Source organism: Triturus cristatus, chromosome 12 (assembly GCF_964204655.1).
Source record: "Triturus cristatus chromosome 12, aTriCri1.1, whole genome shotgun sequence".
NCBI lineage: Eukaryota > Metazoa > Chordata > Amphibia > Caudata > Salamandridae > Triturus > Triturus cristatus.
Window position 1 is genome coordinate 362,362,045 of NC_140595.1, and position 72,089 is coordinate 362,434,133.

Genomic DNA, 72,089 nt, shown 5'->3' on the forward strand with positions numbered 1-72,089 from the left:
CACTTCTCTTGCCTCTCTCTGCACTCTTCGTGCCTCTTTCATCATTTCTGTTGCTTCTTTCTGCCCATTTCTTTTTCTGCACCTCTCTTGCCTCTTTCTGCTCATCTGTTGCCTCTTTCTGCAACTCATTTTGTTGACTCGAAGATTCCTCGGGAGCGGATCGATGCCAAAATGGGTCCACCTCTCGACAGCCCCAACTCTGATGCTATTAAAGCACAGGTGTGCGGGATGGTCAAGCGGGGGAAGGAAAGGATGGGGACAGCAGGGAGGGAGATCTGAAAAGGAAAAGACACTCAACACATTAGCTCTACCAGAATACTGCGGGGTTAACTCAAGTCTGTGGGGGTATCGAACCTGTCGCACCTGTAAATCAATAAAACTCGTGTTCTCCAGGTGTACTCATCCTGGACTTCACACAAGCAATACTCAGTTCTGAGCGCTACTTTTGGCTTCTAAGAATAAAAGGAAGGCATCATGAAAAACACGCTCCCTTCCCACTGTAATCATGCGACAAAACACACTGCCTCAAAAGCGTAACCATACACACCAGAATTGTAGTCGTGCTTCACTTCACAGGGGAAGAGCAGAATGCCGCCTCTTAAACCCCCTGTTAATACACAAAGGAAAAGGAGTTAAAATGCCTCTTTTAACTCCGTGAAACGTAGTAAATGTCAACAGTTTGAATACCACAAGAATTAGGACCCTAAACACCTAATAGCTCACGGCTTGCGTTGTAATTCAGACTGGAATACACAGTTCAGCATTCGTAAGTATTTACATGCAGGACATCGCTTGATGCGTATGATTTGTTTTCAGAACAAGCGCGGACTCTGCGTCCACCACAACGGGAGCTGAACTGCTCTCAGGGTTCCCAGTGGTGCAGGTGCACCCTTACCCTACACGGGCGGATTGCTGGAATCGGAATCGTCGGTTGCCTTGAAATCCTCGGCTGCTTTGAAGAATAACCAGCAGAGAGTGGGACGCTGAGCGGCGTTTTAACCTGAAGCTGTTTCCGGGTTACCCACGTGATCGGCGTCAGTAGCAGAGGTGCAGGGAAACATGGGAGATGTCGTTTTGGTTCCGAGGCGCCCATCCGCTTCCGTGCTTTCTGCCTCCGTGGTTTCGTTGTTGTGCCCCCACCACCCGATCAACCATTCCCACAGGGCCTGCGCTTTCATTGTCTCTCGAATGCCCCCACCACCGCGAGGTACGTTCATGGGGCTATTTGGTTCGTGCAATGTTTGGAGGGGGAGGAGCGTGACAGCACATCCTCCTTTCGGGGTCCCTTTCTGTGGACCGGGTTTACTTGGATGGTTTTTATGGAAGAGCGACACCAGACGAGGGGCGTGTACATTAGTTGCTGGCTCCCATGAGTTTTCTTCAGGTCCATAATTCTTCCAAGCCAAAAGATACCATAAGGACTTGCTTCTCCATTTGGAATCAAGTATTTTCCTTACCTCATACTCGGGTTCTCCGTCAATTAAGATAGGGGATGTCGGTCGTCTTGTTGGTCTAGCAGAGGGTTTCAGAAGTGAAACATGAAAGACCGGATGAACCTTCATGTGTGAGGGCAAGGCAAGTTTGAATGCTACGGGGTTTATCTCTTTCAATATGCGATACGGCCCGATGTATTGCGGATTAAAAATGCTGTACTTGCGAAATCGTAGATTCTTTGTAGACAGCCACACGAAATCACCCCACCTATAGGTTGGGCCTTGTCTACGACGCTTGTCAGCTTGTTTCTTGTATTGTTCCTTGGTTTTCTGTAGGTTCTCTCTGGCGGTTTTCAAGTTCTCGTGTATTACTGTGACTCTTTCTTGTACATTAGGTATCTTCTCATCATAGTGAGGTTTTACCATGGGGAGAAAACGAGGATGGAATCCATAGGTACAATAAAAAGGTGTTATTTTACTGGAACTATGCTGGGCGTCGTTGTATGCAACTTCGGCCAACCAGAGTAGATCCACCCATTCGTCCGTTGCTTGATCTACGTAACAGCGTAGGTATTTCTTTAGGGTTTGGTTAAGACGTTCAGTCTGACTGTCTGTTTGTGGGTGGAAGGCTGTGGACGTGTTGTTCGATATACGCAGAGTTGTGCACCAGGTTTTCCAAAACTTGCTGGTGAATTGAGGGCCCCTGTCTGTAATAATGACCTTGGGTAGTCCATGAAAACGAACGATATGCGTGAGTAGTAATGTAGCCAACTGAGATGATGATGGGAGACCGGCACAAGCAATGAAGTGGCCCAACTTCATGAGGCTATCCACTACCACTAAAATGGCTGTATATCCCTTGTCCTTAGGTAAACTTACAATAAAGTCCATTGACACATTTTCCCATGGTATTTCGGGAGTGGGTAAAGGTTGCAGTAATCCTGCGGGTTTCATATGGTCTGTCTTGGCCTGACAGCACACCACACACTGTCGGATTCTTTTAATGATGTCTTGCCTGATATTGGGCCACCGAAAGTGACGTAGAATTTTCTCCAGAGTTTTTTCTGTTCCTGTGTGTCCAGCACATGGATCTTCATGGCATCAATTGAAGAAAGTTCGTCGTAACCCAGTGGTCGGGATTAACAACTGATGGTGTCGCACGGGGAGGCCGTCCTTTAAGCGCCATTCGGTATTCTCCTTCATCCAGTTCTTCCACGATGAGCCTTTTATGGCTTGTTTTACTTGGTTCAAGAATTCATCCGTTTGAAGTACACAAACGATTTTCTCGGGGGGTATGATAACGTGTACTTCTGGCTTGTGCATAGCAAGGGAATTGTCACGGCGAGATAGAGCGTCTGCTTTCCTGTTTTCTGTCCCTGGTCTATATGTGACAGTGAAGTCGAACTCAGAAAAGAATAGCATCCACCGCAGTTGGCGTGGTGTATGCAAGCGAGCTTACTTCATAAACTGCAGGTTTCTATGGTCTGTCTATACCGTTACAGTATGTCTTGCCCCCATTAGATAATGCCTCCATTCCTTAAAGGCATCCTTGATAGCTAGGAGCTCCTTTTCCGCTATCGTGTAGTGGGTTTCTGCCGTGTTTAATTTGCGGGACATGTAGGCCACCGGGTGTAGTTGCCCTGTATCCTTGTTTCTTTTTGATAAGATGGCTCCTATCGCCACATCCGATGCATCCGCCTCAACTATGTAGGGCTCGTCACTGTCAGGGTGAGCCAGAATAGGTGCAGTGGTGAAGGCAGTTTTCAACACATCGAATGCCTTCTGGGCATCTTCCGTCCATGTATAGGAAACATCTTTCTTCAGTAGTTTAGTCAAGGGAGCTGTCACTTGTGAAAACTGCTGAATAAAGCGCCTATAAAAATTGGCAAATCCCAAGAAGCATTGCAATTCTTTCACAGTAGTGGGAGGTAACCAATCTAACACTGCTTGTATTTTGCGTGCTGCCATTTCTTGACCGTTAGCTGACAGTAGTATTCCCAAGAACTCCACCTTTCTTACATGAAACTCGCATTTGCTTATCTTACAATATAGGCGATGTCTTCGAAGGGTAAGCAAAACTGCACGAACATGTTCTATGTGATCTTCTTCTCTTTCTGAATATATCAGGATGTCATCGATGTAAATGATGACTGTGATATCAAGGAATTCCCGATGTACGTCTGTCAAAAAGAACTGAAAGGCGGCTGGGGCGTTGCATAGTCCATATGGCATTACGCAGTACTCAAATAGGCCATATCTGGTGCGGAAAGCAGTCTTCCATTCATCGCCTTTGCGCATTCGTACCAAATGGTATGCTCCTTTCAGATCCAAGCGGGTATATATCACTGCTTGACGTACTTGATCCAGTAATACTGGAATGAGTGGCAAGGGGTTACGATTTTTAATGGTGATGCTGTTTAGCGCTCTAAAGTCCACACAGGCTCTAAGTTCACGATTTGCCTTAGGTATAAAGAAGAGTGGCGAAGCTGCGGGTGATTTGGACGGTCTTATGAATCCGTTGTCCAAGTAAGTGTCCAGGTATTGGCGCAGATGTTTGTTTTCCGGCTCGGTGAGGGCGTACACCCTTCCACAGGGTACGACCGCTCCTGGGATCAGGTCTATTTGGCAGTCATAACTGCGATGCGGTGGTAAAATATTAGCTTGGTCCTCGTCGAACACATCCCTAAGATCGTGGTATGGTGCAGGTAAGAGAACTTCCTTTTCTTCAGCTGTGGCTATGACATGTGTTGGGGAGAATTCCTTCGCAGGGTTATGGCTTTTAATACTGCAATGTTCCCTACAATAAGGGTGGTAAATTCAATCACTTCTTTCTCCCAATCAATTGCTGGATTATGTTTTCTAAGCCATGGGAGACCCAAGATAACCCCATACTGGGGTGCATGTATTACATTGAAACTGAGCATTTCCCAGTGTTGTTCTTCCCAAGAAATGTCAAGGTATTCGGTACAGTACCGAATAGGGCCAGAAACCAATTGCCGCCCATCCACAGTCATCACGATCTCTAGTTCGGTTTTAGGTATTAGCGGTATTTGTAGCACGGTAGCTAGTCCCTTATCCATAAAAAGGCCTGTTGCTCCTGAATCTACCATGGCCTTAAAGGGACGCTTGCGTCCTTCAAGATGTACTTGCAGCATTACATGAAAGTGGGATGTTGGGCTTTCAACGGCGTTTTGAACCGAAGGGTTTGTATTTATGCCCAAGAACCTCCCTTCCTGTCTTCTTGAGCCCTGGGGTTTTCCGTCTTCGTGGTGTCCCTACTTATGCAAGATAATACCTCCCTATCCCGTCCCTTAGGCTTGGCTAGGCAATCCTTCACGTAATGTCCCTTCTTACCGCAGTATAAACATAATCCATTCCGGCGTCTCTGTTCCTTTTCTTCTGTGGTAAGAGAGGCCCGAACTGAACCTATTTCCATAGGTTCGGGTGCTGTGTTATAACCTCCTGGAACCGTTCTAGCCCGGTCTATTCTGAGAGGTAGTTTATCTCCTCGTCGTTTATCCACACGACGTTCTGCTAATCGGTGGTCCAATCTCTGGGTCAGACTAATAAGAGCCTTACAGGAGGTGGGCTGAGGGTCGATAGTTGCTAGAACGTCCTTAAGTTCATCTTTAAGGCCCTGATAAAACAATGCACTTTGTTTACTCTTCGGGCCAATCAGTCTCAGTAACTAATCGTTGGAAGGTGTTTACGTATGCTACTAGGTCCCTATTCCTTTTCTTTAATTCCAGTAACTCCCGGTCAGCTGTAAAGGTGGCTGCTCTACGATCAAACACACGCTCAAATTCCTCACGTAACGCATCCCAGTCATACAATAGCGGATCGTCGCGCCTCACTAATGGAACAGCCCACTGGGCGGCGGCGCCATTTAAATAAGAAATGGGAAAGGCTACTCGAGATTGGTTAGAAGAAAACGCCTTCGGTTTACATGAAAAGTGTAGGAGTATTTGGGTGATGAACACCTGCACCTTATGAGCTTCCCCTGAAAACCTTTCGGGTGCGACTAGAGGAATAGGCGTTGGTAATTCTACGCAAAATGGTGTGGCGGAGGATGAAAAACTCCCTGAGGGAAACCTTCCTGTACCCACATCAAAGGGATTGCGCTGCATTCCTTCAATTCTCAGTTTTAAGGCTGCTGTCTCTTCTCGAGAGGTGGCTAACTCTTGCTGCACTAGTGATAAGGCACCTAAGACGTCCTCTAACGTGGCCATGTTTTGTATCGACCCGCCCAGGAGGAAGTCAATTCGTGGGCTGGTTATTCTGTTGACTCGAAGATTCCTCGGGAGCGGATCGATGCCAAAAGGGGTCCACCTCTCGACAGCCCCAACCCTGATGCTATTAAAGCACAGGTGAGTGGGATGGTCAAGCGGGGGAAGGAAAGGATGGGGACAGCAGGGAAGGAGATCTGAAAAGGAAAAGACACTCAACACATTAGCTCTACCAGAATACTGCGGGGTTAACTCAAGTCTGTGGGGGTATCGAACCTGTCGCACCTGGAAATCAATAAAACTCGTGTTCTCCAGGTGTACTCATCCTGGACCTCACACAAGCAATACTCAGTTCTGAGCACTACTTTTGGCTTCTAAGAATAAAAGGAAGGCATCATGAAAAACACGCTCCCTTCCCACTGTAATCATGCGACAAAACACACTGCCTCACAAGCGTAACCATACACACCAGAATTGTAGTCGTGCTTCACTTCACAGGGGAAGAGCAGAATGCCGCCTCTTAAACCCCCTGTTAATTAACCCCGGGCGTAGCACTACGCTTCGCCCACGTAGTGTACGTAGCGCTGCCTGCTTCGCACTTTCCGAAGTAGGCGAAGCAGGGCAGCGCTACGCACACGCCGAGGGCGAAGCGTAGCTGCTTGCCACCCGCCACCCACCTCCCGCCCGCCCTTCTTTTAAATAATATGAGCAATGAAAAATAAAGTAAAGTAAGTCGACTTACCCGTAAGCGCGGCGTCTCCGGGGCTCCCTCTTTCTGTTTCTAATTTCTTCTGGCAAATGCGCATGCGCGGACACCCGCGCATGCGCATTTCTCGCGAGAAATGCGCATGCGCGGGCGTCCGCGCATGCGCATTTGCCAGAAGAAATTAGAAACTGAAAGAGGGAGCCCCGGAGACGCCGCGCTTACGGGTAAGTCGACTTACTTTACTTTATTTTTCATTGCTTATATTATTTAAAAGAATGGCGGGTGGGAGGTGGGTGGCACGTAGTGGGGCTACGCGAAGCGCGTAGTGTGCGTAGATTTGGGCACACTACGTGCCGCTTCACGTAGCCCCACTACGCCCACTACGCCCACCCTTACTGTTAATACACAAAGGAAAAGGAGTTAAAATGTCTCTTTTAACTCCGTGAAACGTAGTAAATGTCAACAGTTTGAATGCCACAAGAATTAGGACCCTAAACACCTAATAGCTCACGGCTTGCGTTGTAATTCAGACTAGAATACACAGTTCAGCATTCGTAAGTATTTACATGCAGTACATCGCTTGATGCGTATGATTCGTTTTCAGAACAAGCGCGGACTCTGCGTCCACCACAACGGGAGCTGAACTGCTCTCTAGGTTCCCAGTGGTGCAGGTGCACCCTTACCCTACACGGGCGGATTGCTGGAATCGGAATCGTCGGTTGCCTCGAAATCCTCGGCTGCTTTGAAGAACAACCAGCAGCGAGTGGGACGCTGTTCTGCTTGATTTTCCCGGCCTTCTTGTGTTAAAAAGTGATTGAATGTGACTTCAGTCTCTTACCATTCAAGCCTAAGGGTTAGAGTAGTGAATGGAGCCTATTTACTAGGCACTTCGACATGATTCTGTGCTCTTCCCCATAGATCAGGGCTCGCACACATAGCCTAGGGGATAGATTCGTTAGTATTAGGGATATCCTGTCCTGTAGTGAGGGTATTTCATGGAGCTGTGCTGAATTCAGGCCTGGTAGGCCTCAAACGGGAGAGACTCCATCTTTCTTTCTGCTCCGGCAGCTTGGGATGCTTCTAGGTCAAATGTAATGTTTTAGTTATGAGGTGTTATTCGCTTGGAGAGAACCGGTTCAGGCCGGCCCTTATCGAAGGATTGTATTTTTCTTCATGCCGAAGACACTACATCAGGCCGGCCGGCTGGGAACGTGTCCTTGGTACGGGGAGGTACAAGAATTTGGTGGGCGGCAGGTTACGGGCCGGAATTTTCCATGAGGAAACGCACCTCTATATTAGTGAAAGTCTGAGGCAGTTACATGTTCAGTCCGTAGGCGGCATCTAGTCGTTAGCAGTAAAGCTACTACTTATTCCAGGGAAGACAGACGCCATCTTGAAGGCGGAGAAGAACCGAGAGACAGATGCTTTCCTAGCAGAATAGCCAGAGAGGAGAGAGTAGCCGATAAGGAAGAGGTCCCAGTGACTCGGAGAAGGGTGATTCCAGGCGAGCCGAGGCACAGACGAGAAGGGAACCTAGATGACCACTGAGTGCAGGCTACATACTACTAAGGTGATGTCGACCCTTTCTTATTAGAGTGTACAACTTAATCTTTCACTTTTCTTTGCAGGTTATGTGTTATATCGTAATGTTATGTGATTGTGTGTGTAATGAGTAATAAAGTATCCAGTTTGTAGTGAACCAACATGTGCTGCGTGTTCTTGTATAAGAGGGTAGCCTATTCTTCTAGTCAGCTGCGGCTACATGAACAGATGTTAACCCTGATCAGGTAAGTGGTAACTGAATAAGGGAAAGAGGAGCCCCTCGAACCTGAGAACAGGCTATGCTCGAACTGGCAATCCTTGTGTGATCTGATGAATAGTGAGACTGATTCCCTTTTTGTATGTTATGGTGATCATAGGATGAACTGTCGTATGAGACTGCCGTCTAGGTAGAGAGGTCTGGATTCGTATAGGATCGCGAGGCCGCCACTTGTGATACTGTCGTATGGGCAGAGAGGTCTGGATTCGTAGGGGATCGCGAGGCCGCCGATTGTGCTGAGACTGCCGTCTGAGTAGAGAGGTCTGGATTCGTGTGGGATCGCGAGGCCGCCACTTTTGATACTGTCGTATGGGCAGAGAGGTCTGGATTCGTAGGGGATCGCGAGCCCGCCGATTGTGCTGAGACTGCCGTCTGGGTAGAGAGGTCTGGGTTCGTATGGGACCGCGAGGCCGCCACTTGTGATACTGTCGTATGGGCAGAGAGGTCTGGATCCGTATGGGATCGCGAGGCCGCCGATTGTGCTGAGACTGCCGTCTGGGTAGAGAGGTCTGGATTCGTATGGAATCACGAGGCCGCCACTTGTGATACTGTCGTATGGGCAGAGAGGTCTGGATTCGTAGGGGATCGCGAGGCCGCCACTTGTGATACTGTCGTATGGGCAGAGAGGTCTGGATCCGTATGGGATCGCGAGGCCGCCGATTATAAGAGGTCTTGGTATGTATAGTAGGAATCCCCTGTCCTTAGGTGGTAGATATATGTGGTTGCATTATTGTAAATAGGTTCTAGGGAGGGGGTAACGTTCTGGCTGGGTTAGTGAGGCTCTGATGAGCGGGTTCTATCTGATCCGAAAACCCAAGCAGAACATTTGGCGTCACGAACCGTTTACGAAACCTGTGTGCGTTGTGGTTGTATCGTGTTTGCCTTCGGCGCGTGCGTGGTTTTGTTTGTATATTATTTGTATATACCTGCGTGTAGTTTTCTTTTCTCTTTCTTCTTTTTCTTTTTCTCTTTTTCTTTCTTTTCCGAGATGTTTTCTAGAAAGTCAAAATCTACTTTTAAGTTGCCCGTTGATATTCCCGGCTGGGATTCAACGCCTTATGAAGCCTTAGCCCGTGAATGGGCTGATTCTACTGGTTTGAGTGAGAATTGGAATTCTTTTTTGGAGCTGGCGGAGCCGGCTAATGTGATTACTTGTTTACAGAAGGCGCCGGTATCTAAGGGTGATGAGCTTCCCGTTTTGGGGCGCAGAGGTTGGATTGTTCTGTCTGCGTACAGAATTCTGCATGAGAGGTTGTTGAAGTTACAGAACTTGCATAAGGATTTGGAAGCGAACTTTGTTGAGATTCAGAATGCTCATACTTTGTTGCGGTGTCAAAATAAGTTGCTTGCTGACAAACTTGAGACGTACCAAACTATTGCCGAAAGGGCGGCTGTGCGAATTGCTCGTTATAAATACAAGAATCGGCGTGGTCGGGTTTCGACGCGAAAGGTGCGTCTGGTCGTGGCGAAAGCCGGACTGGATTGGAATCCTGATGAATGGGATGGTAATATCTGGAACTCGAGTGATTCTCCTTCCTCGGGTGAGGAGTCTGCCAAGCGCGAGTCCTCTCGCTCCGGCCGTGATTGTAAGTCTGCTTCTTGCGCCTCTGATGGTGCACCCCGTGATTGCGCTCGTCCTTCGAGCGGGGTCGATGCTTTTTCCACTGATTGTTCCTCTACGTGTACTGGTCGAGCTCCTTGTGATGCTCGTCCCGCGGTCTCGGTGCATCCAGTTTTTCGGCGGAAGGTGCAGCAGGCTCCCGGTGCTCCGAATGGTATTGCTTTAGACTCTTTGGAGGATTTTACTCAACAAGAAATTAGTGATATTTTGCAGCGATTTCGGCAGCGAGCTGGTGAGACCTTACTCACATGGATGGTGCGCCTTTATGAACTGGGCGCTGCTGGCATTATGTTGGATGCTGGCGATTGTTTGAAGTTTTGTTCCTTGAGTTCGGATTCTACTGTACAGGATCATTTTCGTAACTTTAATGCTGGTGGTCAAATTTCTTTGCTTCAATTGGCGACTGAGGGTTGTAATCAAAAATATCCTACTGAGTCTGACTGGCCTGTGAATGACAAACTGTGGTATACTTTGCGCGATGCTGCGCAACGTCTCAAAGAGGAGGTGATGAAAACGGCAATTTTTCTAAATACTGCCGACAGGTTGCTTGATGGTTTCTTGACATCTTCTGTGCGGAATCGTATTATTCGTTCTTCCCCTGTTGCTTATAAGCAGGTCATGATGACTTTATTGATTAATCAGACTGGTAACATGTTATCTGTGGTGCTGGAATCGGTACGCCAACTCGGTGAGTTGGGTGAGTGGTTTAAACCTGAACGGCAGTCCCGGCCTGACACTCGTACTCCTGGTGACAATAAACTTACTAGACGTGATATGTTTTTTGGTCTTATGGCCGATGGTGTGCGGAAGGAGGACATTGATGGTGAGACTACTTCTCGTTTGTGGGAAATGTTTCGCAAACGTGGCTTGGATCGAAAGGAGGGTGCCCGGCGTGTTCGGACGACTGAGTGTGATCGTGGTTTTTCTGACGGTAGCGGTGATGACGACCGCCGTGGGCGCTCTGATCATCGTGATGATCAACGTTATGTGCGTGATTTGTCCCCCCGTCGTGAGAGAGACAGGGAGAGAGAGGGGGAAAGAGAGAGGGGGAGAGATGATTATGTTAACAGCAGACGTAGAGATGATAGGGATCAATCCCCTGAGTTGAGAAGGAGAGAGGATCGACACATATTGGCCGATCGAAACCCGCAGTACAATGCAGAGAACAGGAATCCATTTCGTAATGGAGATGGATATGAACAGGAGGTATCGATACCTGGGAAACGTGAGAGTCTTTATCCTGATCTATCCTGGTACACAGAACACAGTAAAAAGGACTAGGAAATAGGTCAAGCTCCAGTACACAGATGGGCTCACAGAGATAATAGACCCTATGTAGATATTGATATTTATTGGAGACATCGTAATATCCAAAGGGCCCGAGCATTGGTAGATACAGGAGCGGAGGCCACTCTTATCCATGGAAAATCAAAGAAGTTTAAAGGTCAGCCTTTTACAATTACCGGATTAGGTGGAAAGGAAACTCCCGCAGTTCAAACTTTACTTGAAATGAGAATAGGTAGAATTCCTAGAAAAGAATACTCTGTATTAGTGGTGCCACTCTTAGAATTCATAATTGGAATTGATATTTTGAAAGGAATGACTTTGCACCTCGATGATGGATGTTACCAATTTGGAACTAAACATTATATATCGTCCAGGCCTGTACGGGTTGGTCGTTTAAGAATGCCCCCCATAAAAGTTCCCCAGGCGACAAAAGTGGTTCGTCAGAAGCAGTATCGTATTCCAGGTGGTCATGAAGAGATTAGTACCACTATTCAGGAGTTGGTGGATGCAGGAGTTATAACCCCAGTTACTTCTGCTTGGAATAATCCTGTTTGGCCTGTACGTAAGAGTGATAATTCTTGGCGCATGACTGTTGATTATCGAGAATTGAATAGACACACACCCTCTTTGACTGTTGCAGTACCGGATGTTATTACCCTAATTGAAAGAATCCAAAAACATCCAGGTACATGGTATGCGTCCATTGATATTGCTAATGCTTTCTTTTCGATTCCGATTGCCCCTGAGTGCCAGGAACAATTCAGTTTTACGTGGAACGGGCGTCAAATGACGTTTAGAAGTCTTCCACAGGGCTATGTGCATAGTCCTACGATATGTCACCGGCTGGTGGCAGAGCATTTGGCTGAGGTACCGGTTCATCCGCAAATTCAGATATGTCACTATATTGATGATATTTTGATCCAAGGCGAAACACAAGAGGAAGTTCAGACCCAATTGGATAGAGTCATTGAGTGCTTGCGTGAGAAAGGTTGGGAAATCAACCCGGATAAATTACAAGGTCCGTCCCAGGCTGTGAAATTTTTGGGCATTAATTGGCATGAGGGGCACCGAGAAGTGATCCCTCAGGTTAAACAGAAAATTCTTGATTTTGCAGTTCCGAGGAATAGGAAAGAAGCCCAAAGCTTCATTGGTTTATTTGGCTTTTGGCGCCAGCATATTCCTCATTTGAGTCAAATATTGGCCCCTTTGTACCAGGTCACTCGTAAAAAGAATGCATTTGAATGGGGTAAACCACAGCAAGATGCGTTCAGTCTGGCAAAAGAAGCAATTCAGCATGCTCTGGATTTATGGCCTGTATGTGATAGTGATGTGGATTTGAATGTGTCTGTACAAGGCCTTTATGCGAATTGGAGTTTGTGGCAGAAACAAGGCAAGAGTAGAGTACCGTTAGGTTTCTGGACTAAAAAGTTACCTTATGCTGGTGAGCGTTATACACCTTTTGAGAAACAGTTACTTGCATGTTATTGGTCTCTGGTGGATACCGAGCAATTGACTTTGGGACATGATATAGTTTTGCGACCTGAAATTCCTATCATGCAGTGGGTTATGAGTTCGCCGAAAACTCACCGAATTGGACACGCTCAAGAGGCGAGTGTGATTAAATGGAAATGGTATATACAAGACAGGGCACGTGTGGGACAAAAAGGAGTTGCATCTTTGCATGAGCAGGTGGCATGGGCGCCATCAACTGAGACTGAGAGTGAATGTTCCGTACCTTTAGTACAGGAGTCTCCTGTTAAGTGGGGTAAACCTTTTGATGATTTGTCCGCAGAGGACAGAAACCATGTCTGGTTTACGGATGGTTCAGCAAGGTTCATAGGGACGAAACGGCATTGGAAGGCAGTGTCCTATAATCCGATCACACAAAAATTGCTGAGTACAACTGGTGAGGGTAAGAGCAGTCAATTTGCTGAACTCTATGCTGTTTATCAGGTTCTGAAACAAGAGTTACCTGGCACATGTCATATTTTCACCGATTCTTGGTCTACTGCCAATGGACTGGCAGTTTGGTTACCGACTTGGCATTCCCATAGTTGGAAAATGCATTCAAAAGAACTGTGGGGAAAAGAATTATGGCAGGAGATTTGGGAAATGCTCCCACAGAGTACTGTTACAATCTTCCATGTGGATGCTCATACCCCGATAGACTCTCTTGACAAATTCTTTCATAATATTGCAGATGAGAAATCTAAAATTGCTGAGGCAGTGGTGGACAGGCAAGATTCTGATATTGCGGGATTGGCGAAATGGGCCCACCAGAAAGCCGGACACTTTGGAGAGAAAGCCACTAGCAGGTGGGCTGCTGATCTAGGAATTTATATTCCCCTAGATTTAATTAAAAATGTTATTCTACATTGTCCCATTTGTCAGCATATCAGGCAGCGCAAAGTGCCCCAAATTGTTAAAGGTCATTTACATCGCGGGAAATTACCCGCTCAAATTTGGCAGATTGATTACATTGGTCCACTTCCTATGAGTAGGAATTGTCAATATGTTTGCACTATTGTTGATACATACAGTGGCCTGTTGGTGGCCCTTCCCTGTAAGCAAGCTACCCAATTGAATACTATCAAAACAGTGGAATTGATTATGATGTATTATGGTGTGCCATTCCAAATTCAATCTGATAATGCATCCCATTTTCGTGGAAGATCGGTACAGGAATTCTGTGTGGAAAACAATATTGAATGGGTGTTTCATATACCATATTATCCACAGGCCTCGGGTCTTGTGGAGAGGTTGAATGGCTTGCTAAAAGATCAATTGCGTAAATTAACAGATGACAAGTATAAGAATTGGCGAGACTTTTTGCCTCAAGCGCTATTGATTTTGAATAACCGTCCTTTTCTAAATGCTGAATCCGCACTTATGCGTTTGTTTCCTCCGAATGTTGATGCTAAGCCTAATGAAATCAGAGAGACCATGATGTACTGGGAGATTACTCCCGGAGCTTTGGCTCCATGTAGAGCGACCCCAGGGTCGGCAGGTTTAGACCTGCATGCCATGGATGACACCGTTATAAAAAGTAAGGATCGGGTCATCATTGAAACTGGTGTTGGTGTTCATATACCAACTGGAAATTTCGGATTAATCGCCCCTAGATCGGGGCTGGCTGTAAAAGGCATTCAGGTGCTTGGAGGAATCATTGATAGTGATTATCAGGGAGAGATTAAGGTGCTCCTGCTGAATAGCAGTGAGGTTGACTTATTGATACAACAAACTGACCGAGTGGCTCAATTGCTAATAATGCCTGTTTTCAGTGGTGAGATGACAAAAGGCACTGCCCCAACGTTGCTAACTGTACGAGGCCAGAAAGGTTTTGGCTCCACAGATAATCCTGGGGCCAGAGTTTGGGTGCAGTCGCCTAAGAATCCCCCTGAACAAGCAGAAGTCATTGCAACCGGTCAAGACAACACCATTTTAGTTATGAGACCAGGGAAAGATAGCTGGGAAGCAGTCCCGGCTGACAAATGTTACTTACGAGAATGAATAATGCCTGTATTTGATTCTCTTTCAGATCATTCTTTGGACTGTTGCTGCAGGATGTGTCGGGGTTGGACTCCTTTTGGGCTGGTACGACGAGAGAGGAGGGATCCCATCAACCCGGGCTGAGTTGAGAACCCGAGTGTCGCGTTCCTTCGCTGCGTGGGATTCGTCGCCGAACTTTTGGATTACATTGGCCAAGCAAGTGACTAAAGCCCCTCATTTCTGCTTGACACCGATGAGATCGGTGACGGACATTCTGGCAACTTGTTTAGTTGCTGTCCCTGCTTCATTGGAGACTTTGACTCATATTTTTAATATATCAAATGCTCGCCCCAATGTTCTTCTGGGCGATTTCGCTGCCCATGAGTATTGCCCCTTGTGTACTGTAATGTCAGACCCGATACCGCCCATCCAGTCCCAAATAGTTACCTATAATATCACACAGGGTGATTTATGTTTTTTCCTTACTTGTGATCCTAGGGTGATTTCTGAATGTATGCGTTTAAGATTGAAAGGTGCCACTTCATTCACCGCTCATGAACGAACTTTGTGCCTTCAAAGGACACCGAAAACATGTACTTCTGTTCAGAATAACATGACTTGCAAGAGTATGGTAGTTACCCCCAGTCACTATCGCACGATGTTACTGCCTGCCGGATGGCTTTTCTCATGTGGTAATACTTCCTGGCCATATATACCCGCAAATATTTCTGGAGGCCCTTGTGCCATTACTAGACTGAGATTGCTCATGTTTTCATCACATCCGAATGCCAACTCTCGTGTGATTCGAGATACAGTGAGGTTACAGGAGGATTGTGACTCATCTTTGCATTTATGTTCCAAGTCTGAATACCTTAGCCTGGCTATTTCAATTGTTGGTGTTCCTGCTTTGGCAGTTTATAATGCCAAATCTATTGGGAAAATGGCCTGCTGGATGGTAAAATCCATCAATCATACTTCTACAGTCCTGTCTGACATGCTATTAGACGCCCAGGGTGAACGAAGGGCTATCTTGCAAAATCGAGCGGCCATTGATTATCTTTTGCTTAAACATGGACATGATTGTTCTGATTTTGAGGGTCTTTGTTGTTTTAACTTGTCGGATCATACAAAATCCATTCAAGCTCACATTGATAAACTACATGACTTGACAGAAGAAGTTAGAAAACACATTGACCAGGGCTGGTTTGACTGGCTCTTTAATTGGTTACCTAATTTGCATATGTTACGTCAAATATTAGGAGGTATTCTGATTACTATCGGCATTTTGATTTCTATCTGTTGCTTTATTCAGTGTATTCCTTCACTACTTCAATTCTGCACACCTGGTACTAGACATAGATCAGTTAGTCTTGTTTCATATTACTCTTCCACAGATATTAGTTCTGTTTAATGAATGTATAATAGACTGAAGTCAAGGGTGAAATGTTCTGCTTGATTTTCCCGGCCTTCTTGCGTTAAAAAGTGATTGAATGTGACTTCAGTCTCTTACCATTCAAGCCTAAGGGTTAGAGTAGTGAATGGAGCCTATTTACTAGGCACTTCGACATGATTCTGTGCTCTTCCCCATAGATCAGGGCTCGCACACATAGCCTAGGGGATAGATTCGTTAGTATTAGGGATAACCTGTCCTGTAGTGAGGGTATTTCATGGAGCTGTGCTGAATTCAGACCTGGTAGGCCTCAAACGGGAGAGACTCCATCTTTCTTTCTGCTCCGGCAGCTTGGGATGCTTCTAGGTCAAATGTAATGTTTTAGTTATGAGGTGTCATTCGCTTGGAGAGAACCGGTTCAGGCCGGCCCTTATCGAAGGATTGTATTTTTCTTCATGCCGAACACACTACATCAGGCCGGCCGGCTGGGAACGTGTCCTTGGTACGGGGAGGTACAAGAATTTGGTGGGCGGCAGGTTACGGGCCGGAATTTTCCATGAGGAAACGCACCTCTAAATTAGTGAAAGTCTGAGGCAGTTACATGTTCAGTCCGTAGGCGGCATCTAGCCGTTAGCAGTAAAGCTACTACTTATTCCAGGGAAGACAGACGCCATCTTGAAGGCGGAGAAGAACCGAGAGACAGATGCTTTCCTAGCAGAATAGCCAGAGAGGAGAGAGTAGCCGATAAGGAAGAGGTCCCAGTGACTCGGAGAAGGGTGATTCCAGGCGAGCCGAGGCACAGACGAGAAGGGAACCTAGATGACCACTGAGTGCAGGCTACATACTACTAAGGTGATGTCAACCCTTTCTTATTAGAGTGTACAACTTAATCTTTCACTTTTCTTTGCAGGTTATGTGTTATATCGTAATGTTATGTGATTGTGTATGTAATGAGTAATAAAGTATCCAGTTTGTAGTGAACCAACATGTGCTGCGTGTTCTTGTATAAGAGGGTAGCCTATTCTTCTAGTCAGCTGCGGCTACATGAACAGTTGTTAACCCTGATCAGGTAAGTGGTAACTGAATAAGGGAAAGAGGAGCCCCTCGAACCTGAGAACAGGCTATGCTCGAACTGGCAATCCTTGTGTGATCTGATGAATAGTGAGACTGATTCCCTTTTTGTATGTTATGGTGATCATAGGATGAACTGTCGTATGAGACTGCCGTCTAGGTAGAGAGGTCTGGATTCGTATAGGATCGCGAGGCCGCCACTTGTGATACTGTCGTATGGGCAGAGAGGTCTGGATTCGTAGGGGATCGCGAGGCCGCCGATTGTGCTGAGACTGCCGTCTGGGTAGAGAGGTCTGGATTCGTGTGGGATCGCGAGGCCGCCACTTGTGATACTGTCGTATGGGCAGAGAGGTCTGGATTCGTAGGGGATCGCGAGGCCGCCGATTGTGCTGAGACTGCCGTCTGGGTAGAGAGGTCTGGGTTCGTATGGGACCGCGAGGCCGCCACTTGTGATACTGTCGTATGGGCAGAGAGGTCTGGATCCGTATGGGATCGCGAGGCCGCCGATTGTGCTGAGACTGCCGTCTGGGTAGAGAGGTCTGGATTCGTATGGAATCGCGAGGCCGCCACTTGTGATACTGTCGTATGGGCAGAGAGGTCTGGATTCGTAGGGGATCGCGAGGCCGCCACTTGTGATACTGTCGTATGGGCAGAGAGGTCTGGATCCGTATGGGATCGCGAGGCCGCCGATTATAAGAGGTCTTGGTATGTATAGTAGGAATCCCCTGTCCTTAGGTGGTAGATATATGTGGTTGCATTATTGTAAATAGGTTCTAGGGAGGGGGTAACGTTCTGGCTGGGTTAGTGAGGCTCTGATGAGCGGGTTCTATCTGATCCGAAAACCCAAGCAGAACAGACGCTGAGCGGCGTTTTAACCTGAAGCTGTTTCCGGGTTACCCACGTGATCGGCGTCAGTAGCGGAGGTGCAGGGAAACATGGGAGATGTGGTTTTGGTTCCGAGGCGCCCATCCGCTTCCGTGCTTTCTGCCTCCATGGTTTCGTTGTTGTGCCCCCACCACCCGATCAACCATTCCCACAGAGCCTGCGCTTTCATTGTCTCTCGAATGCCCCCACCACCGCGAGTTACGTTCATGGGGCTATTTAGTTCGTGCAATGTTTGGAGGGGGAGGAGCGTGACACATTTGCTTCTTTATGTACACCTCTTGCCTCTTTCTGCACCCTTCTTCCTTCTTTCTGCACTTCTCTTGCCTTTTTCTGTATCCCTCTTACGTCTTTCTGCACCATGTTTTCCTCTTTCTGCACCTGTGTTACTTCTTTCTGCACTTCTCTTCATTCTTTCTGTACCTCTCTTGGTTCTTTCTGCACCTCACGTGCCTCTTTCAGCACCTCAGTTGCTTTTTTCTGCAGATCTCTTGCCTCTTTCTGCACCTCACTTGCCTCTTTCAGCACATCTGTTGGTTCTTTCTGCACTGCTCTTGCTTTTTCTGTACCTCACTTGCCTCTTTCTGCACTTCTCTTGTTTATTTCTATACCACTGTTGCTTCTTCCAGCAAATCTCTTGACTCTTTCTGCACTTTTCTTCTTTCTTTCTGCACCCCTCCTGCCTCTTTCTGTACCTCTCTTGCCTTTTTGGGCACCCCGCCTACCTTTTTCTGCACACTCTTGCCTCTTTTAGCACCTCTGTTGGTTCTTTCTGAACTCTTCTTGGTTCAGCAATTCTCTTGCCTATTTCTGAACTTCTCTTCCTTTTTTTGCACCCCTCCTCCCTCTTTCTGTACCTCTCTTGCCTCTTTGTGCACCTCTCCAACCTCTTTCTGTACCCCTCTTGCCTCTTTTTGCACCTCTGTCAGTTATTTCTGCACTGCTCTTGCTTCTTTCTGCACCTCACTTACCTCTTTCTGCACTTCTCTTGCTTCTTTCTAAACCTCTGTTACTTCTTTCAGCAATTCTCTTGCCTCTTTCTGCACTTCTCTTGCTTGTTTCTGCACCTCTCTTGTGTCTTTCTGCACCCCTCCTGCCTCTTTCTACACCCCTCTTCCCAATTTGTACAACTCTCTTGCCTCTTTCTATACCTCTTTTCCCTCTTTGTACAGCACTCTTGACTCTTTCTGTACCTCTGTTGCTTCTTTCTGCACTTCTCTTGCCTCTTTCTGCACTCTTTGTGCCTCTTTCAGCATCTCTGTTGCTTCTTTGTTCGCTTCTCTTGGTTCTTTCTGCACTGCTCTTGCCTCTTTTTGCACCCCTGTTGCTTCTTTCTGCACTTCTACTGCCTCTTTCTGCACCTCTCGTGCTTCTTTCTATACCTCACTTGCTTCTTTCAGCACCTCTGTTGCTTTTTTCTGCAGATCTCTTGCCCCTTCCTGTACCCCTCTTTTCTCTTTCTGCACCTCTCTTGCCTCTTTCTGTACCCCTGTTCCTGCACCTTTCTTGCCTGTTTCTGCACCTCTCTTGCCTCTTTCGGCACTTCTGAGTTAGAGGTACTTTTAATCCCCATGCCCTATTATGTACTAGGGCCTTACTGGGGAGGTCATGGCAATCACAGGGATACCCCAACCCATAGTGTACCCAAGTGTATGTAGGTGTCTTCACTGTATTCTAAGTGTCTTTCAGCATAGCACTGGCTCCAGGCTTGGTTAGTCAGAGTCAGTTACCACCAGTACCAGTCAGTAAAAAGTTGGGGGCACAGGATGACTTTGAAACAAGGCCTCTTTCTGCACCTCTGTTCGTTCTTTCTGCGTATCTCTTACTTCTTTCTACACTTTTCTTCTTCTTTCTGGACTTCTGTTGCCTCTTTCTGCATTTCTCTTGCTTCTTTTTGCGCCTTTTTTCCTCTTTCTTCACATTTCCTACCTCTGTAGGCATAGTTAGGAATTAGCCTTTAAAAAACATAGAAATTCCCTGATAAAACCAGAGGTTTCAGGGACATTATAGTTAGTTGGACATTTCACTCATACAAAACCAGAGAAATTCGGCCATTATAGTTAGCTGAGCTAACTATAACTTGCGCCCCCACAAAGTACTGCTGATGATGTCACATATTAATTAATTTAAGACATGGTCAGTGACATCACTGATTACATCACTGATGACATCTGAAATCACAACACTGTTCTACACGGGTCAATTTTGGCCCTGGAAACACCAATCCCACGAGGCCCTGCCTTGCTTCTCTGGGTGCTCACTGGGCACACCGTCTGCACTAGGACTACAGGAGGAGCCTCAAGACCCCCACAGTCCCTGCAGGCTCCTCATCTCCTGTGGGAGATGGCACTGCTTTCACCCACAGGGACTTGCTAAACATGCAGCTCCCTATGTCTAAAAGTAATTTATCTGCTTTCCTGCTCACTTGACAGCAGGCAGGGAAACAGATGAATGCTCTGCTATTAGCAAGCAAGAGATTTTCACTGCTCTCACTTGCTGGAAGTGGAGTGTTTGCTGTGGATTGGTGGGAGCAGTTAAATGTCCCGGGGTGGGCACCTTGAGATGGAGCAGAAGCCAGCCATGGGGAGTGGTGGTCCCCGGGGCCATATATGGCTCCAGGAGAGGGGCTTCTAGTCCGTCCTCCATTGCAGTATGTAGCCCCAGGTAGGAGCTGGTCCCTGGGGCTGCAGAGTGCCCTATGGCCCCCCCCACATTAGTTTGTTGTTTAGCTCCAGGGAGGGTGTGTTCCTCAGGTTGTGGGCAAGCCCATTAGGCCCACCGGTATACATATTGTAAAGTGCCCCGGGAGGTGCTGGTCTCTGGGCAGGCTCAGCAAACCCACCTGTATAAATGTTTTGTAAGCTCCCCGGGGAGGTGGCAGTCCCTGGGGCTGTGGGAAGCAATGCAGCCCCCCTCATTGTTTTCTAAACATTTCCTTAGCGGAGGTGGCATTCCCTGGGACATGGGTGTGCCTCATGGGCATCTCTCCATACATATTAAGCAATTTCCGGGGAGGTGGTTGTCCCCAGGGCTTTCATAAGCACTAGGAGGGGGGATCCCATGTGCCCCCTCCTATTGCACCAGCATGCACCCAGGCCACGGCCCACCCGGAGGTTAATTAAAAACATATGCGGATGCCCACATTCATTTTTTTTAAATGTTGACTTAAATTCACAAATATCGTAATTTCATGGTATTTATTTATTTTGTAATTACTTTTTGTGCTGTCGGGTTCCTCAGGGACCCCAGGACCACATTTATGGTGTCAGAGTATTCCTACCCTGCCCACTTTTCTTTTTTTCTTTTTTGTTGTGTGACTCAGCTGCCTGCCAACACTTTCTGCTTGAAGTGTTGGCAGCCAATCAGAGCTCTGCGTTTCCCTGCACGAGCTCCTGATTTTTTGCAATTAATCAAAAAAGATCCACGTCCACAGATATCACTAACTGGATTATCTTAAATTTCTCAACAACTACTAAACAGATTTACACCAAAAACATTAAGCACAATCTGCAGACCAAAAGCTAGCTTTCTGCTATATTTGGTGTAATTTGTCAAGCAGTTTAGGCTGTAGTTGTGCTTAAAAGACCTATGGGTATTAACATGGAAAAATTTACTTTTTTGACACCCCATTTTCTTTGCCCCCTCTTGACAGATCACCCCAAAACTTTCCATGTACAACAAGACTCACTATGACACTTTTTTGGGAAAATGTTGCTAAAATTCAGCAACCAGCGCTAAAGTTATAGGCAAGTCAAAAAATGCTTCACCTATGGAAACAGATAGATAGATAGATAGATAGATAGATAGATAGATAGATAGATAGATAGATAGATAGATAGATAGATAGATAGATAGATAGATAGATAGATAGATAGATAGATAGATAGATAGATAGATAGATAGATAGATAGATAGATAGATAGATAGATAGATAGATAGATAGATAGATAGATAGATAGGTAATGTTTTTCCTCAAAACTGTCCATCTATTTTAATGAACAATTCCTCTTGTATCATATGTTCTTCCTATACTGTACCCTATTTCTCATTTTTTGTTTACATTTCATGTAGCTTGTATTTTCTAAAGTATATTTTATGCTTATTGTGCTGTTTTTCACTTTGAAAGGTTCATGGTTGAAATAATTTTCTACAAGAAGTGTAAACAAAATAAATGGCAGTTGCATAAGTCACTTCGGAAGGGAGTAGCAAAGTACGAAGAGAGTTAGAGCTGCTTTTCAGTCTTTGAGGCTTAGGGGAAAAATAGAATAAGGTCTTGACTCCCTGCCTTAATAGGTCATGGTAAACAAATGTAGCATTCAGCAGGGGATGCACACAATGACATCAGTGACTCCAATTCTTACTCTCATATGGATGTAGATAGGAGACAAAGGGTGTTTTTTTTAAAAATGTTGTATTAGTTTAGGATGGATTATTTTATAAGAACAACTAATCCAAACATTTTAATAGGCTTCAAGAACTTCACAAGTGACCTCATGTAATGGCCATTGCCCATTGATTTGTCTTCTTGGAATACATTTAGAGCTGTGCAACTATACTGTGGTATAGAACGCATAGCTGTTCACAGAGATTTAATTAACTGCATAAATCATCTCACCATCTACTCATGCTAGTTTAGGTTACCATGAATAAATGAAACCAAACATACTACCTCTGAAAATAATGGGATTATTGCTTCTTGACCTCTTATTTTCCTTGTTTGTTTTGCAATATTAGGACTCCGTTCTCCATGTCATTGTCATTCCCTGCTGCAACTATTGCCCCCCAAATATATCCTGTACAATTTGTTGCATTTAATTGGCTTATTAACTTTTCAGCAAGGCGATGGTAATTTAGTTCAGAATATTCACTACTGACTTTGAAGTTAAATGTTATATATCTGCTGCAATGTATATTTATATCAACCCTCATTTATGACAAAAGTGCAAAAATTCATAGAACACCATTGTGTCCTGTTTTAACCTATCCTTTGTGGATGATGAGACATTCCCATCATCCGCCATACCTAATCAATAGTGAGGACATGAACGTCTCTTCCTCCAACAGCAGGCAGTAAATTCTTCTTATGCTCACATCAAATAAGTTTGGTGTGATGCCACCGAAAAGATGGAGGACACACACTAAATTTGCAGTGACTTCAGAGGAACTGGCATAATGGCCGTTCTTCTGAAGGCACAAAGATCACGGCTGGACTGGAGGTGTTCTAAAAATGTGGGTGGTCTCTGTAGGCCAATGGGACAGATGTAATGTCCATCACCACCCTGAAAGATGCCTACATTTTCAATCATTAGCCAGGGCACAGGAAAAAGATGGCATCTCATCACCAACATATTAGAAAATTCTAGGGTTTGGAAGACAGTAGAAGGAAGAAAAAAGAATTCTGTCTGATTTTGGGGGACAGAATCCTACAGAATGTCTAATCTCCATTGACACCTAAAGCCTGGAACTACTCCCCAATAGTCTTCTTCTTGACCTCAAATTCACTGTTGTTTACAAGGACAGAAAAAGCATAGAGGGATTTCATTCTGTTAAGAAGATTTCACTTTCAAGTTGCCAGTAGATTATAATATACCTTGTGAGAGCCATGAGTGGATAGAGATTAGATGCCTAAAAAACAGCTAGAAGGACCTGGAGGCTGCAAACCAGTAGTGGCTTTACCAGTCTCAAGAAATATTGAGACTTCACTAAATTGTAAATCTTCTGAAGTACCAGGAAAAGACGGAAACACTTGCCCAGTATGATGCCATCTAGCTGTTTGCAGATGGCCAATTCAGCCTGAATAAAGCTTGTTCACCCAGCATCTGAGGCTACCTCGTGCACCTTAGAGAAGAGTATCCAAGCTTATGGAGTCCTCATGCACTACGGTCTACTGGCTTACTCCACTGAAGGAAAGCAAGAACCAGAAAAGTGAATAATAGCTGGAAAGTAGGAAGAGAACATGAAATTATATAGTAAAAAAATACATAGGTGAGTGGTCTACACGTGTAAGTCAGGCCATTCCGGGGCGAAGCTTCCATGGGTCTAACAGGTGCAGTGTCATCGTGGCCCAGATGCCTGATTGGCCCACTGAACCTTGACTTCACTGGACTCCACAGTTCAACCAGCGGCCACTTCCGTCTGTGAACTAGGTTCCATGCATCACCTGCTGCGTCACTGGGCCATCCAGCCAAACTCACGGAGAACTGACTCCCAAATGCATATTTATTTGAGGGACAGTGCTTCTAAAGTGCACGGTAACTTCCGGGATGTAACTACCTTCTAAGAGTAAGCTACACCTTGCAGTGATCAATCATTCAATTACCTTAAGATCTCCAATGGAACACGCTATGACCCCGCATACCACAATAACAGCAGTATTTTGCGATGCAGCGCACGCAACGAAATTCGTTTTATTAATTTAAATGTGTACTTACCTCCGTTCATCCATATCTCCCCCGCCCCGCCACACTGCTCACCGAACTCCCTCCACAAGCCGCTACTGGTGTACAGGAAGTTGTGAATCAGATGTTCGTGACCTAGAAACTTACATACAACTGATACCAGTCCAATTGCATCTTTGATTTGTGGCTCACTTATTTTCAGAACTTTTTAACGTTTGCTACGAAATGTCAATCAAACAAAAATCCTGACAGCGGGTGTGTAATTTCCTTTTGATGGATGCTCCGTAATTTTAATGGAGCAGATGGTGATTGTCTCCACTTCCAAACAGACAATAATCCACATCTAACCAGCAGGTTCATTTGCAACTGACATGCAACCTTGATGGTGCCCGTAAAGGACATGTCACCGATCCGTCTTGAAACAGAAAACATATCATTCAAAGCCATCAGCTTCCTCCAACCTTGATGCGCGATTCAAGTGTCTAAAGACAATGTTTGAATGTATTTTTTAATATATTTCTGTTTATTGCTGCGATTCCGATCTCACTGTAAGATATTTAATTATCCCACGGGTAGATTACATATTCAAGTAATTAGGTTCCGCTGAGCTGGCGCATTGCAGCCGAGATGCAGCGCTGTGATTGGCTGAGAAAGTGGCCTGTAGCTGTCAGAATTCAAGCTTTCTGCTCGGTAATACTACCGTAAGCAATTAAAGGTTTCTCGTCCTATCCATCATGTTCATGACATATATTTACATATTACTTTTTTTCTTCTGAGAAATGAGAACATGTAAGTGACAAAAGGACATTCTTCGAATTTAAATATTTCTGGAATTTGTATGAAAGCTGTCGATCAAAATTAAAATCGTGCATTATAGCAAGAAATGTGCAAATATTTAAAAAGACTGACTGCCTGAGTGTGGAGTTTGGAACTGAACTTCCGCTTAACTCGTCACTCCCTCACACACTGCTATACCTACAACCCCATTATTAAATAACTAATAAGAGTTTGCAAACTGATTCTTTCTTTTAAAGTTATGTGTTCATTGCAACAGTCTACTTTCATTTCAAAGCACATGCATAAAGGAGGGAAATCACATTTTCGTGTTCTCTAGTTAAAACGTGAATTATATGCACACAATTTCAGTTTATTTTTAATTTATAACGTATAAGCACATAACATACAACTTCTGGTTAGTTGTTAGTTTCTCCTTGAATCTGCCCTCCGCTTGTCCAAACATCGATATACACTGTTTCTGCTAATCAACTCTTTTTTCTAGTAACCAGGTTTTAAATAAATCAACAGAAAATGCATGTTGTTTAAAACACAACTTACTTAATGAATGTTGAAGATGTAATTAAGCCAACCGCCAGTAGCGGCTCGTGGTGGGAGTTCGGTGAGGCAGTGAGGCGGGGCGGGGAAATGTAAACACTGGAATATGGATGAACGGAGGTAAGTTCATCCATATTCCAGTGCTTACATTTCCCCACCCTGCCCCTTCCCCGCCCCGCCTCACTGCCCCACCGAACTCCCTCCACGAGCCGCTACTGCCAACCGCATGGACTGCGTCTTGCATTTTTTTTTAAATGGTAGCCTCGTCAAAACAATACACATGTATTCTCCCCATACACCAGGGAATTTCGTTTTAGCTAAACTATAAAACCACCTGAAATGCATTGGATTTAAAGTGTTTGTGACACCTGAATGCAAGATCAATGCTTTGAATATTCCCCACCCTATTAATCTGGCTACAGTATTGTTTCTCAGTTCATAAAAATATTTATTGATCCTATTAATATATGAGGAGTGTTTGGATGACATCTCCAAAAGGCTCTTATGTATGGGTATGCTTGCAACACATGCACACAGTCCCTAAGTACCAAATTGAAAGATCCATGGATTGGGCAGTTGAGGTACTAGACTTGACTTGGGGCAGAGTTTTGTGTTATAGAACAGCATCCACATCTTTTGGGATACATTCACTGAAGTTTGGCTCCCCTGACACATTCCAGGTGCAGCAAAGAGAGGCAGTGCCAATCTTGACTGAAAAATGAATACTCTGGAGGTTTATTATTAGGAGTAGATAGGTATCTTTCACTAGTAATAAGGCCACAATCATAATGAGGTTCTGTCAAGTTCTTAATGCATTAATCCTTGCTCAACCCTTGGAAGCTTGGCTGCAAGCAGAAAGCCTTAACTTAGGAGACCGGTGTATAAAGCATTTAAAAACACTAAATACAGTAAGTAAACAAATCACAACACACACTAGAAATCGAACACAATTTATAAAACATAGGAAACATTTTCACTATTAAAATGACACCAAAATTACAACAATCAAATGTAGAGAACCAGAGAGTAGAATTTTTAAAGAATAAACGTTTTCTAGTACCTAAAAACCCGAAGCGCCAATTTGGGACATCTGGTTGCACTTGATGAGGAAAAAATCATAATTTCAGGCTGACCGTGGTGGAGCATGGGTCGGGCACACTAAGTGGTAGGGATTGGTCCCGTTTTTACCTTCTGACTTTGTCACTTTTTTTAGCTCTTTCTCTCGACGTTGAGCAAGGCTTCTCTTCAGGCTGGCTTTGGGTTTGACAACAGTGGCTTGGCTCAGCGCGATGTCTCAGTCAATTCCTGGTAGTCTCATGAATGGCAAAAAGTCTGAAGCCCCAGTGGGGCAAACCTGAATCTCAGGTGAAGTCGCTGTTCGACGTTGCCAGCTTGACTCTCGACGATGGGTCAATCACCTTATAGAGCTTTTTACAAAAAAATTCCAAACTTCGCCAAAGTTTTGGATCTTCTTCCCGTAGGTTGTTCAGGGTTTCCAAAGTATACAAATCACCAATCCCAGGTTCCAGAAGCTCAGAGTTGCTCCTTGGGATATTGGGACTATCTCTACTACAATGCACTTGGCCAAACCTTAAAAATCCACTGGACCCTGTCCAGCTGGATTCGTCTTGGTGGAGATGCTACAGGTGGAGCTCTTTTAGCCTGTTGCTTTCAGGGAGTCCACTCCTTCAACTTTCAAGGCAAGGCAAAGTCTTTTTTGGGATGAAGACCAAAGTGTGCAGGAGGTGCAGTCCTTACAAGTGCAGTTCTCTCTTGTGCAGTTCTTCTTTTATTTTCAAGGCAGGGATCTGAATTGCTGAGCAGCTCTACCATATTTATCCAATGTTCTTGGATGACAAGCAGGGGTGTACCACTGACCAAAGGGGTGAAAAGTGCCACCTTCAGGTATGACAACTTTCTCCAAAGTGTAACATATTCTTGTCCCAGAAAGCACTATTCCTTTTAAATCCAACAATGGAGAAACTCTCTCCTGGGGGTTAGGCTTTGCTAAGCCAACCCACTTGTGTGGCTAAGTTTCCCTAACACCCCCGCCCGGCACCACTGCTAATTCAATTACTGAGGCTCCTGCCTGGTCGGGGGTGCAGAATGAGAAGTGAGCCTGTGTCCCGTCCTGTCATTCCATCTTTGAAGACCAGTTTGACTCCTCCACCTCCATCCTGCCTTTTGCTCTGCAGCTGCAGACCTCCTCCCACCAAATGTTCTTTGTCTCTATGCAGGCCCCTTCATACCCTATCAGGGCCGTTTGGCTCAGCTTGTCAAAGGCTGGCCAATCAGGAGAGGCTGCTGGAAGGTTGTGTTTTGGTTCATCAGAAAAGTAAGTTCTTTAACTTCTGTTCTGTGATAGTCATAATACACTAATCCTGGCAAGTTGTTGGAATTATTCTATCATTTTAAGTCTTTGAATTATATGTTTAGCTAGTCCTATCAACATTTATACTTTATTAAAGTATTCCTATGTTAGCCTATGGAACCATTGTGCTGCAATGGGGAAAAACGAAATTGTAATTGTTTTCCCTCATCAGGAATATAAAACATCTCTTAAACTGTCCTTGCTTATAGTTAAAAGACACCCTACCCCTTGGGGCACTTACAGGAGGTTTTAGTTTAAAAAGGATAGTTTATGACTTTGGAGGTACCTTTAATTCCAAAGTCGAATTTGTATATAATTTAATTGGATATCATCCGATTTTAAAAGCAGTCTGCAAATCAGGCCTGCCTTTAAAATGACAGCAGTAACAGATCAGTGCATTAAATCTGCAGGGCCTCTAAACCTACATGCCCTACCATATGCTAGGGACTTACAGGTAGGTTGTCAGTACCAATTGTAATGATAACTAATTACCATATCCCATTTACACAGAGCACATGCCCTGGGTCTAGTTAGCAGAGCCCAGGGCACAATCAGAACCCGAGAACCAGCATCTAGGAGTCAAAATGGGGGCAAAAAGTGGGGGGACACTGCAAAAGCCCTGATTTTTCACACTATATCTATTTTAGCAGTCCATTTATTGAGGATATAAGTCAGGTGATTGTCTCAATAAATTCTCCTACCTTTGGCACAAATATTTTGATTCTTTCATTTCGATCACATTCATTGAAAATGAGGAAAGGCAAACTATTTCCAATTATACCTGCTTTTAAATATTGACTACAAAATTATCTATTTAATTTTCCATTTGGGTATTTTTTTTTAAACTTAATAAATTCCATGTAGACCCAGCAAGGAGATTTCCGCTGGTCCGGCTGGATGCTAGTGAGACTTCTGCTCATCTGTGTTTGAAGTCTGGGATATTCAGGCTACTTTTAGCGAGTACTTCTCAGGGTTTTCCCTGACTTCATATTACAGACACTTTGAGCTGATGCAAAAAAGGGCAAATTTATTTGCACACATTGCTTCTTGTGTAATGAAGGCTAGGGCATACAATATTTACACAACGGCAAAACATAGTCCAAGCAGCATTTAATATAAGGATGCTGAGTGTATGTAGATGCAAAAACTATATTTGCTCCACTTTAGAATGTGAATGATATATAGATACGCTTCAGGAAAATCATGTAGTTCCATTTGTATTGCACCTGTAACCAACACAATGCAAAATCTATTTACACCATTTTTAAACATGAACAAACATGTTTTTGTGTTACATTGCTGTTACACATGTTGAATATAATCCAAAACATTCCCACAATCCATTTTCTTCAATCTTGTCCTTTTGTCACAATATTTCCCTATCGTTCCATGTTGCATAAGTAGCACAGTAGTGCAAATTGGGGGTGCCCAATTTCGAACCAGCGATAGTTTCCCATAATACGACCCGTTATTGCTTATAGCAGCTTTGCAAATGTTATACAAAGTGAAATGGGTATCCTAGGCTTGGGCCACAAAAATGTTGAGTGATTTCTTGAGAGCTACGTCTGTCTGTCCTGTGACCTCATTCGACGTGACATCTGATACTGATTCAATAAGGTTGGTTGAAGTATATACTGTTGTGTATTTTTGATTCCAGTGTTCTCTTTTCATATTTCGGTTGCATGTTCTATGTTTGCTCTGTATGTAACACATTTTGAATACAGACCTTATAGTATTTTAAATTTATAACATGTCAGTCTGAAGCATTTGATCTCATCTGCTATCCATTTCATTTCATCTGCTATCCTTTGTCCTTCCAGTGGTTTCCTTATATCTGCAAAGACAGAGGGTAGATGTCTGTGCAGCAGTATCTGCCCCTCATCTTCTTCCCTCAAGTCCAGAAAGCATCTGTATTAGATGGAGGGGGTGCTTGAAGTAACAGCATCCAATCCTCACCTCGCTCTGGTCTGTGGAGATCCAGGATAGGCAGACGAAGGGAATTGAAGGCCTCGAATCATGATGTAGTGTGATACCACAATGTAAATGCAACTGATAACTGCTATCATGATCTTTTGCATTGTGTAACTCATACAAATATCAGCCAGTGATTGAAAGACTGAATGGATTTGCTTGTGCAGCAAGAGAGCACAGTGGAAAGATTAAGAGTTCTGTAATGGAATATGCATTGACCTCTTCTCATCAAGATTTGCAGATGTACCTTAATCATGTTTTGAATAGACGCCACTGCTATATTCTAGCTGGATTGGTACTATCCATTATATGGTTGCACATCCTACCCCAGGGAGATGGTTTAAAGGGATCACAGTCTGTTCTTGTGATGGATTTACCTGCACAATGCACTATACATGTAACGCTTGTTGCAAATTCTATACATTTCCAACTTTACATTGAACTTTTGTTGCACATTCTATAAATATACCAGTGTTCACTATTTAAAACCATATGCTTTTGGTATTGAACGATGTAGGTCTGCTCTTTTATACTTGCAGTCTTTGGGCCTTATTACGAGTTTGGCAGTCTCACAGCAGGCCGCCACGCCTGCACCCCCCTGCGAGACCACCATACCTGTAGTCACACCGCCCACCAGATTAGAACTTACATCCTGTGTAGGCGGGCGGTGCTTTGGCAGTCCCACAGCGGTGCCTTTCTAAGGCTCATATGTGATCCTTAGAACGGCAGTGTTGTGAGACCGACAAAGCACGTTCCAGCATGGAAAGAAATGCATTATGTCATGCATTTCTTTCTGTGCTGGAACTGGGATTGCAGACATACAGGGGATACACCATGTTTCCCCCTGCATGCACCCCTGTGCACAGAGGCAACAGGGGGCTTTATAGGGTCACTTTCTTTGCCTCACTGCCACCCTTTTAATGGAGGTCGCACCACCATGAAAAGGGTGGCATTGAGGCAAATCATAATATGCTTGGCGTTGCGGACTGGGGCACCGCAAGCATATTCTGCCCAGAGAAAGACCACCGGCCCAGTGGGATCCTTGATCCAGGCGGTGCCAGCATTCTCGTGGAAGCCCAACCACCACAGTCTTAATACTGTGGGAGGTCACGCAGTGCGGCGGTCGTCAGACTGCCATCGTGACTGCTGTACTCATAATAAGGCCACTAGTCTTATTTATCCATTTGCTCCGGTACTCTAAGCTTTACAAACAGTGCGATGATGATTAGGAAAAGCTTGCTTGATTTACATGTGATGTATGTCTGGTTGGTTCTATACTAATATATTTGTTGTGTTTTATGATTTTATGTGATCTTTTATGGTTTTGATCTATTTACAGAATAAAGATTGGTTTGAGACTTGATTGGAAGGCCAATACAAGAAGTGCATTTAACTACTCATACTCAGGGTGGTTTCAAAACACCACCTGGGCCACTTTTCTTTTTAATACTTTTTCAGAATAGGTACCACATTGACTGCAAAACTACTCAATTATTCAAGCTGCAGAATTTGCTACCAGCAAAGACACACACACACATAGTACAATAGTGCCATGCTACAGATTGTTAATTCATAGGAGAACATTATTTGTGAAAGTATTTCTTCTTTTTGCAATATTCAGATTAGGGCTAGGACATTTCTGGCTCTTCCATAAAGGTTATTTTGATTTAAGAACTGTGAGTGCTGCATCCAATGCATTAGCAAAGTCATATACAAATGCACAGTCTATACAAATACGCGATACGTACATACATACATATATACATACATATGGGCAGATTCACAAATGAGTGTAACGCACCACAAGATCCAAACTTACTGCCCTGTGATGTGCTGTCTACCAATAAATGGTGCTTTTGCTTTCTTCCCCAGCATTGGTGCACAGACTGCCTAGCACCACACATAGCTTGCTGCACCATAGTGCAAAGGTGTGTTAGTGATAATACCCTTCTAGTACAAAATACTGTGGCAAGGAAACATTTTAACTTTTCACACATTTGATGTCTGTTCTACACTGCAGCCAACATGCACTGTGCAGCACAATGTTAGGAGACATTTAAACATTTCTCCTGTTTAGTGCCAGCCTGGCAGAGATATTTTTTTCCTACAAAGCCCTGTCTAACAACTTTAGTAGATAAAGGTTTCTTCTAAAACCATGGGTGGTAGTTGGGTGATGTCCATGTTCTAACTAAGGGTCCCCCCTCTTGACGCAAAGTCGCTCAAAGCAGTCCAACCTGCTATTTGTGTTACTTCTAGGGCTAGTGTAAATTCTTTATTAAGACTTTGCACTGGTTTGAGTCATGTTGCATGACTTTGTACTGGGCCCAAGTCTTGATAAATCTGCCCAATAGAGCTGTAGAAAGGATTTCCACTGGCACTTTGGATTGTTTGGTCTGATGTGATATGTATGTAAAGATGGAAATGATGCACAATTTCCATTCTTATTCATCATGCTTTAATGCCAGCGTACTGCTAATGATGGGAAGATAAATGTGGAGCATATTTACAAGAACTGATGCACCAGCATCAATGTGTCAGATATTATTGCGCCTGCCACAAATGCCCTAACAATGCCATGGATGCACTGTATTTACACAACAGTGTTCCATGGCACAAGGATTAAAGATGCGTCAGAAATTCTGATGCATCTTTTGGTGCTAAATTGACTCATTCCTGGAGTTGGTCGTAAGAATATGCAACTTCAGCAATGGGTCAAAACACAGAGGTGAGTCCCCTGTTAAAAGCCCTGCATAAATCTTTATGCCTGGTTTGAGAAGGCAAAAGGATTTTGACGCAGTCAAGTCGTAGAGTGATGCAGTGAAATGGTGTACATTTTACCGCGCCAGTTCTACATGGCTTTTAACGTGGGAATGCCTACCCTGCATACATTATACATGCCGCAGGAATAATGTGATGCAGGCATCTACAAACTGACGCATTGGGCCCAATGCTTCATATTGTAAATAAGGAGCAGTGTGGAGCGCGGTCTGCGCCACGGCCGCTGCGTAAAACAAATGATGCTGTGGCGGCGCTAGCTCCTTGTAAATATGCCTCTGTGTGTCTTACTGTATCTACAACTGAATGTTGTGTGCACCTTGATTGCCACAAGGATCAATCAATCAATCAATCATGGAACTTATATCGCGCACTACTCACCCGTAAGGGTCTCAAGGCGCTTGGGGAAGGGGGTCTGCTACTGCTCGAACAGCCAGGTCTTGAGCTGTTTCCTGAAGGCCAGGTGGTCCTGGGTCATCCGCAGGTGGACGGGTAGGGAGTTCCAAGTCTTAGCTGCCAGGTAGGAGAATGACCTTCCTCCAGCGGTGGCTCTCTGGATGCGAGGGACGACGGCGAGGGCGAGGTTAGCGGAACGTAGCCGGCGGGTGGGCGTGTAGAAGGTGAGGCGGCTGTTGAGGTACCCTGGGCCTAGGTCGTGGAGGGACTTGTGTGCGTGGGTGAGGAGTCTGAACGTGATCCTCTTGTTGACAGGGAGCCAGTGCAGGTCTCTCAGGTGGCACGAGATGTGGCTGCGTCGGGGGACGTCCAGGATGAGTCGGGCGGAGGCGTTCTGGATACGCTGAAGTCTTTTCTGAAGCTTGGCTGTAGTACCGGCGTAGAGGGTGTTTCCGTAGTCTAGTCTGCTGGTGACGAGAGCGTGGGTGACCGTCTTCCTGGTCTCGGTCGGGATCCATCGGAAGATCTTTCGGAGCAAGCGGAGGTTGTGGAAGCAAGCTGAGGAGACGGCGTTGACTTGTCTGGTCATCGATAGGGAGGAATCCAGTATGACGCCCAAGTTGCGTGCGTGGTCCGTCGGTTCAGGTGCGGTGCCTAGTGCCGGGGGCCACCAGGAGTCGTCCCATGCGGAGGGTGATGGTCCCAGAATGAGGACTTCTGTCTTGTCCGTGTTCAGTTTCAGGCGGCTGATGTTCATCCATTCAGCGACGTCTGTCATCCCTTCGTGCAGGCTGGCTTTGGCGGTGTCGGGGTCTCTGGAGAGGGAGAGAATCAGCTGGGTGTCATCGGCGTAGGAAATGATGTTGAGGTTGTGTTGGCGTGCGATGGCAGCGAGGGGTTTCATGTAGATGTTGAAGAGAGTAGGGCTGAGCGACGATCCTTGCGGGACGCCGCAGATGACTTCGGTGGCCTCGGAGCGGAACGGAGGGAGGCGTACTCTCTGTGTTCTGCCGGAGAGGTATGAGATGATCCATTCCAGAGCCTTCCCTTGGATGCCGGTGTCGTTGAGGCGTTGGACTAGTGTGCGGTGGCAGACAGTGTCAAATGCTGCGGAGAGGTCTAGGAGGATGAGTGCCGCTGTTTCGCCGTTGTCGAGCAGGGCTCGGATGTCGTCGGTGGCTGCGATGAGGGCTGTCTCGGTGCTGTGGTTGGCTCTGAATCCGGACTGTGATGGGTCGAGGGATCCGTTCGTCTCGAGGAAGGCTGCCAGTTGCTTGTTGACGACCTTCTCGATGACTTTGGCCGGGAAAGGAAGGAGCGAGATGGGGCGGTAGTTCTTGAGGTCGGTCGGGTCCGCTGTTGGTTTCTTCAGCAGAGCGCTGAGTTCGGCGTGCTTCCAGCTCTCCGGGAAGGTTGCTGTGTTGAAGGAGGTGTTGATGATGTCTCGGAGGTGGGGTGCGATGGTAGAGGCTGCCTTGTTGAAGACATGATGGGGGCACGGGTCGGTCGGAGATCCGGAGTGGATGGTGTTCATCATGCGTGACGTGTCTTCGGGGGTCACCTCGGTCCATGTCTGGAGGGTGGCGGCGGGGCGCGAAGGTACAACCGATGGGTGCGGGGGTGAAATGTCGAAGCTGTTGTGGATGTCGGCGATCTTGCGGTGGAAGTACGAGGCGAGGGAGTCGCAGAGGTCCTGTGAGGGAGTGATGTCGTTGTTGCCGGTGCTGGGGTTGGAGAACTCCTTGACGATGTTGAAGAGCTCCTTGCTGTCATGGGCGTTCTTGTCCAGTCGTTCCCGCAGAGATTTCTTCTTGGTGGTGCGGATGAGCTGGTGATGTCTGCGAGTGGCGAGTTTGAGTGCTGTTCTGTTGTCGGCGGTCTTGTTGAGGAGCCAGGCCTTCTCGAGGGTGCGGCAGGCCTTCTTGGAGTCCTTGAGTTCGTCGGTGAACCAGGGGGCCTTCTTGCTTCTGGGTCTGGAGGGGGGGTTCTTCAGTGGGGCGAGGTCGTCGGCACAGGAGGTCAGCCACTGCGTGAGGTCGAGGGCAGCTGTGTTAGGGTCCGTGGTCCTGGCAGGTGGGCTCTGGCTGAGGGAGGTGGCGAGCTGGTCGGCGGTGATCTTGCTCCAGTTTCTGTGGGGAGCCTGCTTCGGGTGATTGTGGACCGTGTTCTTTCTGAAGCTGAAATGGACGCAGCTGTGGTCGGTCCAGCGAAGTCCGGTGGAGTGGATCACATTCCGATAGAACCTATCGACCAGCTATTTTTCCTTAGTTGATCAAATAAGTAATATTATATTAGGTGTTAGTGCTACATTTTAATATACAGAAATATATTATGACATTAAATGCTTTGGTAAGTCATTTATGAAGACAATACATTCTTGTTGATTTTTCTGTCATTTTTATCATTGCTATTCTTATTTCTAATATAAGCATTACTATTAGGAAACAAATTGAGCATAATGCATGGCGGGCTCATTGTTTTCAGCACAAAATGCAATTGTGGGTGTGGGTGTCAGTGGTTTCCTTTCAGGTCCCTTTCTTCTCACTGTCACGTGGTGAATGTGTGTCTTGTAGCAGCATCCACATTATTACATAAATTGTGCGAATATCAAGCTATCCTTCTGCACAGAAAATGAGCACTGACACATTTCAACCCCATGGGTACCAAATAAGGGTTTCCATAAATCAGCAGAAATTGACGATAATGGTAAATATTATGAAGTATTGATTTTTTGTTCCTTTTTTCACCTCTAGGTCCTAGAGTCAGGATCAGGGTCGTAACTTCCCACAGCCAATCAATTCATTTCAATTCAGGTTGTCAGGGTCGAGGGTATTGTGAAAAATGCAGAAGTAAGCCGATTGCGGCTTTTACTTCAATTTACAGATAATGCATATATTATAGAGCTCATTAACAATAAAAGTACTCTAGTGAAACGAAAATCAAGGCAAACTGTTTAACGTGTGTTTCTGTTGCTGTGAAACGCATGCGCAATGGGACACCCTTTCTGAAGACTGCTAGTGAGTGGTGAACTAGCAGGAGGCGAGAGCTTTTTATTGTTAACAGCAACAAGGGCAAATGAAGGGAGATTAGTTTGGCTTTTATAATACAAAATAATCATGCCTGGTTATCCTGTGAATAATAAAACACTCTTCTTACCAAACCAACGCTATTTCTATTAGCCAACTTCGGGCCAGTCTTACCTCAAAACTAAGATTCATTTATTTCATGATGGTAAATAACTTTCACAACCAGTGGTATAAATGTGGGTGGGAGCTGGAGGTGGGCCTTTTTGGGGATCAAGACGTATGTTCTATCATTAGGCCCAGTCCTGGAGCAAAAGAGAGAAAGGCAGAAATGCGTGAAAGAAATAGATAGAAGATGAAAAAGAAAGACAGAGAAGTGACAAAGGGCAAAAGCATAGATGACAAAAAAGCCTGCAAGATTGAGATAAAGAACAAGCATTGGCATAGCCAATAGGTCTCGCCTTTGGGACCTTATAAGTGTTTAGCCATGCAACAGTTGCGTAACTAAATACTTATAAGGTCCCAAAATCGAGACCTATTGGCTATTCCAAGCGGCCTTGAGGCCACGAAAGTTAAAGTGATCGCGATTGCGATCAACATCAAAGCGGCGGCAAGGCGAAAGTGAAAGTAATTGCGGTAAAACGCAGCGCGCGCGCCCGTGCACATGCACTGTAGCTCTAGGCTGGCCTGGTAGCACTTTTTGGAGCCCTCTCAATAAGTCTCGCCAGACCAGCGCAAGCGCTGGGTCAGGCGAGACCTAAAAAGGAAGTGCAGGGATGTGGATGAAAGATTCATAAGGTAGAATCAAAACTAGGAGTCCGGGTATTCAGCAACCGGGCATGCGAGAGCGCTGTGCTTCTAAAAAACACTGGGCTCTTCAACTTTTGACCTATCTATTATTCTAATGTTTTATTTTATGCTCAAATTTAACACTGCTCAAGACTGTTCTCTTAAAAACCCAGGTATGTGCTACTGGAATAAATGCCACTATTTCTCACAAAGTCAAGGGCACATTTTCAGGAGATCGACCTGGGTCCACATTATACATGCAGTGTATTTTCCTTCATTTCACTGGGTGCACCTTTTAAAACATGCACTCAGCACAATGAAGGAAAACACACCGTATTATAATGATTGCGCTGCCTTTAGGGCAGCCGCGAAGTCGCGCTGCCCTGGGAGCAGCACATTCATGTGAAAAACAGAGCGGCTGTTTTGCAGCTGGTCCATGTTTTCACAGTGCAAGTGGCAACCCGCCTGCACTTTTAAAGGAGATTGGAGATCTCCTTGCAGGTGGGTGCAGTCAGTGACTGCATCCGCCTGCAAGGGGATGTCTGGGGGGTCCATAGGACACCCCTTTTCCCCATCCTAAGGGCTTCTCTCAGGGGGCAGACTGACAGTGCACAACCTTTTAGGTGGAGCACTGTCCGTGCGCCGCCTGAGAGGTTCTTTGCCTCTGTGCCCGCGTCTGTAATACAGCGCAGCCACAGAGGTAAAGGGATTCCCTTATTTGCATGGGGCACTCCTCCATGCAAATGAGGGTATATCTCCTGAAGATAGCACTGGCGCGTCCTGAGTGCCAGCCCAATCGGTATTACAGAAGGGGCCGTACAAGCGTTTGCAGCCCCTTCTGTAATAAGAAAGTGTCCAGAGGGCAGGAAAAAGTTGGTGCAAACACCCATCACGCCCCCGAGCACTTTGTGTAATACAGCCCCTGTTAGACAGCCATGATTCTACTCTTTCTGTGCCCTTCAGCCATACATTCTCCTAGACACAAGGGTTTCCTTTGCATTCTTTGATAAGGAAAGTCTGGAGCAGTTTTGGGAGTAAGGCTTGTCATAATAAGAGCAATCTTCTGGCTGGCTTCCTAAAGCCCAAGTAGTTTCCCTTAGCCAAGTCCCCAGTTGAGGATATGAAACCTGGGGCCGCATTATACATGCAGCGCATTTTCCTTCATTGCACTGGGCACACCTTTTAAAAGGTGCACTCAGTGCAATGAAGGAAAAAGTGCCGTATTATGATGAATGTGCTGTCTTCAGGGTAGCCTCAAACTCATGCTGTCCTGAGGGCAGTGCATTCAGTTGAAAAATGGATCCGCTACTTTGAAGCTGCTCTGTGTTTTCACAGTGCAGGCGGCAACCAGCCTGTACTTTTGAAGGGGTTGAGAGATCCCCTTGCGGGTGGATGCAGGGAGTGACTGCACCCGCTTGCATAGGACCCCCCTTCCTCCTTCTAGAGGTCTGCTCTCAGGCGCACTGACAGTGTGCAACCTTTTAGGTAGCACACTGTCAGTGCACCTCCTGAGAGCTTCTTTGCCTCTGCACCTGTGTCTGTAATACGACGTGGGCACAGAGGCAAAGGGATTCCCTCAGTTGCATGGGACATGCCCCCATGCAAATGAGGGAATGACTCCTGAAGATAGCGATGGCGCTTTATGTGCACCAGTACTATCGGAATCACAACAGATGCTGCAAAAGCGTCTGCAACCTGAGGTCATGACCTTATTGTGTCACTGGGTGATTCTCAGTTGAATCAATCCCCCATCCTAATCTAGAATTGCCAGCCATAAAAATGTGTTGTCTGAAGAAAGCTTTTTCTTATGATTTGTTCCAGGCTGTTGGCTTAAAAAAATGGAACTCTTGGGTATTATCACTCACGCACGTCACACTATCACATTTAGCACACATCCACACATACAACGCCCAGAATGTCCATTTCAGGATTCTGGGTTCTGGGATCATCGTGAGCAGCAGATGTTTATACTATTTGGACAACAAGCATGGATTCAAGTCCCACGGGTAAAATCCTGTCACTAGAACTCACTAATTATGGTATGTTTGCACTGGCATGCTCCACGCATTAACCCTGCATCAGGGCAGGAGCCCCGAGTCACTATGCCAGTGTCCTTGGTACGGTCCTCCCATCAGAACTAGGTCCAGAACCTATCATTGTCAAAAGACCAGGGCTTAATCAAAGTGTGCACATGGGATTAGTGTGTGTCATGACCAAAAATGTGAAATATCTAGTAATTCAGGTATGCAGGTCAGGCATGCAGGGGGAGGGAATAAAATGTAGGCAGGACTGGGGGGAGCGCATTCATGATTAAACAATGTGCAGGAGGATACATTCTCTTCATAGAGAAAACTATTTTCCATGAAGAGAAAAAAAAAGTGAAAATTCACTTTAGCCCTTTATTTCTTCATGACAAAATGTACTCTCGCTACATTTACATATGAAGAAACAGTTATGCTTGTGACTACTACTGGGAATTTGCAAAAGACATACCAAATGTGTTTGTGAATTCCTTGAAAGGCATACATTTACTGCATGTATAGGCCTTTCAGTGCCTGAACACTTTTCCAAATTTAATGGAAGCAGTTCTGTAAAGTGAACCCTATACAGTGTAATGTAATGTGAAGCCTTAAAGGCATCAATTTGGATGAAACACAAGTCAAAATCCACCAACACAGCCTCTCTGTCAACCAAAAGTCCAGATCAGCAGAATTTGACTAAACAGCAGGAAGATGTGGTTCGATGGTTTACATATTTCCTATGAATCTTTTGCTAAGCATCACCAATGGGAGTACCCCACCTTGCCCAAACACTCAGAAGTTATCTTCTTTGTTGTAGGTGGACTGTTAAAATCAACTGTGTGTCAGCTCCCAACCTAAATGTAGAGTGTTCCTTAGTTCGCCGGCTAGAAATACACTCAACAAAACCACTGAATAAATAAATACTTGCAAACAGGGTGCAATGTCCTTCCTTGACTACTAATAAAATAAAAAAGGACCATATTTTGAGTATGACAGATGGGATAGTCCATCATAAATGTGACAAATTAGAGATGCATTAAAGATTATGGCACTTGTAATCCAGTGGATGGGATTCAGTGAGGTTTTGACAGAGTATGCCATCGGTCACACTCTAGATAAGGCAAATATTGGCATATTATCAAGCACGGCATTAGAATTATCGCTGCTTTAGCGGCAGAAAACGGCCGCTAAAGCGGTGATAATGGGCTTGATAATATGCCGCAGAGAATTCCAATAGAAGCCCATGTTGACACCAGAACATGGGCTTCTATGGGAATTCTCAAAGGAATATTATCAAGCCCATTATCGCCGCTTTAGCTGCAGTTTTCTTCAGCTAAAGCGGCGATCATTTTAACGCCGTTTCTTGATAATATGCCCCATAGTGTTTTAACAACCTGGCCTTGGGCAGTACAACAAAGGAGAAGGACATACCATGCCGAACAGTCAACATTTCTCGCAGTAAAGTAGACAAGGCTGTTACTCCAAGACCTTATTCAAAGCAATGCTTTAACCCTTTCCGTGCTCATGACGGAACCACTCCGTCATAAGCCACGGGTGCCGTGTGCTCATGACGGAGTGGTTCCGTCATGCTGCGGCCGTTGGCGGCCGCTCCGCCCACGCGGCGCTAATTCCCCGCCTTTGCGGGCGATTAGCGCAGTGGGCGGAGACGTGACGGAACCACACCGTCATGAGCACAGCTCACCCGTGACTCGTGACGGAGTGGTTCTGTCATGAGCACAGCGGCACCGCAACTGCCCCCAAACCCCCCCAGCGCCGCGGCGGAATTCCTGCCGCAGCGAAGGGGTTAAAGCAAGAACACTACAAACAAAGCATGCCCAATACCCCTGATGAAGAACCATGCAAAGCTCCCATTTGTATCATATTTGCATTTCAAATATATTTTTTACTTCATGCACCATACATTTGCTATCAGCCCACATCATCGAACATTGTGCAAACAATCACAGATTTCAGCTAATAAAGCATAATTCCCAGAAATGTCAAATTCACGACCTGTATTAATATAGACATCACTGCGGTACTAATATATTCTTCAAAAACTTTCTTGCTAATAATTTTTTCCACTTGTACTTCAGAGTTTCAGAGCCAGATTGAAACCTGCCGCAGATTAAAATGAAACACTTTTAATACCCTGCGTGGAACATTTGCATTTGAACCTGCACGGATTTAAAAGCCTGGTAACTTTAATCTTCAAAGGGATCCGCCATCTCACCTTCTAACATAAGTGTCTTGCACGCTAATCATGTTTTTTTCAGCTTCTCAGAGATGCATGGAAATTACACAAGCTTCTTTGGTATGCTCTGGTCTTTAACAAGCGAGCCTGGGAATAGAGGAATAATCAGCTACGGTTATCTGCCTTTCCTATTTAAGAACAATAATGATGCTCGCTCATCCGGAACAAGCCCTTTAATTAATCATTGTAGTTATGCAGGTTGAAGTCCCAATGTTACCGTCAATGAGGCATAACAGTAATATCAACTACTTTTTAAGTGTTTTTGTTCTGTGGAATAAATCTTTACACTGTAACCACTTTATTCATTTAAAAGTCTAATGATTTAACAGTATCTAGCTGCTCGGGCTGCTGTGAGATGCTTACTTGCGGCAGACACCTGTATTTGTTAACAAATGAAACGTGTGGGTTCTCATTTTGAAAACAATTGTGAGCTAACGGTGCGCAAGAATGACTTCCGCTTGGCAAGGAAATTGAAAATTCACATTTATACATGTCTAGCAAGTTATCGGCACTGGTAACATAAGCCACCCACATGGTAGATACTTTTCAATAGGTGCGTGAGTGTTTTCTATATGTAATTTTATACTTTCAATTTTTAATGTGTTACTTTTATTCTTAAAATATGATTAGAATTCTTATATCTTCTCAATCTATGGACTGGCTGGATGTGTTGTAGAGAAAGTCATATTCTCGAAAGGTGATAACATTTAATCCCATTTCTGTGGGTTTGTAAACTATGTTTTCAATCGTGCAATGCTAACAAGTGGGTCTCAATATCACACATATCCATCTTAAAACTATGGGTCAATAGTTCAGATTACACACATATTAATTTTTGTCCTTCAGTCCAATAACAGAGCTGCAAATCATCTCAAACTGAGATGGGGTTTCTAGTTAAATTATGCCCATGCGTGAGGCGGCTCTCTGAGGAAGACAATGCTGACCCTGCGTCAGTATTGGATTTAGCCGCTCAGCACAATACTACTCAGAGTGCCTGGTGTGCAAGGGGCGTGCATGCCCGCTTTCTCCCCCCATACACTTGTGCAGCCCCTTCTGTAATACAGATCGTGCTGGCACTGCATATGCACAAGCGAGATCTCAGGAGAGAGTTTTCTCATTCACATGGGAGCGTGGCCCCATCAAATGGAGAACACTGCCACTGCACTAGTGCTATGGTACAGACGCAGGAAGAGAGCAGGGCCGGCTCTAAGGCGGTGCGAGCGGTGCCACCGCACTAAGGGCCATATGTAGGAAGCCCAATACCGGTCGGTAACGGCTGATTTTCGGTAAAAATCCCGTTACCGACCGGTATTCAGGCTTTTGGTATGTAGGGGGCACATTTCAGTTCGGCAATTTACCGAATCGGTAAAATTACCGAATCGGTAATTTTACCGATTCGGTAAATACCGAATCCTGAAATGAGATGTAGGGGGAGTGTGTGGGTGTTGTGGGGATTCGTTATTTACCACCAACTAAAAGTTGGTGGTAAATGACGAATGGCTTTGAAAAAGCATTTTTTTGCACTTAGATGTGTGCAATGTGGCAGGCATACATGCCCTTAGGGCATGTATGTGTGCCACATGTGCACACATGCAGGAATCAGGGGTGCAACAGGGTGTCACTGTGACACCCTGCCACCCTTGATTGTGCTCCCCCCATTACCGAATCGGTATTTACCGATTCGGTAATGGTAACTGGCTTCCCATTGATTCCTATGGGCCTCCTGGCCCATAGGAATCAATGGGAAGCCAGTTACCATTACCGAATCGGTAAATACCGATTCTAAAATACCGACCCATTCCGAATCGGTAAATATTACCGATGGATTACCTACATAGCATTTACCACTTCATAAATTTCGAATCGGTAAAATTCGGTATTTATGAAGTGGTAAATGTTAGGCCACCTGCATATGGCCCAAAGTGCTGACTTCCGGCGGGCGCCACGTTTGTAAGTTTAGTATTATTTTAAAGCACCTACTGCTGTGTTCGTTTCCTCCAGCAAATTCCAGACAACAACAAAAATATCAGGTTAACTCCTGTGATTAATGTTCTTCCTGGAGAGAGATCGGAGTTGTGTCTAGTTGAAGTTTTGACTCACTATAAAGTAGCGCAGAGGGTAATATGCCTGTTGCAAAGAACAAGTACCGTGCAGATTACAAAGTGCATAGAATGCAAATAGGTCAGTGGGTTACTGCTTTTAAAAGAGACATCCTTTTGTTACTTGCAATTTGTAAGTTACATTCCTAATACTGAGCTATTAACTTTCATCAAAGAACTGCATGCATACTGCAAAGTATAGATTTGAGCATAGATTAATGTTGCAAAATGGATACATTTGGGTAGAAATCGATTCCCATTATTAAAAATAACGCCCCACTATGGTGTTCCTTTTTAAATTCTGAGTTTGTGCTTTTCTAGACCAAGCCCTATTAAACTATACTGACATTCAGTATTGATGACATGAGACTGCTGCACCTTGTAGTCCTCTGGCGTATGTAACATTTCCTATACACTGATTTACAAACGTATGATTGCTTGTCTCTGTGTAATGTGTGTGTGATGCAAAGTGCTTTGACACCCTCCTCTAGTTTGTGTGGCTCTTTATAGCTAATTAAATGCATTTGAGAGAAATTGGTTATGGAGACTTGGACACTGTTAAAGGGTGGTGGTGAGGGAATCTGTGGTGAAGGTGGGCAGTGGGGGATGCCAACAAACATTGCAGCAACGGGTGCCACCAGCTCTAAAGCCAGGCCTGGCAGAGAGGCAAAGGAGCTGTCAAGGGGCACACTGACTGTGCGCCACAAAAAGTAACACACAGTCCATGCACCTCCAAGATTGACTCCTGAAAGGAGGGAAAAGGGAGTCCCATGTATCACCTTAGACACCTCCCTGCATGTGGGTTCAGTCACTTTATGCACCCACCACAAGGGTGAACGCTACCCACCATTTGAAAGGCAGAATGCATTGCTGCCTGCAACGTGAAAGATGGATCAGCCGCTCCAAAGATTAAGCAAACCTTTCACAAAAGTGCTGCCCCTAAAGTAGGCCTGAGTTTGTGGCTGCCCTGGCGGGAGCGCAATGACTGTCTTCAAGTGCCCTGACCAGGTATGCTGCCTGCGCACTCCGTGAAAGGTGTGTCGTGGCACAGAGAAGAGCAGTGTGCCATTTACATAGTAAGTCCAAGTCCCATTATGTGCTTAGGCATTTTAGCACCAAATACCCTTCCAAACTCAATAATATAATGATGAACAAAGTACATGTGGAACCTTGGAGGCTTGGGATATGTCACTTCTCAGAGACACAGTCTTAGCTCATGGTCCGTAATAAGAGCGGATGGACATGGAATCAGCCACTCATTTATAGAATGAGATATCACCGCAGACTGGTCCATCAACGTGTTAGAGCCTAGAAGTCGGCAGATGAAGATCACTAGTTGGTATTTGGAAGGAATGAAGGCCACTCACTCTACTGAACCTCCCAACGACGTCCTGGAAAGCTGGAATGGAAAAAGCAGCTTAGCAAATCTAGTCACACCCTTGCTCGTGTAGAGCTGCATGGGCTGCTGGGGAAACAACCTTTACAACGCAGTCATTACATCGCACTACATTTACAACGCAGTCTTTACATCGCAACATCCTTTACAACGCATGTCACTACAACACATCCATTACATTGCATGTCACTACAACGCATGACACTACATCGTATGTCACTACAATGCAGGCATTACATCACATGTCATTACAATGCATAGTACCCCTACACTATCCAACACTTACCCTACTGTTCCACCCCCTGGAGTTAGAATAGTAATTGTTACCCCTACACTATCCAACACTTACCCTACTGTTGCACCCCCTGGAGTTCCTATAGTAATTTTTACCCCTACACTATCCAACACTTACCCTACTGTTGCACTCCCTGGAGTTAGAATATAATTTTTACCCCTACACTATCCAACACTTACCTTAAATTCAATGTAATGGTATGCATTGTAATGGTATGCGCTGTAAAGGTGTAATGCGATGGAATGCGTTGTAAGTGTAGTTTAAAAAAATGTGTTGTAGTGGTATGCGATGTAAATGTGTGCATTGTAAAGGATGTTGCGATGTAAAAACTGCGCTGTAAAGGCATGCGTTGTAAATGTATGTGTTGTAACGTCTTACATTCGGGCTGCAGCAGTGACTGAGGTTTTATGTTGTCTTTCCTTAAGAATCTCCGAACAAAAATGGGACAACAGATAGAATTAATCGCAGGCCTAAAAGTAATCCACTACTGGCCTGAAGCGTGATTCACTAAAATAAACACAGATTCACTTCCCCAAAAAAGTGATTCTCCCAGTCCTGGTGTTCCAGTTCTTTCAGTGCCACTGACCTGACAGTTCATCCACTCGTTCTTGACATTTCAGATCTTTTGTAGTGACTGATTGTTTGAAATGAAAAATAGCCTGCCATTCATAGACTGTAGACTGGGGAAAAACAGCTTTCCTCTCCTTCATGCCGATCACCTTGCATTTTGAGAGCTGATACATTTTCCCAAGCAACATTTTTAAAACAACATTTCCAAACCAGTCTAAACAAATGTACTGAATTGATCCGTACATTTATCAAAAACAAATCGACTTTGTAAAGAAATATAAAAATGTTATCTTCAAATAAATAGTTGTCTTTAAAAAAAAACAGGTCTACTCAAATAGCCTCAGTCATAACTGCCCTGTGGCCTCCTAACCTGTGCAACTCCTTCGCCCAGTCCAGAAGTGTTATTTTGTTTTTTTTTATGTTAAGGATGGACCTTCAATTGCTCTAGTGCAAGATGCTATTAGTCATTAAGCCACTAGAGGATGGGAGTTTCACGTGGCATGAGGCCAGGTGGGAGCAGTGGCGGCTGGTAGATTTTTAAAGTGGTGAGGCGTATTGCTAGCGGCGAAGCGAGTGAGCCTGACGCTTGAAAGTGGGGTTGGGGGGGGGGGGTTCTTGCATGCTCTTCACAATGTCAAAGTGTATTTCTGTAACTTGTAGAAGCTCCTCTTCCCAAATAACAACCGGACACTACAATACGACTGCCAGTGCAAGCAAGGACTGCCAAATAATGCTCCCCCTTAAAGCGCTACCGTTTCCCCATCTCTCTCACCTACACTACCCCTTCCAGACCCCTCTCCACCCTGCTTCCCTCCTTTCCCATCCTAACATTTCCCCTCCCACTCCGTCTCACATACTCAATCCCCTCCCGCGTTATTCTGACCACTGAGCCTAACCATGTGCACTGTTATACTGTTACTGTCTATATTACTCAATTGACTCTTTTAGTCTATCATGTATGAATACTACATTTATATCAACGGTTCTGTGTTCCTTAAATATTATTATGCAAATAGTGAGCGCTCTGATACCCCCAGGTGGAGCTAGCGCTATATAAAACGTCTTAAATAAATAAATAATTAAAATAAATGAGATGGATTTTTTTTCATGTTTGCCGATATAACCGTCAAAGAATGCTTCACATCTGTGTCCGGACTTTGTTGAAATAACTGCAGCCAGACTACTCCAAAAGCAGTGTTAGGTGAATGATGGGGGAGGGGGGCCTAGCAATAGGTTGGCCTTAGTGGCGTGAGTGAACCGTTTAGGAATAAGCTGCCTATCCAAGAACTGCTGGCATTCCAAAACAGCAGCGTTGCAAATGAGAATCCTGGATCTGCTCAGTCCGAGTTTGCAGTATAAAACATACAACAATATTAAGATATGTTTCGAGTTCTAAAATCGGAACTATTAATTACAACCGCGATTAGCTGTCACGGGCAGAGAGGCATGTTTAACTTTTCAACAAGCATTGGACAGCGAGATAGAAATGAGAGACTGGAGCAGGAAAGTGTGGGTGTTATTAGGGAGAACACAAGTGTGGAGGGACGAGGGGGGGGGGGGCGCAGATAATGACTGATCTCATTAAAGTGATTGATATTGTGCTGCTGCCCACGAAGGTGAGCCTTCAGCTACATCAGAGCAGACCCGCCTTGAGGAAGATGCGGACAGAGTATAGACATGCGAACGGCACCGAGGGGCCTTTTTTCCGGCCAGCCTATCCACAACCGCTGTTGAACCGGAAACAGAACAAAGGCCCCTTTAGCTCAGATTAAGGGGAGGAAAATACTAAGGGCCCCTTTCAAACGCAGAACATCTCTGCACGCAATTTATTAAAAATTGTTCCTGTCACCGCGACGTTGAAAACTCGTGTTTGTGAGGCTAATCAACAGTAAGCGTTCTGGTCATACCGTCGTACTGTAGAGAAGTGACACGGACACCGTCTGTCCATAGGAATGAAAAGGCTGTGTTGCTATGTTGATTGTATATGTAAAGCACAGTTCTACCATTGGTTCGTCTAGCGGAGATTTGGGCCGTCGGGCTGGTGTTTATGCTGAGCTCAGTTTTTGCAAGGCAGCCTTTCCCCTAGAGCAGTGATTTAAGCATCGTTTTTGTAACCCTGACGCTGGACTGGTGTCCTCCAGTCTTATAGCTTGTCTCTAATTCCTCCCAATATATTTTGAATGTTTGCTTTACATGACTGAATATCGGTTGCGGCCAGCATATGACTCACGGGAGAGGGGGGGGGGGGGGGGGGAATACCCGTGGGGGTTCATGAAAAAAGATACAAATAAATGTAAACTTACCTCCACCTCCGGTCCTGCGTCGCGTCTCCTCTCTCTGCCTGCACCTTACAGGAAGCAGGCAGCCTCCCTCCCCTAAGCCAATCACAGCTCTGCAAAGGCAGCGTTGTGATTGGTGAGGACGGCGCCCAGCCGGGCGCCTATGGGCAGGCCATTTCCTCTATGTAGGCTGCATGCAGCCTACATGGAGAAAAAGGGAGAGTGCGCATGACTGGTTTGGTCGGCCCCAGAGGGCCGACCAAACAGTCAGGGCCCACAACAGTGGGCAAGCCACTGCCCCCCTGCCCTCAAGCAGGACCTCACACCCACCCAACCCCAACCAGGCACTTCTGCTTTCTCGCAGTGCGAGAGGGAGAAACATAAAATGGTATTCATAATACCATTATGTTTCTGCTTCTCGCACTGCGAGAAAGCAGTGGGGCGAGCTCCACCACCCACGTGGAGGAGCCATCCCTGGGTGGGAAGTACAATTAAAAATGTATATATTTTATTAGATGGGTTCTTCCAAGAGCATTCAGCTAGACCTAGTTCACATATTCAAGATGTAGGTTCAAAAGTAAGTTAAATCCGGTCTAACCAGATTTATAATTGAGTTTCTTTGGCAACAGGCTCAGGAAACTATCTTTCTCAATATAGGAAAAAGCTGTTCAGTCAGAGTTCCATGTGGAGGTGAGAACCTCTCTCCTTGCTACTCCATTTCAAGCAGACCGTTAAACTGCTTTCTGCAGAAAAACTGAGCGTTTTCCTTTATCTCTTCTTCCATAGCTGGAAAGCTGATTCAGTGTTTTGAAAACGTGATTCTTTTTGTAGAGGATACTCTTGATTTAAGGTTTGTAACTCTTACAGTGTATAAAAAGTAAAATTCAAGATGTCACAGAACATACTACTAGGAGTTTTCGATGTTGGTCACACCTTGTGGCCAACAATGTAACAGCCAAACCTGCTATACATGGTTCCAGCCTTGTTAGGCAGATTCTGAGTGTAGTATACAGTGGGCGAAATTTTCTACAAACCCCAAACCTCTGCACCCACCAAGTTGCATGTGGTCCTTGGCTAATCACAGTATGCTCCAAGAGCACGTACATAGCTCCCTCTACCTGTCATGACATCAGGTCCGGTCACCATGGGGTCTTATACATGTGCAGGTCAGAGGACAGTGAGGTGAAAACAGCCCTGGCATAGCTGGCAGTGATGCTCTTAGGTACAGCAAATAAACATACACTGAAGACTGCGTTCTACTCTTGAAGGGAGTCCATTGTGACTCCAATCCCTCTCAGCCATGCCAGGCCAAGAACTGCGTGATGACATCAGGCCCCCCTGTAGGAAAATGGGTTTCTGTTGCAGTAACCCATTACTTTTTGCCAGATTTCTGATGCACTTTGATTTGATGTGCCCTGGTTCCCTGCCAATCAGGTTCCCAGGGTGTGTGCTCTTCCCCAAAACTGTGCCTTTGTACCCCCAATTGGCACATCTCTGGTCACATGTGAGTCCCTTTTAAGTGGTACCATGGGTACCAAGGGCACTATGACCAGGGAAGGCCTGTAAGGGCTACAGCACATATTATGCCACCCTTAGAGGTCCTGCACCCTAACATACACACACTGCCATTGTAGGCTGCATGTTTTGGTGCAGAAAAAAAGTTAAGGGTTGATATGACACACATACCTGTGTGCCATGCCTGCAACCCACTGCCTATGGTATAGGTAAGACACCCCTCTAGCTGGGTGCACTATACCACTGGTGAGGGGACATTTGCATTCCCATTGTACCCCTACAGTGTCTAAGTCCATTCTTAGACATTGTAAGTGCTTTAAAGCCATAATGAGTATATGGTCTGGGAGTTTGTCATTATGAAATCCACAGAACCATAATGGCTTTACTGAATTCTGGGAAGTAATACCATGCACTCAGAGGGCGCATTATAGATGCCCTCTGATAAACGACCAGCCACTGATGGGTTCCCTGACTGATAAACACCAGCCTGCTACCATGATACATGGTTCTGGACCCCTGGGGTGGGAGCCTTCTCTCCCTGGACCCAGAAACAAAGCCTTTTCTGGGTGGAGGTGGTCACACCTCCCCCAGGTCAGGAAGAGCCTTCTGTGGCAAGAGAGCTTCAAAGGCCTTGACGCCTTTGTAATGCAACCCCCAGCTTCTCCTGCTATTGTTGCAGGGATTCTGCACATACACAGAACTATGCGCAGGAATATGGGACCTCGGTGTATAGGGGCTAAGCCTTCCCAACTCCTTAGGGCCCACACACCCAGGACCGACTAGCTATAGTGTTTCACTCGCTCTCCTACACACTCATGAAGATGCAAATGATTAGACAACCTAGAACACAACACTCACGGATCTCTCAGGAATCTCTGTGGCAAAACACACCTTTTCGCACACTCTCTCATACATGTCCACAATAAGAACTGACTGAGACACAAATATAGCTAAAAATGTTTATTTGAACTATTGTGCTCCAAACGCAGAATTTGAGCCACAACCAGCTGCAAAATGCATAATATCAATAAAGTTAGCATTGCAGCAAGGCCATATATCATAAAGGGAGATGTCATCATATAAAGACAGTGGATAAAGGACTATAAGGCCTAACCACCCTCCGCTTGGTAAGAAGAAGTATTATTATATAACAGAAGATCTCTGGGCATTGTCAGCAGACCCCCTACCTTAGTGGCTAGATAGTATATCTACATCATAGGAACTGCCTGGCTCTTCTCCCTGGAAAACTCCCTCTTCAAGTGTGTGTTACCTAAACATGCATCCCTATAATATCAAAGCATGAGTTTCCAGCAGCAGCTGTGTTAGCATGTTTTGTCTAGGTGCTAGGGACTGACCAGAACAGAATAACAAGGGGCAGTGTTTATTGACCTTGCTCAGTGTTCAGACTAAACTGGAGGAGCAGGCAGAGAACGAACAAAGCAGACGGTTCTCATGCGAAAGGCCTAATCAGAGTCTTGCAAAAATAAAGCCATGTAGCAATGCGCACAAAAGCAGCATTATGGCTAATGGGCTCATACTAACTTAGCAATGTCGACAATGTCCCTATCTGCCATGTAACACTATCAGAAGCAGGCCCCTTCCTGTCTCACCCCCTTTTCAGTGGGAGCACAGGTGGGAAAAATTAGAGTAGCCCAGAAGTTGTGTCCACCTCTGCCAACCCTACCCCTCAGGTGAAGCCTACACTTCAGTGCCCACCATCTTGCAGATGGCAGGTACTCTCCAATCAGAATAAAGAATTGTGCCCACTCCCCCATGTAGAGTGAGCACACCAAGGGTGTATTCACCCTAAGGTCAGTAGCCCATTGGCTACTACCGCAACACCCCTAACAAGCCCCCTAAATATAGTATTTAGGGGGCAGCCCTGAACTCAGTGGACAGTTTCCCACAACCTATGAAGAAGAAGGCCAAAAGAAGATGCACAGTGGAGGAGACTGCAGAGAAGAACTGACTTGGCCCCAGCTCTACCAGTCCAGCTGCAGTTTCCAGAGATCCTGCTCCAAAAGTCACCTTGTCCTGCAGTCAGCGACCTACAGAACCCCTGGAAGGACTAACTGCCTCCAACAAAACAAGATCTCCTGTGAACAGCATCTCTGTTCAAAAGAATCTCTAAAGACAGACTCTGAGCCTGCTGAAGACAAAGAAACCAGACGCCTGGAACCATCACTGCACCTGTCACCTATGGCCCAAGTCCGAGTAGCCCACCGGTCCCAGTGAGGCCCACAGCACTCCAGAGTCCGAATTCACCATGAGTTGACAGTGAGTTGACCTCTCCAGGACTCCCTGGTGTCCCCGCCAGCCTCTGCACAGAGCCCACCGAACTGCAAGTAGCCTGGTAAGGTGAAATCCGACCTCAAAGGGCACCCCTGAATCCAGTCGCCCTGGGCCCTGGAGAAGAGGACCTGAGGTGCACCTATGTCCCTGAGCCCTCCAACTTACCTGTCCAGCTGTTGGTTCCTCCCAGAAGACTGCCTGGACCGAGCCTGTGGCCAAAATCCAAAACTAGCAACTCCCTTCGAAAATAACAGGGCACCCAATGCCAAATAAACATTCCGCACCTGGCCGCACCTGTGCCGCTGTAGGTGCACCTTGTGTGCTAACTCATATCCCCCTTTGCCCTGAGCTTAACCCTAGGAGCTTTGATCCCTCAACCCAGTGACCTCCACGAGAGCAGCCACTAACCGGCGACCCTATAGGCTAACATTAGGCTTCTGCCCTGGTGCCACTGAGGATGCTTTTTGAGTGTATGCTTGACCCTGTGGGAAACCTTGTTCTAACCCCAGAAACTCAACCTTCAAGACCGTTTACTTACCTGCAAACTAATTACCTAATTTTTCTCCATAGTATTGTATTGCCTGTTTTCCTCTGAAAAACGTCTGAAATAAGGGTGTTTGTATGGAAACATAAGAAACTGTGTTTTTATAAAAACTGTTTTACTAACATTTTATCTAGGAAATGTCCCAGTGTGATATCTAGGCATATCACACTGAGTAGAAAAAGCAATCCAAAAAGTACTCTGAAAAGTAATCAAATGTAATCCACAATTTATTCCAACTGTAATTGGATATTTTATAAACCTGTAACCACAGTCATTATCATCCAGCGTGATTTTTGATCAATTTGTTTTGAAAAGTACAATTCTATTTACCTGTACCAAGTCCTGCTTGGTTCTAAAAAATATAATACAACTGAAGAATTTTTTTTACTACAAACAATTGGTCTGAGTTCTATATTTGCGTGTGTGACATCATTTCTTGCCTTAGTGTGTACCAAAGATGCTTAACACTACCCTCTGATAAAGCCTCACTGCTCGTCCACACTACCACAAATAGAGAGTAAGGTATTATCTACTTTTACCTTTGTAAGCATTTGGGGATCCACTGGACTCTGTGCACACTATACCTTACTTTGGTATAGTATATACAGAGCCAGATTCCTGCACCCCGCTCAGCAGAGACCGGGTGGTCTACTACACTGCCCTCTCTGTCTGCCCAAACTCTATAGCATCTAAACCAGTTATTCACAGTTTGATCATGCACTACAGCTCTGGCTTTAGGGTCTATCTTTTCCCAAGGCTCTGTATACAGCCCACTTCAATGGAAAAGAGCCTTATTGCATACAAGCTTTGTTAGACCTGGCCCTATTTGGAGGTTTATCCCCAAAGTTTTTGCCTTTTGCATCCTATTTTTCTTACTCTGTTTTTATTGGCTATAGGACTCTGGGCACTTTACCGCTGCTGATCAGTGCTAAAGGGCATATGCTTTCTGTGTAAATTATGATTGTGATTGTTTATCCATGATTGGCATATTTGATTTACTGATAAGTCCCTAGTACAGTGCACTGTGTGTCCAGGGCCTGTAAATCCAATTATCCTAGTGGTCTTTAAATACAGGTTGTGTGAACTCACATGAGTAGTCCTGTAAATGTGACTCAGATCTGCCACTGCAGTGTCTGCGCGTGCAGTCTTAGACTGCCATGTCGACCTGGCAGGTGCACCCACTTGCCAGGCCCTAACCTTCCCCTTCCTTACATGTAAGGTCGCCCTCAGGTAGCCCCAAGGTACCCCCATGGGCAGAGTGCAGTATCTGTGAAAGGTAAAACATGTCTTGTAGGTTTTACATGTCCTGATAGCGAAATGCTGTGTATTTCATTGTTTACTGTTGAAAGGCGGGCTGTCCCATAGGCTATCATTGGAGCTGCACTGTAACATCAATGGCCACAATGGTATGACACAATTTAATTGGAAATCCCTAGTCTATCAGGAGCTAAATAAGGTTCAATAAAAAGAAACATTGCACTTCCGTACATAACCAGTTGCGGTTGTATACCTCTTCATTCTCCAGGTTCTGCAGGATACTGGGACACCCCATTAGTCCTAATGGAAAACCCTTATAAAGCAGATTTGTTCTCTTGTAGAAGCTCACTGGCAATCCACAGTCAGTTAATATATTTTTTCATCAATAATCCAAGGCAGTAGTTATATCAATAGCTGCAAACTGTAAGAAACATATTAGGACATAGACCATTTTGAATAACAATGGACTCAGGAAATAAAAAACATCGATGGTCCCAGACACAAATTAATATCAAAGTCTCCATAGTGTAATGAAAGCAAAAGCCCAGACAGGAATCAGTAGTAAACCCCCTAACAGTATTGGGTGTCACTGATCCCAAGCAGTAATTAATGTAAATGACACCAAACAGTTATAGACATCAGTGGCCTAAGTCAGTAACACGAATCAATGGCCCAAGTCAGCAATGAATCTCAATGGCATCACGTGGTACGAACATCTTTTGCCCCAGATCGTCTGAGCATCAGTGGCAGCAGACAGCATGATTGTCAATTGTCCCAGGTAGTAATTACTATCAGTGGCTTGAGAGAGTATCAGCATCAATACCCAAGTACCATTGGGTAATTTCCTATTTTCAACGCTATTCCTAGCCACACACGTGGAATATCAGTTATACTGGGAGAATTATAGGAAGGCTGGGTAGTAGGAATTTTGAATATATGTACAGATTCAGCAACCTTCATTCACAGAAATATTAGGAAAATTACTGTCTTAGCCTGAGTTTGGTGCATGTAACAATTGTGGGAAAAGAGATAATAGTGGGATCCACACTATTCACCCCACAACAGACTCCCCTGGATTTATAGTTTTCATAAATACCTGTGTTTCAAAGGCTTCCTTTGGTGGCAGCTTATGCCGTGTCCAAATTCTGAAGCCACGATTGATCCACAGAGACATTTTTCAAAGTTAACAAATGATGTCTCAATTATGCATTTATCCACAAAAGTGTGGTAACTGTGGGTGGTACAAATTTAGTGAATCCCTGTAGATTTCGGAACTTTCCATCACAGAAATGCGAGGAAAATGTGTGTCTTTGTTGGACCCGGCCTCGTGGCGTGGCCCTTACCCCTGTGGATTGTGCCCGTTCCCCGCCCCGGCCGTCACGGGCCACCCTTCTGAACTGCACCGAGACCCCTCATCCTGAGCTGCATGAGGTCGCGTACCCCTCGTGGCTCCGCCATCTTGTTGGCCTCCACGTGACACTGTGCACCTGCCAGTGCAACCCCGCTCAACCCGGCCTCGACCCCAGCGAAGCCCCGACATCGAGGCACCACGAACTGGCCAGGGGGTGCCGCAGGAACCATTCATCGCCCCCGGCGGAGGACAGTATCGATGGGACCCCCAACTGTACTCCCCTCTCTAGGTGTGACCGCCCTGCAACTCTCGTGGGCCTGGCGCCTCTCATGCTGGGCGTCTGGCCACCTCCACCCGGCCCCTCCGCCCCCACCGGGCGCCTGGGTCCGGACATCAAAGGGCTCCAGACCTATATCTGGGGCGACCCCGCCACCGACCGGCAGTTGTATCCCGGAGTCTAGAGCCCTGCTGATTGAATCGCGGCTGACCCCACGGAGAAGAACTTTTGTCGGAACCATCACGAGCCCTGCTGACTGCGTCGCGGCTCCTTCTTGTGAACACCTTGAAGCCACCCGGAACATCGGAGCCCTGCTGACGCTGTCGCGGCCCAACCTCACTGAAGCCTCCCTCGGAGCCCTGCTGACGACGTCGCGGCTCGAGCTGAGCAGAAACCATCTTGAGAGCCTTGCTGATTTGATCGCGGCTCTCCACGAACCGTACGCCAGAGCCCTGCTGACGCCGTCGCGGCTCGACCCCTCCAAGATCCGGAGGCCCTCCAGCTTGAGGATAAGAACTGGGCCCCAGGTACCCTCGTACCGCACCCCTGCTAAAGACTGTCCCGCTACCCCTACCCTTCCAAAGAGACACTGAGACTTTTGGTGGATCCCTCGATCCCTGCGTGTAAATATTGACCTCGTAACCTTTTTATTGCTGATAAAGAATTGCTTGTCTTGAGACGACCTCCTTGAGTCCTGTGTGGTGGTGTTACTGTGCTAGTACGTGAGAGGAGAAGGATCTCTCAGGAGACTTCTCGGCAGCGCTCGGCTACTTCGTACAGAGGGAGGGCCCCCCTTGGTGGTCTCGCCGACTCCTCGGGGTCGGCCTTCCAACATTTGGTGGCCAGCGACGGGATCCGAGCCGAACGCAGTACGTACCAGCCAGTACCCACTAGCTACCCATCCAAACGAACAGTAAATCATGAGCAGCCAGGAAAACAACGTGACAATGGAGTTCCAGCCCGAACGGCTGGAAGAATATACGCACAAAGAGTTAAAACAGTTCTGCAAAGCCAAAGGCATTACAACCACCGGCCTAGGTACCAAAGAGGAGATGCAGAAAGCTCTGAGGACATGGCTGGAGGCCGGGGCGGGCCCCTCCCAGGAAGAGGGTCCCTTGCCCCTGACTGAGACCACATCAACCGCACTGACTCCAGCAACCGGAGGAAGAAAGAGCCTAGAAACCGGCCTCTCCGAAGAAGAAATACGAGAGCGGGAGAAGGTCCGGAACCACGAGCTAGAGCTCGCACGACTGCGGCTGGACGGCGAACTCCAGCTGGCGGAAAAGAAACTGGCCCTAGAGCAGCTACGGCTTCAAGAGGAGATAGAGGAGAAGAGGCGACACCGGGAGTTGGAGGAAAAGAAACTGACCCTTGAGCACGAGCGCAGTCTCAAGGAGCTCGAAATCAAGGCCAAGAACGGAGGGACCAACGCCCCCAGTACTAGAGACACCCTACCGCCTTCCGAGACCAAGGTACATATCCCGAAAGAGGTCGTCAAGGAGTACTACAAGAATGACGACATCCAACAATGGTTCAAGGCCTACGAGGTGGCCATGACCTCTCATCGGGTGCCCCGAAAAGACTGGGGCGCGGGCCTGTGGGGGCGGTTCCTGAGTGAGGGTCGAGACACACTGCTCCAGCTGCCGGAGGAGGTGATGACCTCCTACGATCACATGAAGGAGGCCCTGCTCACCCGCTACGGGCTAACAGCGGAGATGTACCGCCAGCGGTTCAGGGACTGCCAGAAAATCCCGGGTACCACCTGGGTGGAGTATGTGGACTTTTTCAGTCGCGCCCTAGAAGGCTGGATCAAAGGCAGCAAAGTAACAACCTACGGGCAGCTGGTCGACCTCATCGTGTGGGAACATCTCTCCAACAATTGCTTTGTGGAACTGAGGCAGCACCTCCTCGACAGCAAGATGACCGACCCGCGAAAACTCGCCGTCGAGGCCGATAGATGGGTCAACTCCCGGGTCCCCCGGAACTCAATGGGGGAGTACCAGAGGAACCCCACCGGACCCCCCCGCCAACGCGGTGGAGGGGGAGGGCCGAACAGGAACCGAGACCCGCCCGCCGGGGCCCCCAGGAGCCCCCCTCGAGGGCCACCGCAGCAACAACTCTCTCCGGGCCTGGCCCGAAGGGGGGCGCCCCCGGCCAGACCCGGACCTCGGCCACCAGTAACGTGCTACGGCTGCCAACAAACCGGACACTATGCCAGCGATCCGGTCTGCCCCCTGAACCGACGAAACGGGGCCGGCAGGCCCCCGCCCCGACAGCTGGCGGCCGCCGCCCTGGGAGAAGGAGAAGAGGAAGAGGAGACTCTCGACCGAGGGACCACTGAATGGGAGCCGGCAGCCATGTCCCTGGTCTGCCTGGGTAGCGGAGAAATGGTACCCTGCACCCCCATTCCAAGCAACACCCAGAAGTACCGGCAGCAGGTCACGGTCAATGGACAACGGGCCGAAGCCCTTCGTGACACCGGCGCCAGTGTCACCGCTGTCCGCTGCCACCTGGTGACCCCCAAACAGATCCTACCGAATGTGCTGTGCCCCGTCCGGACGGCCGACAACAGCGAAAGCCTGTGCCAGATGGCCCTGGTCCCCTTCGAATGGGATGGGGTGACGGGCCTGCTGAAGGTGACGGTACGCGACGACGCCCCCGTCGACTGCCTCCTGGGGAACGACTTGGAGAGTTCCCCCTGGGCTCAAGTGGAGCGACGAGAACACCTCCGAATGCTGGGACTATCCGACTGGGCCTGCGCCATCACCCGGTCCAGGACCGCCCGGGCCCCCCGCTCCTCCTCGGCCTCCGGGGCCGCCCAGCCCGAGGGGCTCGCACCCCCTCCCGCCATCAGCGAGGGGGAGGCGGACACCGACCCTGGACCTAGTGAATCCTCCCCCGAGGAGATGGCTTCCCCGTGCGCCCTACCAGAGCTGACACAATGGCGACACGAAGGGGGCCCCACCCGGGAGCAGTTCCAACAAGAGCAGCAGTCCTGCCCCACTCTCGAAGGGGTCCGCCAACAAGCGTCCGCCCAAGCCAACGGGGACCAGACCGGCACCCACTGGGTCTACTGGGCCGAGGGCCTGCTATACAGTGAGCAGAAAGTGGCAGAACTCGGGGCCAGCCGAGTGTTGGTGGTCCCCCTCCGCTTCCGGGAGTTCCTGCTCAACCTGGCACATGATGTGCCCCTCGCCGGACACTTGGGGCAAGACAAAACGTACAGCCGTCTGGTGACCCACTTCTACTGGCCCCAGATGCGGAGAGACGTGGACAACCACTGCCGGTCCTGCCAGACCTGCCAAGCCAGCGGGAAGATGGGGGGTCGGGTCAAGGCCCCCCTCCAGCCCTTTCCAGCCGTCAGCACCCCGTTCGAACGGGTCGGGATCGATATCGTGGGGCCCCTGGACCCACAGACCGCCCTGGGCCACCGCTTCATCCTGGTCCTCGTGGACCACGCCACCAGGTACCCGGAGGCGGTCCCGCTGAGAACTATAACGGCCCCCGTGGTAGGCCGGGCCTTAATGGGGATCTTCTCCCGAGTGGGATTTCCAAGCGAAGTGGTGAGCGACAGAGGCACGAACTTTATTTCCAGATACATGCGGTCCCTGTGGCAGCAGTGCGGGGTCACGTACAAGTTCACGACCCCCTATCACCCTCAGGGGAACGGACTGGTTGAGCGGTTCAACAGAACATTGAAGGGAATGATCCAGGGCCTGGAAGAGCCCCTCAGGCGGAGATGGGATGTTCTGCTGCCGTGCCTCCTGTTTGCCTATCGGGAGGTCCCGCAGAAGTCCCTGGGGTTCAGCCCGTTTGAACTATTGTACGGACACCCGGTCCGCGGACCGCTCAGCCTGGTCAAGGAGGGCTGGGAGACGAAGCCCCAAGGCGCCCCTCCTGACGTCTACCGATACCTCCTGACCCTCCGAAACCAGACCCGGAAGTTCCGAGCCATGGCCGAAGCCAACCTCGAGGCCAGCCAGGAGGACATGAAGCGGTGGTACGATCGGAACTCCTCTACCATAGAATTCGAGCCAGGTCAAAAAGTATGGGTCATGGCCCCGGTTGAACCCGGTGCCCTCCAGGACAAGTGGACGGGGCCCTTCAAGGTAGTGGAGAAGAAAAGTCCCGTCACCTACCTGGTCGACCTGGAGTCCCCCCGGAACCCCCTCCGGGTCCTACATGCTAACAGGCTAAAACCCCATTTTGCCCGGACCGAACTGAGCCTGCTGCTGGCGACCGACGAGGGGGGCGAGGACGACTCCGAGCCCCTGCCCGACCTCTTGCAGTCCAACGTCCATGATGGATCAATCAAAGGTGTCCAACTCGCCTCTTCCCTGACTCCGGAACAGCGCAACGACTGCCAGCAACTGCTGCAGGACTACGCAGCCCTCTTCTCCCTCACCCCGGGGGTGACCCACTGGTGCGTCCACGACATCGACACCGGGGAGAGCCCTCCCGTGCGACACAGAGCCTACCGGGTACCCGACCGAGTGCGGGCATGCATCCAGGCCGAAGTAGCAAAGATGCTGGCCCTGGGGGTCATCGAACCCTCCGACAGCCCGTGGGCCAGCCCTGTCGTCCTGGTGCCAAAGGCCGCAGCTCCCGGCCACCCCCCGGAGTTGCGATTCTGCGTGGACTACCGAGCCCTGAATGCAGTGACCAAGACGGACGCCCACCCTATACCCCGGGCCGACGAGCTCATCGACCGCTTAGGGGCCGCTCGCTACCTGAGCACGCTGGCCCTCACCGCCGGGTACTGGCAGATCCAGCTCACCCCCGGCGCCCAAGAAAGATCCGCCTTTTCTACCCCAGATGGGCATTACCACTTTCGGGTGATGCCCTTCGGAATGAAGAACGCCCCGGCCACCTTCCAAAGACTGGTGAACAAGGTTTTGGCCGGGCTTGAGGCCTTCAGCGCGGCCTACCTAGATGACATTGCCGTGTACAGCAACCACTGGGCAGAGCACCTCCTTCACATCAAAGCCATCCTGGCCGCCCTCCAGCGGGCCGGGCTCACGATCAAGGCCAGCAAATGCCAGATCGGCCACGGATCCGTAACCTACCTGGGCCATCAAGTGGGGAGCGGGCAGGTGGCCCCTCTCCAACCAAAAATAGATGCCATCCAGGCCTGGGAACCCCCCACTACCCAGACCGCTGTCCGGGCCTTCCTGGGTCTCACCGGATACTACCGGCGGTTTATCCGGGACTATGGGAGCATTGTTGGCCCCCTCACAGAGCTAACGTCCAAAAAGCAGCCCAAGAAGGTGCACTGGACACCCCGCTGCCAAGCAGCCTTCGACACCCTAAAGACAGCGATGTGTACTGCCCCGGTGCTGCAGGCTCCTGACTACAATAAGGAGTTCGTGGTGCAGACGGACGCCTCCGAGTATGGGATCGGGGCCGTCCTGTCCCAGGCCGACGAAAAGGGGCTCGACCGACCAGTGGCCTTCATCAGCCGACGGCTACTGCCCCGGGAGCAACGATGGAGCACCATCGAGCGTGAGGCCTTCGCTGTAGTGTGGGCCCTCAAGAAGCTCCGGCCCTACCTCTTTGGTACCCACTTCCGGGTCCAGACCGACCACCGGCCCCTGCGGTGGTTAATGCAAATGCGGGGCGAGAACCCCAAGCTGCTGCGGTGGTCCATCTCGCTACAAGGGATGGACTTTGACGTTGAACACCGGCCCGGCAATGACCACGCCAACGCCGACGGCCTGTCCCGCTTCTTCCGCCTTGACGAGGAGAATCCCCAAGGAGATGGGTGACTCTCCATGCCTTCGGCTGGGGGGGACGCCTGTTGGACCCGGCCTCGTGGCGTGGCCCTTACCCCCGTGGATTGTGCCCGTTCCCCGCCCCGGCCGTCACGGGCCACCCTTCTGAACTGCACCGAGACCCCTCATCCTGAGCTGCACGAGGTCGCGTACACCTCGTGGCTCCGCCATCTTGTTGGCCTCCACGTGACACTGTGCACCTGCCAGTGCAACCCCGCTCAACCCGGCCTCGACCCCAGCGAAGCCCCGACATCGAGGCACCACGAACTGGCCAGGGGGTGCCGCAGGAACCATTCATCGCCCCCGGCGGAGGACAGTATCGATGGGACCCCCAACAGGCCTCCCCTCTCTAGGTGTGACCGCCCTGCAACTCTCGTGGGCCTGGCGCCTCTCATGCTGGGCGTCTGGCCACCTCCACCCGGCCCCTCCGCCCCCACCGGGCGCCTGGGTCCGGACATCAAAGGGCTCCAGACCTATATCTGGGGCGACCCCGCCACCGACCGGCAGTTGTATCCCGGAGTCGAGAGCCCTGCTGATTGAATCGCGGCTGACCCCACGGAGAAGAACTTTTGTCGGAACCATCACGAGCCCTGCTGACTGCGTCGCGGCTCCTTCTTGTGACCACCTTGAAGCCACCCGGAACATCGGAGCCCTGCTGACGCTGTCGCGGCCCAACCTCGCTGAAGCCTCCCTCGGAGCCCTGCTGACGACGTCGCGGCTCGAGCTGAGCAGAAACCATCTTGAGAGCCTTGCTGATTTGATCGCGGCTCTCCACGAACCGTACGCCAGAGCCCTGCTGACGCCGTCGCGGCTCGACCCCTCCGAGATCCGGAGGCCCTCCAGCTTGAGGATAAGAACTGGGCCCCAGGTACCCTCGTACCACACCCCTGCTAAAGACTGTCCCGCTACCCCTACCCTTCCAAAGAGACACTGAGACTTTTGGTGGATCCCTCGATCCCTGCGTGTAAATATTGACCTCGTAACCTTTTTATTGCTGATAAAGAATTGCTTGTCTTGAGACGACCTCCTTGAGTCCTGTGTGGTGGTGTTACTGTGCTAGTACGTGATAGGAGAAGGATCTCTCAGGAGACTTCTCGGCAGCGCTCGGCTACTTCGTACAGAGGGAGGGCCCCCCTTGGTGGTCTCGCCGACTCCTCGGGGTCCGCCTTCCAACAGTCTTTAATTAAAGTTTGAGATTTGAGGGCATTCTGGATGCAAGCTAAAAAGAGCAACAGAAGCACCCTTTTTAATCCAGACCTAACAATGGGTGAGGAATGCACAGTATAATTTTTGTTCAGAATTCTGCTATCTATTTTCTAATCAACATTTGGGCATAGCGAAAGTCCATCTCTCTGGAGCCATAAAACTACAAATCTGGACAAAATTATATTTGAAAAAAACAAGGTATACCCCTTCCTAAAATGACTTAACAAAGCTTCTCAAAGAGCAAATCTTCAACTAACACAAAACCCTTGCCTACTACAGTAATGTTTTCCCTGCAACATAATATCTGTCTACAAGCTTTAACACACTGTAATGAAAATACACCATTGAAGCCATATTGGCATTAAATTACGGTTTTCAAAATAAAGAAGCCATGCCTACTGTCTTTTTTACATTTCGTAATAAAGAGAAGAGACCTATAGCCCTGACCAAGGCTTGTCACAATAACCAACTTAGCCCTGCTGTGTTGAGTATAACCCTCTTCACAAGTTAAAAAGTGCATTACAAGCATGCTTTCAAGTCAGTCTTAGCAATGGGTGAGGAAAACACAGCGGAATCCTCTTGTAGAAGTCTCCTATCATTGTTGTACTCAACGATTAACCCCTTCGATGCGCATGACGGAGCGGTTCCGTCATGCGCATCGGTTGCGCTGTGCGTATGACGGAACCGCTCCGTCATGGCCCCGCCCACGCAATAGAACCTTCAGCACAGCGCGGTAATCTGCGCCGCGCTGAAGGGGTTAAACACAGCCAAAGCCCCTTTGTCAGTAGTCATAAAATTAGAAATATGTGTAAAATTGCATTTGGAAAAAACAGTATAAAGCCCTTTTGAAAATGCTAAGTTTCTCTAAGAGTCAATCTTCTACCCCTGGTTCTGGTTGCCCCCATGCCAAAGGGGGTACCTAGCACCAGATCCCTTGCCCTCTCACGCAATGTTTTACTCCGCAACAGAATACCTGCACAAAAGCTTTAACACAGTATTATGACAATCCGCCCTTAATGTTATATTGGCCTTAGCTTCTGATTTTCCCTATAAATAATCTAGGCCTACTGCTTTTGTTGTAACTTTCACAATAAACAAACCAGGCCTACAGCCTTGATCAATGGCTTGCCACCATAACCAAATCATTGCTGCTATCTTGCGCACAAGCTTTCTCACAAGGCAAATACTGCAATAGAAGCACTCTTTTCACATTACGTTTGTCCAATGGAACTCTCTACTCAAGGTAAAAAACATTTAGGTGGAGCCAATTCACCTCTCAGTCAATAGTGCTTCTTAAAGTTCTTTTAATGTTAATTACATAAGGTCATACAAGAGCTGCACTTTCAAGCCAGTCCTAACCGAGGTAAAGAAAAGCACTGAACAATTGTCTTACTAAAATCTTCTTTCTTCATTATAATGAGATTAACTCATCGATTATCCTGAAAAAGCAGGTGTTTTTAGAGTAGAACAAAATGTCTAAAAGCCTCCTTCTGATTTCCCTTCTGCAGATGTGCTTCCTTTTCAGAAAGTAACTCCTACTTTAATTTGTAAAATAGGTTAATATTCTGCGGCTCTACAAGCACTGACATGAGTGTATGCAGTTTTTATTCTCTTCTGTGTCCTGGGATTAGCCGGAAGTAATACATTGATTTAAATGAATGGGCCATCCTCAGACACCGCTGAGATGACAGGATCTATTCCCTTACCTGCGGTCTCAAAGCGCATGGAGACACAGCGTTCAATTACAATGCACAGAGTTTTTTTCACTTTGGGGATCATGTGTGCCTGCGTGTATCTATGCACAGAGGTTGAAGCCTGCTATTTTCAAAAATAAGGACGATTTTTTAGGTATTGACTTCAAACACCAATCGCTGTCATGTTTCTGTTTCCACTCGTGCCTTTGAAGACAAATACATTCAGATTTGGAACTCAGTAATGAAACTGATGCTCCATTCACATTAATCTTTAAAGAGAATTGTTCTGAATGTTTCCATTAAGCTCAGCTTTTGAAAGGTTTAACAATGGGCACGCAATAATTAGATCCTGATTGTAAGGGCCTCTGCCCTCTGGAAACACTATGGAGAAGACGAAATATTTACAGGCCAGATATGAAGAAAAAGAACATCTTAAGGAAATATAATTTTGGCAGTATATGTACCTTCAAAAAATAAAACCTTTTTAAAGTAAAGTAGAAACACATGTTTATCTCAGTTTTTGAGCGACCTGGGCCCCAAAATCTCGTTGCCCCCAAAGGTTGCAAAGTATACAAAAAAGTGATTAATTAAATACTTGAATTAACCTCAGAAACTGGTATTCACTTGAGGCCGCATCCCAGTACATCAATTTGCACACTATGCCACCTCTGTTTGGACTCAGCCATATTAAAATCAGTACTGACCCTGCTCCAGTAGAAAATGTCCAGCTTGCACTGCCAGGCAAGGGATTCCCTGAACCAGAATAATAGTAACCTTGGACTGGTTTTACCCTACTTAGGGCTTATCAACCAGGTATACCTTGGTATAGTTTGATTCTAGTGACACAGTGTGCACAGGACCCACCTCTGGGCATACCACTCCCACTTAGGATGACACATTAAAGTATACAAAAAAGTGATGGATAGAATGCTTGAATTAATCTCAGACACTGGTAATCACTCGGGCTGCATTCCAGTCCATTGCTATTCATGCCACCACAGTTTGGACCCAGCTATATCCAAATCAGTCTTGATCCTTCTCAAAGTGGAACAGTCAGCCTGAATTGTCAGGCTGAGTCCTTCCTAAAACATAACAAAAGCAACCTAGGACCATTTTCACGCTAGTTAGTTCTCATCTGCTAGGTATGGCTATGGTATAACCATGTCGAGAAGACTCTGAAAGCATCAGAAGGCTTTCATCTGCATTCTCGGCACAGTCCCCTATTGCAAATGCTCTCAGGCATGAACTTTGCCAACACCCAGCAGTGCCAGAGCAAAGGACATGGCCGGTGCCAAGACTTAACATGACACATCTTCAGCTTTGTTCAGAGTGCACTGGCCTCCTGAAGAGGTTTTAGACCTCATCCCACCATTATTCACATGGGCCCTTATATTTCATTTTGTTTCTTTTTCCTTCTTCAGGGCCTTGACGAGCGTTTTTAAAAGACTAACACCATAATAACCTTATGAGTTGGAGGATATTCTGGTCCCTCTCCGTGTCCAAATGGGACAGAAAATAGGACACCCACCTAAATAAAAGTGGCTCCCATTAGTGAATTAGAAAACTAAAAAAGTAGCCCATGTTTGAAAACTCAGGCGGTTTTTAATTTCTAAAGATCTGTATAAGTGTTTTTCAAAGTGTGAATGACTGAATTTTGAGCTAGCTGCAGGCAATATACATATATATTTTTTATCAGGGAATTCAAGAGTAAAAAACTGTCCCAGCAGACTCAAAGACAGGCACATTAACAGCCACAAAACAGGCTCACACATGACCTGTGAGACCACCCTGTCCGTCAATGCCTGTTTGACCTTAATGTGAGTTTGACCCTGATGCCTTTGTAAACGAAGGTTTGCACAGTGAATGGAATTCCAAGTTATGTCTTAATTACCTGAACCTCACAATTTCCCCTGACAGATTTTGGTAGGTCATCCCTGCAGAAATGTAGTGTCAGTCAATCTAAAGCTCCAATACTTCAAGACGTTATGTATGTTATATTATACTCCCAAGAAGATAGCAAGTTGGCGAGGGAAAGGAGACGACCAAGCACTGGATGAGAAAACAAAATGTCCCAAATGTGGAGCCACTGGAGCCGACATCACACACATGTTTGCTACATGCCCGTCTATTGGGGGATTCTGGGAGGATTTTAGCTATGTTTGTGGAGATAGACTGGGTTTAAAACTAAGATTTACTACACAGGAAATAATGATGGGTTTTAAGAACGACCCCAGCCCTGCATGTCGTGCATTCTTGGCTTTCCTAGTAGTTACTGCAAGGCTCACAATTGCCAGGGCCTGGATCTCTCCTAAACCTAGTAGCTCGGCAGAATGGTGGACTATGTTGGTTGACATTTGTGAAAGGAAAAAAGCTGTGGCAAAAACAAGGGGTATTCACGCTACCCGGAAATTTCAAACTATCTAGTATAGGGTACTCAAGGATTAACAATTTAAATATGATTCATTGTTATATATGTTTTTGATTTATTAATTTTGGTTAATAGATACTATGTGATTTGATTGCCGCCCTGCTTTTTTTGATTTTTTTTGTTTGATGTCTTTTCCTTTTATCTGTATATGCCTCAGCAATCTCCCTTTGCATTAATAATAAAACATTGTTTTTTTAAAAGGGAATAATTGGAAGAAAAAGGCTCACCATGCGGAATTCACAGTGGTATATACTAATTTAAAGTGATATTGATGTTATTTCATTAAAAACTATGAAATGGAGGTTTTTACTGCACCCCTTAAATAGCTCACCTTAGTGAATCAGTATTTTTTTGGCGCTATACATTTCTGACTCTCTTCTGTCAAAGTCATAATCAGACCCTAAATGTAATTAGTTAACAAAATGATACATATTGTTTTATTGGCCAGAAGGCCTGGATAGTGAACTGCATAGTAGTTCCATACACCAAAGATTTTCAATTTTAGGGAAGAAATTCACCACCTGCCCTGTAGTGGTATTGTGGTGTGCTCTTGACAGGGCACCGGACACCTTGGTCCAGATCTATTAAGTAGTCATGCAATGCAGGGCAGGAAGCAAAGTTGCTGCACTGCATTGCGTGAAAGAGAGAGAGCTGAACAGCACCATGTCTTCTAAGATGTGGTGCTGGTCTGTTCTCTTCCTGCGCTAACCCACTTTAAACAACCATGAGCCAATGCAGACACCCTAAAGTCACACTATAAGGGCGTCTGCAATGTCTGAAGCACAGGTTTTATGCTAAATGGGTCTTGGCGAGAGCATGACACTGACTATCAACCTTTTACTCCATATAAGAGGAGGATGAGGATTGACTCATGCATTTTAATTATACATGGGGAAACTGAGGCTTACTCATTAGTACGGAATGAGTAAGAACACATTTGCTTCAAAGTCCTTAAGAGGTTTGAATAGAACAAAATGTGTCCACTACAACAAAAAGAAAAATTATTCACGCTACAATCAAAATCAAGTGCATACGAATTATCAATAAAGAATTGGTTTTATTCCTAAATAGGGTCTTATTGTAATCTGTTGAATACTGTGATTGGAAAGTCTCATCTTCTCACTTTTGAGCCCTGTTCCATTTTTGAAGGACTAACAACTGATCTGAGGTGTACTTATTGAATGCTGCTAAGTTTATCTCTTAAATTAAGTTGTCAGGCAACCTTTGTCTGTCTCCATGTAAGGGATGGTGGTGGATGATCTCTTCTAACTCAGGCTTTTCTTCTCCTGTGTTTTGCCATCTTCCTGGTGGTAACCCAGTGACATGCCAGCTCATGTCACAGTGCCACAGTGAACAACTAAGTCCCTGATACTCCAGTGCCGGCTTCAGCCACGGTCCCTCCAGCCTGCAAAATGAAAGAAATCTTAATTGGTTACTGCTATCATTGACAATAGTGATATTAATGTTTTCTTATTCTAGTAAGTCAGCTGGCAAATGTAAATTATTTGTTGTGTAAATGAGAAAAAAAATTGAATTAGGAATGGAGAAGTGTTTGGTACATGGTACAGGTGTTAAATAATGTCCTGGGATGAGGATAGGTGGCTAGAATTGAAACGTGTATGTGGTAGTAAACATTCACAACAATTCTGGCACTTGGTAAAATGGGGTAGGGGAGGAGTGGCACCACCCCTGAAAATCATGTCGACCCGAGCGAGTGGGTCATCCACTTTTCCTCCCAATATGCTAGTGATGATGCAGATGTAGATGATCAAGGATTGGTACCGACACATTCTTTCACCACGGGCACGGTATTTGATGAGGCAGATGTTAGCTCTGCCTTCACTCCTCTGACATGAGGGCGAGCACCAGGGCTAGATTGTGTTCCTGCTGATATTTTCTTGCAGGACAGACCCAACTGGTACCAATACATACTCTTACTAGCAAATGCTATTTCACATGGTGCTCCTATCCCAGATACATGGAAGGGGGCAGAAATAATTCCAATTTATAAAAAGGAGACAAGTCCATGCCCTCAAATTACAGGCCAATAACCCTTATAGATTCTATACAAAAGGTGGTAGCCCGGCTTGTGTTGGCCAAAATTCATGCATGGATGGATGAACACTCCATCATTAGTCACCTTCAGGCAGGATTTTGGGCCCACATAAGAACAAACAATCAGGTCTTCCATTTTGCGATGATATATTGGCGGACGGTAGTCCTCGGCAAGGGCAGCATGTATACTGCCTTTGTTGATTTGCAATCAGCTTTTGACCTGGTCTCACGGCCCAAATTATGGGAGATATTGAAAGAATTGGAGATGCCACAGGACTTACTCTGCCTCATTGCCTGCCTCCACAAGGGGAATTTTGCACATATACGATGGGGGGAGCAGGGTAATAAAACAGATCCTTTTCTGGTATGTAAGGGCGTTCACCAGGGATGTGTGTTAGCGCCCACATTATCTTCTCTTTTTATAAATGAAGTGGCAGAATTTCTCACTACTTTCAAACCAATGCTCCAATCCTAGCTGGTAGAAAGATCCCAATTTTAATGATTGCAGATGACGCTTTGATTATTTCCAAAACCCCAAGTGGTCTGCAACATACATTGCGGTGGTAAGAAGAATTCTGTTGTATTCGAGGCTTAAAAATTAATGCTGACAAGATCAAGCTTATGGCTTTCAAACAACATAGATCCTTCAAGGGCAAAATAATAATGGATGGGCTTCCCCTTGAGCAGCTTGACACATTTGTTTACCTAGACATCAAACTGCAGAAGAATATGAGGTGGAAATTGCACATCAATGCCATGGCGCTCAAACATCGACAGCTAGCGGGCGTCCTACGAAAGGAATTCAAGACCTCTTTGACAAAACCTCTCAGCCCAGTCCTTCAAATCTACAACAGCAAACAGCAAAGTGGTGAGCTCGGCCCTCTATGGTGCTGAGCTTTGGGGTCTGGAGGACACGACACAGTTAACAGCGTGCAATAATTAGTCTAACACAAAGCCCACTGACAACAACAGAGACAGTGATGCACACAGTCACATAGTTTAGTTACTAATCCATGCATTAAGTGAGACACTTTTAATTACTCACTTAAACAGACAGTCAGACAGCTACTCAATCCTCCATCCAGACAGTTATATATCCACTCAATCTTCAATACAGATTAGTATATTTATAATACATATTTAAATTTCAAACTAAACCACATTCACTGGATGATGTCATCAGTGATGTCATTTGAGATGTCATCAATGATGTCATCAGTGATGTCACTGACCATGTCATAAATGATGTAATAAGTGACATCATCAGCAGTGCATTGAGGACGTGCGAGTTATGGTTAGTAGAACTAACTACAACGGAGGAATTTCTATGGTTTTGTACGAGTGAAATGTCCAGCTATTTATAACACCCTTGAAACCTATGTTTATTTCTGTGAATTTCTAAGGTTTTTTTAAATGCTAATTTCTAACTATATCGTCTCTGAAACCTATGTTTTATTCAGTGAATTTCAAAGCTTTTTTAAATGCTAATTTCTAACTATAACGTCTCTGAAACCTATGTTTTTTTCAGTGAATTTCAAAGGTTTTTAAATGCTAATTTTTAAGTGTAATAAGTTATACCTATTTTTTTGTACTGATTTTCTACAGTTTTTTAACAGTTTATTTATAAATATTTTATTCATTAAATAACATTATATTTTTTTCTGAAAATTGCAACAAAAAAATGAAAACTGAAATATTGTTTAATTTTTATTTATTTTTTATTTTAATATATTTATATTATTTTTTTTTATTTATTTTTTTTAATTCCAAGTTTTTTTGGAGTCGCGCACCCAAAGCTTACACATCACGGTGGGTGCGCGGATTCTAGCCACCATTTTAGAAACGTCGCGAAGGATCCACGTACGGTTTGCGACGGCTGCGTGTTTTTCAGTTACATACATTTAATATTACATGATGTGTGCGATTGGTATGCGACCAGTCCGCGACTCCTGCTCCCACGTATTCGCGACACATGCGCATTACAGTACGCTATGCGTGCGCGGTAGTGGGTCCCGCGTGACGTCATATACGTGCTGGGGTGCTCCCGCGAAATTTTTTTATGTTCTAAAATGATATGTATGTGTGTTTAATATACATATTGGGGCAAGAGACTATCTAAGATATTCATAAAAATAATATATTTGTACTTATAACAAACTTATATTATTTTTAAATATATTTTCGCAAAGTCGAGTCGGGTGCGTGCTTCGTGAGCGCAGATTTCATTGGTTTATCACATTTCCCACTATAACTATTGAAGGACCCCTCCCATTTTAATCATTCTTGGTGGAGCATCTTTAGAGAGACATCTCTTTTCCTACAAGAACCTTTTTTGCTTGTTTTTTTGTTGGTGTTTTTCAAAAAATGTCAAACAAAATGGCATCTGAACAGCAGCAGGAGGAAGTATCTTCTGAGGAAGAATTCTTGCAGGAGGCACCACGTCCACAGAGGCCGGAATCTGTCGTGTGGAAATTCTTCACTTTTCCACCTGGAGAGAAGGAAGTAAATGCGAGAAAGGTGACGTGCAAAATTTGTGAAAGAGTCCTGTCAAGAGGGAGTGAAAAAAAATACTCTTGTGGCACTGCTTCTAAGTACAAGCATCTCCGGACCACACATCCTTTCAATCTTGCTCGGGAGGAAATGAGGCGAGCTACTTTGAACCCCTCACCTGCTGTGGCAAGTACATCTTGAGCGTCCTCAGGAACACCTGCAATGGACATTAGGCTGGAATTTGCCTTTCTCGATCAACACTGCGTGAAGTGTAAGAAACTTATATGCTTCGGTGAGCAGTTGGTGGATGCAGTCTGTGCTGCGTAACGCAACCATCGTTGTTAATTATTATTATTATTATTTTTGGAATGATAAGTAATTCCAAATGTTTCCTTTTTTATTTGTTCTTTTATTTTCATTGTTTGAAAAAAAAAAAATACAAAATTGTTAAAAAAAAATACAAAAGAAGAAAAAAAAAATCTTGTCAGAACTACCTTACCTGGTTAAAGAAAGAACTATAATTGCAAGGTAATGTGTGAAAGTTTGGTTGAATATATGTATACAGCATGATTGACTGAAAGAATGCATTAGTAGTGTATGGTGAATTTATAGGTGAAGATTTATGAGGAAGTACTGCGGCATGACACTGCAAGCTCTTTAGCTGCACTGCACTGTGGCACTTCCAAAGCACAGGGATGTGACATATGTACATGAATATGTTGCAACTCTGTGCTTCCCTCTGCACTGCTGCACAAACTGCAGCCATGCGGTGACACAGGTACCCTTGCACCATGGTGCAAGGATGTCTGTGCCGTGTGGAGATGAAGGGACACCTTCCTGCACAAAAACAATCAGTAAAGGCATTTTCCTCTTTCAATGTATGCTGTGGAATGCAGCATGCATTGAAAGAGGAAAAAATGAGGAGAAATTAAAACTATTTTCCTCGCTGCGCCTTGCTACACCAACTCTAGGATGGCGCAGCATTCACACACATCTCCAGATTTACGATTTCTCATAAATCTGGAAATGTGTCTTGTTCTATGGGTGTTGCGTGGGAACACCCACAGCTACACCTATGGTACGCCCCTTCAATGCAATGTTCTGTGTATGAAGGGGTCGTATTTACAAGGAGAGGAAAAACCATGCAGGGTGGAATTTCCTCTCCTTGTAAATATGAAGGAGTGCCTGGCGCCATCACTACGTTACAAAAAGTGACGTACTGGTGGAGCAAGGTGCTTGTAAATCTGCTCCATAAGCGCTTGGGTATTGGCAGACAGATGCAATAAGAACATAGAGCTGGATGGGTGATTGAAGAA